At 42.7% G+C, this 72089-nt stretch overlaps 3 protein-coding genes across 6 annotated transcripts; 1 reads left to right on the top strand and 2 right to left on the bottom strand.

Moving 5' to 3' along the window:
- Positions 1-20506: 20506 nt before the first annotated feature.
- On the bottom strand, positions 20507-24163 carry LOC116372062 (transmembrane protein 196-like). 3 transcript variants are annotated; one of them, XR_004209105.1, is made up of 5 exons: positions 23557-24163; positions 23418-23474; positions 21802-22056; positions 21365-21705; positions 20507-21093 (listed from the first exon to the last, which is right to left on the bottom strand). XR_004209105.1 is itself a non-coding variant. In XM_031821138.1 (4 exons), the coding sequence occupies exons 1-4, from the start codon at positions 23719-23721 to the stop codon at positions 21007-21009; spliced, it is 564 nt and encodes a 187-aa protein (XP_031676998.1). In that variant the 5' UTR covers positions 23722-24156; the 3' UTR covers positions 20507-21006. The 3 variants fall into 3 exon arrangements, 1 of the variants encoding a protein (XP_031676998.1); XR_004209106.1 differs by having other exon boundaries at positions 21365-21702; positions 23557-24160; XM_031821138.1 differs by lacking the exon at positions 21365-21705 and having other exon boundaries at positions 23557-24156.
- Positions 24164-32120: 7957 nt separating this feature from the next.
- LOC116372065 (metastasis-associated in colon cancer protein 1-like) lies at positions 32121-39168 on the bottom strand. 2 transcript variants are annotated; one of them, XM_031821141.1, is made up of 5 exons: positions 38926-39168; positions 37458-37583; positions 34989-37042; positions 34638-34826; positions 32121-34342 (listed from the first exon to the last, which is right to left on the bottom strand). In XM_031821141.1, the coding sequence occupies exons 1-5, from the start codon at positions 38930-38932 to the stop codon at positions 34139-34141; spliced, it is 2580 nt and encodes an 859-aa protein (XP_031677001.1). In that variant the 5' UTR covers positions 38933-39168; the 3' UTR covers positions 32121-34138. The 2 variants fall into 2 exon arrangements, with proteins under 2 accessions (XP_031677001.1, XP_031677002.1); XM_031821142.1 differs by having other exon boundaries at positions 38930-39141.
- A 14969-nt stretch (positions 39169-54137) lies between these two features.
- Positions 54138-71590, top strand: LOC109900122 (ATP-dependent translocase ABCB1-like). Its single transcript, XM_031821143.1, is given in 24 exon segments — positions 54138-54268; positions 54958-55035; positions 55889-56006; positions 56105-56150; positions 56340-56490; positions 63789-63882; positions 64275-64466; positions 64621-64792; positions 65084-65208; positions 65332-65509; positions 65673-65786; positions 65943-66053; positions 66259-66384; positions 66926-67129; positions 67560-67730; positions 67983-68144; positions 68411-68641; positions 69540-69698; positions 69946-70024; positions 70027-70049; positions 70183-70260; positions 70756-70839; positions 71047-71249; positions 71521-71590. Coding segments are annotated over 22 exon segments (2817 nt in total). The 5' UTR covers positions 54138-54268; positions 54958-54983; the 3' UTR covers positions 71194-71249; positions 71521-71590.
- Positions 71591-72089: the final 499 nt, after the last annotated feature.

Raw genomic sequence — 72089 nt, 5'->3', positions numbered from 1 at the left:
ACATTCTGCAGTGAGGAGGCAGACAATAATATTACGCTGTTTTGCTTAAGGTGAGGGCTTTTCTTTGATGTTGATATAAATAGGTTCCAAAACCTACAATGTTAATTAACAAAGCAGTAAACTGGACAAAAAGAAGAGCAACATAATCTGGATTGAAAGTCAGCAGTAGTCTAACCCAGCATTTCTTAAAGTATAGGTCGCGACCCGAAGCGTTGCGGACCTGTTAATAGTGGTTCGCGACGTGTCAGAGTAAATGTATCATTATTTAACTAATTACTGGAATTGAGTTGGCCAAGTGTAAATGCACTCACTGTTTAGCAGCGGTATATCAGCTCTGTTTGACAGCTGCTCGAATGGGAGGAAGATGTATGCTTCGTCGTTTAGCGGGTCTTTTTTCTGCAGTTTTCGTGAACATCACTCTGCGACCCACACGCTGCAGCTCTGTTGTTCAGCAGCAGATGATGTGCTGTCCACCGCTGACTTGTCATTCCCTCTCTCCATCACGTACCACTGTCATCAAATGGACTCAAGCTAGCCACAAGTTCTGACTGAGCTCAATCGTCATGAAACGCAAATACAGCGATGAGTTTCTCACTCTTGGTTTTGTACAAACTTTGAGAAATAGCGAGGATTGCCCGCAATGTGTTTTGTGCGGGGAAGTGCTTAGTAATGATTCTCTCAAAACAAACAAATTTAAACGCCACGTCCTGACCAAACATCCACAGCATGACGGTGAACCCAGAGAGTTATTTCAGAACAGGGGAGAATGCTTCAGGAAACAGGGCGTCGACAGTGGAAGAGTAAGTCAACTAGCAAGGCATTGTTGTCATTTTACAACAGGTGATGATAAGCAGAAATAAGGGAGCACGATTTCTCATAGAAGTAGATGCGAGTTTCTCTTTCCAACAACCCCCTCGTACTCAGCTAATAGCGAACGTTACCCAAAGCAAGCTAGATACTGATAGTGGAGCCCTAAGTAACAGTACAGATGAAGATGACACATTCAGTCCTACTGTACATCTTACTGTAGCGATGATTGTTGAAAACAAGTCTAGGTTGGAACTGTTGCTGTTAAAATACAAGTATTTTTACAAATTCTAAATAAAATGATTTAACACATCATAGTCTAACACTCCATAATGCCTGATTGATAGTCAGATCAGTAGTCTAACCCAGGACTCCATAATGCCTGATTGATAGTCAGATCAGTAGTCTAACCCAGGACTCCATAATGCCTGATTGATAGTCAGATCAGTAGTCTAACCCAGGACTCCATAATGCCTGATTGATAGTCAGATCAGTAGTCTAACCCAGGACTCCATAATGCCTGATTGATAGTCAGATCAGTAGTCTAACCCAGGACTCCATAATGCCTGATTGATAGTCAGATCAGTAGTCTAACCCAGGACTCCATAATGCACAATCGTGACAGAACCATTGTTTAAAAGGTCCCTGACAGTTCCTGGTACAGCTAAAACAATCCCCAGTTTACCGGAAACATATTATATAACTCCCATAGTTACACAACAATGTAATGAAATGTTGAACCACTGTTCCCTACATGTAGTGTACCATGGGCCCTGGTCAAAAGTAGTGCACAATATAGGGAATAGGGTGCCATTTGCGACACAGCCATAAAACTAATATAAAGGGTCATATCTATTTGAGTCTTTTTGGCAGATCTCCCCCTCAGTGTTCCCCTCACCGCGGCAGAAGAAGTGACTCTGAGAAAACACAGCTGTTTCATGAGAATATGATGTCATCAGAGGACACACAGACAGCCTGGTGTTGATTTTTAATAAAGACAGGCCTTTAGGAGCCATAATAACCTTTAAAATGAGATAACATTTGTCAGTGGTGGATATTACGAGAGGTAGTAGGTTAGTCATATCATTAGGACACTGAATAGGGACAGAGATAAATCCTGTCCTGTCATGCTTATTTTGTTAACAGGTACACCAAATGAGGCTCCATAAACTCAAGCTGCTCCCTTCAGGGTTAAAGCATTGCTCATAGTATTTTCTTTCTGAGTATTAGTGCTGACTTTGTGCTGATTCTTTGCAAGTGGATATGAGCTCCGACCCACTATGTCTGTCCAGCCAACTCTTTAAGTTTGACAAGGGCATTCTGTGTTTTGATAAGATAAGAGGTTTGCACATCTAACAGTTACATATGAGTTTTTCTTAATAATTGTTTTCCTTCTTTATTTTTGATTGTGTGGTAAAAATGGTTTCAGGATGTAACTGTCTCCTACACTACAGGTTACATAAAGGAATAGCACAAACTGAGTGTCCCATCCCTCACCACCATAATACAAACCCACTCTTTGTCTTTATGAGTAGTGAGTAGGAGGGGTGATTGTCTAAATGTATAATGGTGATTCATGCAACTTGACTTGACAGTCCTGAGTGACCCAGCCCAGAGGATTACTAACAGCCCCCCACCAGGTCATTCAGGTCCATCCAGGTCCATCCAGCCTGCAGTCAGAACCAGGTCAAGCTCCACTGCCAGAGTCAGATCCACAAGGACTGGTGACCTCCAGCCTGCAGTCAGAACCGGGTCCAGCTCCACTGCCAGAGTCAGATCCACAAGGACTGGTGTCCTCCAGCCTGCAGTCAGAACCGGGTCCAGCTCCACTGCCAGAGTCAGATCCACAAGGACTGGTGACCTCCAGCCTGCAGTCAGAACCGGGTCCAGCTCCACTGCCAGAGTCAGATCCACAAGGACTAGTATCCTCCAGCCTGCAGTCAGAACCGGGTCCAGCTCCACTGCCAGAGTCAGATCCACAAGGACTGGTGACCTCCAGCCTGCAGTCAGAACCGGGTCCAGCTCCAGCCTTCACCACCACAGCCAGAGTCAGCCCACAGGGACTAGTGTCCTTTCCTCTGTTATTAATCTATCTGCTGAGCCTTATCTCTCTCTCTCTCTTAACCTACTCACATATGTAGAAATAACAAACCCTGCACGGTCTCTCCATAACATAAGTCTCCCCACAATTGCCAGTGATATTCCTGTTCACTCCATTAGGTTGACCACACCGAGTGGGACGCCAGAGAGGGAAGATGGATCAGCTGCTAGCGTTGAGAAAAGACAGGGGCCTTGTCTTCAAAGAGGCAGGCAGAGCATGGAGGATAAAGTCCCCTCGGGCCTCACCAACTAACAAGGTCAGGCTCTTGTGTTGGATGACAGCAGTTTTCCACCTCAAATTCATTCAACCAAATTACCTCAAAACGTCGCATTCCGAGGAGAAACTCAGACATCATATCTGGGTGTTTGATAGCGGCCAGTCTGGCAGTCGGTCGGGGGAGAGAGGAGAGGATGTGGGGTTTAGATTAGAGCGAGGCGAAGATGAAGACAGGCTTTTATAACCAGTCTGGATGTGAGCCGGGGCCAGAGCTCCTGAAGTAAGCTGTTAAAGAAGCCTTTTAAAAACACAGGGCTTTGATGCTGGGAGAGGCTAATCGTTTTGGTTGGCTATGTATCGCTTTAGCAGAACTCTAACCAAGTCCCAGACAGACTGCCCAAGAAAAAGACCCTCAGATCTGGCATGGCTCAGAGTACCCACTGCATTGGACACAGAGAGACACCTCGACCTAGTCAGTCACCAATCAGTCATATGGCATAGTGGTTTGTCAATGTGCATCACTAGGAGCTTGCTTTCATTATTTCTGTACTAAACAATACAAAAAGACAGATTGGAATACTGTTTTGGTAGAATAGAATCTACTCTATACCTGTATGGTTTGTAGATCTTGGTAAACTAGAATCTACTCTATACCTGTATGGTTTGTAGATCTTGGTAGACTAGAAATTACTCTATATCTGTATGGTTTGTAGATCTTGGTAGACTAGAATCTACTCTAAACCTGTATGGTTTGTAGATCTTGGTAGAATATAATCTACTCTATACCTGCATGGTTTGTAGATCTTGGTAGACTAGAATCTACTCTATACCTGTATGGCTTGTAGATCTTGGTTGACTAGAATCTACTCTATACCTGTATGGTTTGTAAATCTTGGTAGAATAGAATATACTCTATACCTGCATGGTTTGTAGATCTTGGTAGACTAGAATCTACTCTATACCTGTATGGTTTGTAGATCTTGGAAGAATAGACTCTACCATATCTGCATGGTTTGTAGATCTTGGTAGAATAGACTCTACCATATCTGCATGGTTTGTAGATCTTGGTAGAATAGACTCTACCATATCTGCATGGTTTGTAGATCTTGGTAGAATAGACTACCATAATTGCATGGTTTGTAGATCTTGGTAGAATAGAATCTGTGTAGAGCAGTAGGAAGATGTCTAGTCTCTATCGACAGCAGCCTGTGGTTATAATGGCTCACTGGGATCTCAGACAGCTCTACCATACATCAACACCTTATTGGCCACCGAACCCCAACAAACCTTTAGCATGTTTTCACAGCTTGGAAGCCAGAGGTGAGGGGAGGTCTGGGAAGAGCTGGGATCCCCACGGTATGCTTTCCCCCTTTTACTTTGGAGCACACACACACACACGCACCCACATGCACACTCACACACGCACACACACTTGTGGAATTCACACAAACACACACATATGCACACATACATCCACATGTAAATTTTTGGAATTCACTCACACACACAAATTATTTATACAATTATTTTATAAAGCCTTTTTTTTTACATCAGCAGATGTCACAAAGTGCTGTACAGAAACTCAGCCTTAAACCACAGACAGCAATGCAGATGTTGAAGCACATGCATGTACACACACTTTGCATGGATGAACGCACCCACACATTTTGAATTTCACACGCGCATGCACACACACACACACACACACACACACACACATAGATTTGGAATTTCACACACATGCACACACACACACACACACACACACATACATTTGGAATTTCACACACACGCACGCGCACGCACGCACGCACACACACACACACACACACACACACACACACACACACACACACACACACACACACACACACACACACACACACACACACACACACACACACACACACACACACACACACACACACAGTGAAAGCCTTTCCCCTAGGGGTGTTTGAAGCTGCCTCTCCAGCCCATGTTTATTATTCCTGAGTGATTCTCTCCACAGAGACAATAGATTTGAAGGGGCACATGGCTCTCTTCCTCGAAATCTTTGTTTATATGTTTTCCCCAACCAAGTAAACATGCCTTGTGAAAACAAGGCAGATCGGGTTAGGGCAACACGTTACATCATGGACACACAGCGAGGCAGTATAGTCACTATTTGTGCCTTCTGACAATTGTGAGAAGTTAACAATGAACCATTATTGCACCTGCTCTAAACTTGCTTGGTAACATTGGAAACATTCATATTTTGGACCATAGCATGTGATGAATGGGAATGTGAATGTGGTGAGTTTCCAACATGATACACCAGGGGTATGTACGTCCCAAATGGCACCCTATTCCCTTTATAGTGCATTACTCTGATCAATGAGAAATATAACCATTTACACCATGAGAAATAGAACCATTTACACCATGAGAAATAGAACCATTTACACCATGAGAAATATAACCATTTAAACCATGAGAAATATAACCATTTACACCATGAGAAATATAACCATTTACACCATGAGAAATATAACCATTTACACCATGAGAAATATAACCATTTACACCATGAGAAATTGAACCATTTACACCATGAGAAATAGAACCATTTACACCATGAGAAATAGAACCATTTACACCATGATAAATAGAATCATTTATACACCATGAGAAATAGAACCATTTCCACCATGAGAAATATCAAAGAGATCCCAAAAATGTATCCTAGCGGTCCATCTTAATTATGTGAGACGGTGACACCACCACTTCTCCCCTGAACTGCAGCTGTGAGCTTCACGCTGTGCCACAAATGGCAGCCTATTCCCTACATAGTGCCCTATTCCCTACATATTCCTCTATTCCCTACATAGTGCTCTATTCCATATTCCTTACACAGTGCACTAATAGTAGTAAATAGGATGCCATTTGGTATGCAGACTAAGTTTCCATCTCCAACTAAAATCCAGTTCCCCTCCCCTCTCATCTCCTCTCGGCTCTTCCAAGCTTGTCAGAGAAATGACCTCCTCCTCCCCAAGTTAGACCAATCTGTCATGACACAATGGGCTTCCTCTCCTCTCCCATCGTGTTGTTTTTGGAACGCAGACCCCTTCATCCTGTTGAGGGCGTCCCAAATGGAGCTTTATTCCAGGAATAGGGTGTCATTTGGGAGGCCCGCTTACCTTATTCTCCCTCTGTTGACTGACAGACGTTAGTGGCCTGCGAGGAGTCGAGGGACGGCGCTATGTGTGATTTATCTTCACTCTCCTCAATTCACACTCATGAAGTCCATTTCACAATGTGTTTCTAAGGAGCTGTTGATTGGAACACGTTAATGTGGTGACCGTGGAGTCACGGTCCAGTGGTCCAGTGATCCTGTCTGACCACCCAGCTTAGACAGCTTCTCTCTCTATGGTGTGTCATACAGGATGCACCCTATTCCCTATTTAGTGCACAAGACCAGGGCCATTATCCAAAGTAATGAACTACATAGGGAATAGGGTGCATTTGTGGACAAGGACACAGTCAGCTAACATGTAGACTGTTTCACATTTACAGTACGGCTAGAGGAATTACATTGATTCTGTACCTGGACACATCATTTGACATGATCTTCAAGCCATGGCCACTCAAGAAGCAACAACTCTGGCCATTAGGTTTTAATAACAACACATGGGTTTTATATGCTGCTTTTCATGGACTCTTAGATGCTCATTCAAACCAACAAAGTGCATCACCAGCTATGTACTATGTCCTTACGCCTATTATCATCAAACAGTAGTGGAGGTCTGTGTCTGGTGAACACAGAGAGCAGTGTGAAGGTCTGGTGAACACAGAGCTGTGTGAAGGTCTGTGTCTGGTGAAAACAGAGAGCAGTGTGATGGTCTGGTGAACACAGAGCTGTGTGAAGGTCTGTGTCTGGTGAAAACAGTGAGCAGTGTGAAGGTCTGGTGAACACAGAGCTGTGTCAGGGTCTGTGTCTGTTGAACACAGAGAGCAGTGTGAAGGTCTGGGTCTGGTGAACACAGAGCAGTGTGAAGGTCTGTGTCTGGTGAAAACATTAGACCGGTGTGAAGGTCTGGGTCTTGTGAACACAGAACAGTGTGAAGGTCTGGTGAACACAGAGCAGTGTGAAGGTCTGTGTCTGGTGAACACAGAGCAGTGTGAAGGTCTGTGTCTGGTGAACACAGAGCAGTGTGAAGGTCTGGTGAACACAGAGCTGTGTGAAGGTCTGTGTCTGGTGAAAACAGCGAGCAGTGTGAAGGTCTGGTGAACACAGAGCTGTGTGAAGGTCTGTGTCTGGTGAAAACAGAGAGCAGTGTGAAGGTCTGGTGAACACAGAGCTGTGTGAAGGTCTGGGTCTGGTGAACACAGAGCAGTGTGAAGGTCTGTGTCTGGTGAAAACATTAGAACGGTGTGAAGGTCTGGGTCTTGTGAACACAGAACAGTGTGAAGGTCTGGTGAACACAGAGCAGTGTGAAGATCTGTGTCTGGTGAAAACAGCGAGCCGTGTGAAGGTCTGGTGAACACAGAGCTGTGTCAAGGTCTGTGTCTGTTGAACACAGAGAGCAGTGTGAAGGTCTGGGTCTGGTGAACACAGAGCAGTGTGAAGGTCTGTGTCTGGTGAAAACATTAGACCGGTGTGAAGGTCTGGGTCTTGTGAACACGGAACAGTGTGAAGGTCTGGTGAACACAGAGCAGTGTGAAGGTCTGTGTCTGGTGAACACAGAGCAGTGTGAAGGTCTGTTTCTGGTGAACACAGAGCAGTGTGAAGGTCTGTGTCTGGTGAACACATTAGAGCGGTGTTCTAGTGTAACGTGGAGCCCCTGGCTCTGCAGACCATCTGGTCCTGTACGGCCACTCTGGAGGTCAGGGAAGGTAAAGAGGAATGTGTGGCTCCACACTGCAGTAGTAGAGGAGCAGATTCTAGTCCCATTCCCTATATCGTGCACTACTTTTGACCAGAGCCCTCTGGATACTGTAAGGCTGCTCTGGTCTAAAAAAGTGCACAATAAAGGGAATAGGGTGCCATTTGGGGCAGGGACTGTGAAAACTCTGCCTTTCTGTGGGTTCCAGTTCCACTATGTATATACACTGCACTGGTGAAAGACAGAATCAACTCTTTCGACTCCAACGCATTAATATGACTGAACAAAACATAAATTATCTACTGTCCTCATCATTATGACCTAACAAAACATACATTATTCTACTGTCCTCATCATTATGACCTAACAAAACATACATTATTCTACTGTCCTCATCATTATGACCTAACAAAACATACATTAGTCTACAGTCCTCATCATTATGACCTAACAAAACATACATTAGTCTACAGTCCTCATCATTATGACCTAACAAAACATACATTATTCTACTGTCCTCATCATTATGACTAACAAAACATACATTATTCTACTGTCCTCATCATTATGACCTAACAAAACATACATTATCTACTGTCCTCATCATTATGACCTAACAAAACATACATTATTCTACTGTCCTCATCATTATGACCGAACAAAACATACATTAGTCTACAGTCCTCATCATTATGACCTAACAAAACATACATTATTCTACTGTCCTCATCATTATGACTAACAAAACATACATTATTCTACTGTCCTCATCATTATGACTAAACAAAACATACATTATTCTACTGTCCTCATCATTATGACTAACAAAACATACATTATCTACTGTCCTCATCATTATGACCTAACAAAACATACATAATCTACTGTCCTCATCATTATGACCGAACAAAACATACATTAGTCTACTGTCCTCATCATTATGACCTAACAAAACATACATAATCTACTGTCCTCATCATTATGACCTAACAAAACATACATCATCTACTGTCCTCATCATTATGACCTAACAAAACATACATCATCTACTGTCCTCATCATTATGACCTAACAAAACATACATTAGTCTACTGTCCTCATCATTATGACCTAACAAAACATACATAATCTACTGTCCTCATCATTATGACCTAACAAAACATACATTAGTCTACTGTCCTCATCATTATGACCTAACAAAACATACATTATCTACTGTCCTCATCATTATGACTAACAAAACATTCATTAGTCTACAGTCCTCATCATTATGACCTAAATCAAAAGTGTCCATATATCCATGTTGTGTCAGTAGTATTGAACCGTTGCCCTCCTCCTCCTCCTCCTCCTCCTACTCCTTCTCCTCCTCCTCCAGCTAACCATCCCTCTAATTCTAACGTTAACAGGGGAACTGAGAGAGTCGATGTTGATACCTCAGCAAAACCTGTCTGGCCCGCGAGCCCATTTTTTCATTCAGTTTAGTTTGTTTGTGTGAAAATTCCTATTTTGGACTTATACATGATCACATAACTGCCTTTTTTCTGGCCCACAAGTTTTTGACAAACAAACGATTTTGACAAACAAATCTGTGAAGGCAAAAATTTGTGCGGCCTTCCATTGAATTTCAAAATCTAGAGGCTGTTAGACTCTCCTCCAACTTATCAAAGGGCTATGCTGTGAGGATATCTCTTTAAGTGGTGTGTAGGTGGCTGGCTGGTGGAAAAAGTGAGAGTGAGAGAAGCACAGTGAAGTGTCCAAGGATGTGGATATGACCCAGCAAACCACAACGATTACTCACAAACAGACTTCCAAACACTTCACATTTCCTCTCCCTGTAGTGAGTCACAGGGCTGGAGCGACAGATTTTCACCATTCCCAGTGGTGGTCCCGGGGGCCACTGCTCCCTTCCCAATACTGTTTAGTCAGATCAGGGAGAGAATCTACAGTACCTCCAGTCAGATCAGGGGGAGGATCTACAGTACCTCCAGTCAGATCAGGGGGAGGATCTACAGTACCTCCAGTCAGATCAGGGGGAGAATCTACAGTACCTCCAGTCAGATCAGGGGGAGGATCTACAGTACCTCCAGTCAGATCAGGGGGTGGATCTACAGTACCTCCAGTCAGATCAGGGGGAGGATCTACAGTACCTCCAGTCAGATCAGGGGGTGGATCTACAGTACCTCCAGTCAGATCAGGGGGAGGATCTACAGTACCTCCAGTCAGATCAGGGGGAGAATCTACAGTACGTCCAGTCCGATCAGGGGGAGGATCTACAGTACCTCCAGTCAGATCAGGGGGAGGCTCTACAGTACCTCCAGTCAGATCAGGGGTAGGATCTACAGTACCTCCAGTCAGATCAGGGGGAGGATCTACAGTACCTCCAGTCAGATCAGGGGGAGGATCTACAGTACCTCCAGTCAGATCAGGGGGAGGATCTACAGTACCTCCAGTCAGATCAGGGGGAGGATCTACAGTACCTCCAGTCAGATCAGGGGGAGAATCTACAGTACCTCCAGTCAGATCAGGGGGTGGATCTACAGTACCTCCAGTCAGATCAGGGGGAGAATCTACAGTACGTCCAGTCAGATCAGGGGGAGAATCTACAGTACGTCCAGTCCGATCAGGGGGAGAATCTACAGTACGTCCAGTCAGATCAGGGGGAGGATCTACAGTACCTCCAGTCAGATCAGGGGGAGGATCTACAGTACCTCCAGTCAGATCAGGGGGAGAATCTACAGTACGTCCAGTCCGATCAGGGGGAGGATCTACAGTACCTCCAGTCAGATCAGGGGGAGGATCTACAGTACCTCCAGTCAGATCAGGGGGAGGATCTACAGTACCTCCAGTCAGATCAGGGGGAGGATCTACAGTACCTCCAGTCAGATCAGGGGGAGGATCTACAGTACCCCTAACTTGTCAAAAGTACGACCACCTCTTATACTACTGTATGTTCTAACTCTTGTACATAGTTATGTAGTAATACTCATTATAATGACTACTCATTATTAGAAATACTCATTATGGAAATACTCATTATGGAAATACTCATCATCGAAATACTCATTATAGAAATACTCATTATTAGAAATACTCATTATTAGAAATACTCATTATTAGAAATACTCAATATTAGAAATACTCAATATTAGAAATACTCATTATTAGAAAAACTCATGTATAATAGTCATTATTAGAAAAACTAATTTTTAGAAATACTAATTTTTAGAAATACACATTATTAGTAATATTCATTATTAGTAATACTCATTGTTAGACATACTCATCATTAGTAATACTCATTATTTGAAATACTCATTATTATTAAAACACATAATTAATACTTATTATTAGTAATGCTCATTGTTAGTAATACCCATTATTAGAAATACTCATTATTAATACTCATCATTAGTAATACTTATTCTTATTAACACACATAATTCATACTAATTATTAGTAATACTCATTATTATAAATACTCATTATTAGTAATACTAATATACATAATACATAATTAGTAATAGTAATATTATAAGTGGTAAATCTTTTTTGTAATTTTATGGCACTGTAGGAATGGTCATTTATTTACGTGTAACACTAAGGGAATTGAAATGTTCTCTTAATTGTTCCTGGTCTGTCTTTGGTGTATAACAGCTGACTGATTAATGAGGAGTTGATGAGAGGCTGGTTTCAGGACAGATCAACAAGTGACTCAACACCTTCTACAGGCTGCATTCCAAATGGCTCTCTATCCTCTATAAAGTGCACTTCAGATCCCTATAGGCTCTGGTCAAAAGTAGTGCCCTAAATAAGGAATAGGGTGCCATTTCAGAGACACATAATGCACAGTACATGTGTTATACTCTGCTCTGTCAGAGGTCTGCTTCCATGCACTGGTCTCAACATTCATCCATTACCTTCCACAGTACTCAACTACCAGAGTGATACATTAACTGTTTTCATTTGGTCTAATTGTTGAACTTTCTCTACCTTCACATCATCTGTCACAAAATGATTAGAGTACTCAGAGGAGGAGTAATAGAGAGATTGAGGGATGTGGAGGGATGGAGGGATGAGGGATGGAGGGATGGGGCAGACACTACCAGTGTTTTTATAATGTACACAGAGGAGGAGTGGAGAGAGATGGAGGGATGGGGTGGAGGATGGAGGGATAGAGGGATGAAGGGATGGAGGATGGGGTGGAGGGATGGAGGGATAGAGGGATGGAGGGATGGGGCAGACACTACCAGTTTTTTATAGTGTACACAGAGGAGGAGTGGGGAGAGATGGAGGATGGGGGTGGAGGGATGGAGGGATAGAGGGATGGAGGGATGGAGGGATGGGGTGGAGGGATGGAGGGATGGAGGGATGGGGGTGGAGGGATAGAGGATAGAGGGATGGAGGGATGGGGCAGACACTACCAGTGTTTTTATAGTGTACACAGAGGAGGAGTGGGGAGAGATGGAGGGATGGGGAGGAGGATGGAGGGATAGAGGGATGGAGGGATGGAGGGATGGAGGGATAGAGGATGGAGGGATGGGGCAGACACTACCAGTGTTTTTAGTGTACACAGAGGAGGAGTGGGGAGAGATGGAGGGATGGGGTGGAGGGATGGAGGGATAGAGGATGGAGGGATGGAGGGATGGGGGTGGAGGTATGAGGGATAGAGGGATGGAGGGATGGGGCAGACACTACCAGTGTTTTTATAGTGTACACAGAGGGGAGAGATGGAGGATGGGGTGGAGGATGGAGGGATAGAGGGATGAGGGATGGGGTGGAGGGATGGGTGGAGGGATGAGGGATAGAGGGATGGAGGGATGGGGCAGACACTACCATGTTTTTATAGTGTACATAAATCAAGGGGCTAATAAATTAATAGCTACATGACTTCTTGGCCTCAGCATATATCACAGAGGGAACCAGACGAAGCCCCGTATACCCCAGAGGACAGAAGAATGCTTCTGTGTAGAACTGTGATTTGTGGATGTCTCTTAGGACCCGTCAGCTCTGAAACTCAAGCTCAAAGACGGTAATCAGGCTTCGAGAGGCCAAGGACTCTGGTTACACATACTAACAAGCAGAACCCCTCTGTATACAACAGATCTGTGTCCCAAATGGCACCCTATTCCCTATATAATGCCCTACTTTTGTCCGAGGCCCATAGAACCCTATTCCCTATATAGTGCACTATTTTGACTAGGGCCCATAAAACTATATTCCCTATATAGTGCACTACTTTGACTAGGGCCCATAAGGCTCTTGTCAAAAGTAGTACACTATATTGGGAACAGGGTGCCCTATATTGGGAATAGGGTGCCACACCTGTGTCTTCCTGCAATGTTATGGGTGTGTTATTGGAGGTCCATTTTTTTGTTAGTTAATAAATGGATTTGGTACATTTTCGAGGTGTTAGTTACAGGCTGTTAATGGACTCATAAGAGAGGCCCCGGAAAATCTCAGATTCAAATAAAAGCAAAGACTATACATCATTAATGTAAAAGTTAGAATATGGATGTACCAATCCCAGATTGCCCCTTTAAACCAGAACTACACCCTCTGGCAACGTTCTTCTTCCCAGGTTGGCTGAAATGAACTGTAGTGAAAATGTAGTTTTGTCTAGACTCTAGTAAACCCACAAATTCCAAAAGATTATGAAGAACCATTAATCTCTATGAGTTTGCAGATTAAAACTTCTTACAGCGAGCAAATGGAGAGGCAGTGGATTACTAGGAGAGAAAGGAAAACAGAGGAAACAATCCAAAATAACATGGTATTAGACACGGGATACTGTTCTCATGCCTTTGACCTCTTTTTATCAACACAGACATAAAGAGCTCATTCAGACTGAATAGACAGGAACACAAAGTGCATGTTCCAATCAGTTCCTCGTCTTTTGATACCACAACATACAGCACCAGTCACCTACTCATTCAAGGGGTTTTCTTTATTTTGACTATTTTCTACATTGTAGAATAATAGTGAAGACATCAAAATTATGAAATAACAAATATGGAATCATGTAGTAACCAAAAAAGTGTTAAACAAATCAAAACATATTTTGCATTTTAGATTCTTCAAAGTAGCCACCCTTTGCCTTGATGACAGCTTTACACAGTCTTGGCATTCTCTCAACCAGCTTCACCTAGAATCCTTTTCCAACGGTCTTGAAGGAGCTCCCACATATGTTGAGCACTTATTGGCTGCTTTTCCTTCACTCTGCGGTCCAACTCATCCCAAACCATGTCAAATGGGTTGAGGTCGTGATTGTGGAGGCCAGGTCATCTGATGCAGCACTCCATCACTCTCCTTCTTGGTCAAATAGCCCTTACACAGCCTGGAGGTGTGTTGGGTCATTGGCCTGTTGAAAAACAAATGATAGTTGCACCAAGCGCAAACCAGATGGGATGGCATATCACTGCATAATTATGGGGTAGCTATGCTGTTTAATTGTGCCACTAAAAGCACCCCCACATCATCACACCTCCTCCTCCATGCTTGACGTGGGAACCATATATGCAGAGATAATCCGTTCACCTACTCTGCGTCTCACAAAGAAATGGAGATTGGAACCAAAAATCAAAAATGTGGATTTATCAGACCAAAGGACAGATTTCTACCGGTCTAATGTCCATTGCTTGTCTTTCTTGGCGCAACCAAGTATGTTCTTCTTATTGGTGTCCTTTAGTAGTGATTTCTTTGCAGCATTTATTTGATTTGGCATGGGTCCTGAGATCCTCAAAAGGTTATACAGCTGCAATACTGAGAGCATCCTGACTGGTTGCATCACTGCCTGGTACGGCAATTGCTCGGCCTCTGACCGCAAGGCACTACGAGGGTAGTGCGTATGGCCCAGTACATCACTGGAGCTAAGCTGCTTGACATCCAGGACCTCTACACCAGGCGGTGTCAGAGGAAGGCCCTAAAAATGTTCAAAGACCCCAGCCACCCCAGTCATAGAATGTTCTCTCTACTACCGCATGGCAAGCGGTACCGGAGTGCCAAGTTTAGGACAAAATAGCTTCTCAACAGTTTTTACCCTCAAGCCATAAGACTCCTGAACAGGTAATCAAATGGCTACCCGGACTATTTGCATTGTGTGCCTCCCCCAACCCCTCTTTTTATTCTGCTGCTACTCTCGGTTTGTCATATATGCATAGTCACTTTAACTATACATTCATGTACATACTACCTCAATTGGGCCGTCTAAACCAGTGCTCCCGTACATTGGCTAACCGGGCTATCTGCATTGTGTCCCACCCACCAACCCTTCTTTTACGCTACTGCTATTCTCTGTTCATCATATATGCATAGTCACTTTAACCATATCTATATGTACATACTACCTCAATTAGCCTGACTAACCGGTGTCTGTATGTAGCCTCGATACTTTTATAGCATAGCTACTGTATATAGCCTGATTTTTACTGTTGTTTTATTTCTTTACCTACCTATTGTTCACCAAATACCTTTTTTGCACTATTGGTTAGAGCCTGTAAGTAAGCATTTCACTGTAAGGTTGTATTCGGCACATGTGACAAATAACCTTTGATTTGATTTAATGATGGACTGTCATTTCTCTTTGCGAATTTGAGCTGTTCTTGCCATAATATGAACTTGGTCTTTTACCAAATAGGGCTATCTTCTGTTTACCACCCCTACCTTGTCACAACAAAACTGATTGGCTCAAACACATTAAGAAGGAAAGAAATTCCACTTTTAACAAGGCACACCTGTTATATGAAATTAATTCCATGAAGCTGTTTGAGAGAATGCCAAGAGTGTGTGCAAAGCTCTCATTAAGACAAAGGGTGAAGAATCTCAAATCTCAAATATATTTACATTTGTTTAACACTTTTTTGGTTAATACACGATTCCGTAAAAATAAATAAAAGACACTGGAATGAGTAGGTGTGTCCAAACGTTTTACTGGTTCTGGTCATGCCCTCTACTTTATGAATAAACCCTGCCCTTTTCTTGGACTACAAGTCATGATGGGATAGACTCTATCTCAATCAAACCCCATCAATCCCTGTGGTATACAATGGAAACAGCACATGTCAGCTGTGTATATTAAGGGCAGCTTGTGATGTATGGGGATGTTGGATAGAAAGTTTTACTCACAATAGGATAGTGCCACCCCTTGGATTGACAGTGTACTGCAGTCTAATTCCCAGTCCAAAATCTTCTGTTCGCTCTCACACGTCTGAAAGAATACTACAGTCGATCGTACAATATTAACCAAAGGACAAAAAAACATGAGTTATGTAATCAACATGATACCACATATACGTCCAGTACAGTATATAAGTGATGATAGATGTAAATATCAGGTGTAAACAGTACTTGATAATGGCAGGAACTCACTGGAACTAAGTACAGGCACCTCTAATGTTATTCTGCTTGTGTTCCTCTTCCTCCTGTTGAATATAACCTCAGAAGTATTGCACCTACATATAAACGCTACCATCACCCAAAATGAGTAGCGGCCCGTATTTCAGTCCAAGTCAAGCACGGAGTGTAAAAGGAGACCTGTATGATCACAGAACACTTGTGGCTGAACCTGTGGGATGTCTGTTGTTCACCTAAAAAAAATCTACATTGACATTCAGTGCAGAAAGAACAACACTCACACAAACACACTCAGGATGCATCCCAAATGACACCCTATTCCCTTTTTAGTGCACTACTTTTGACCAGGGCCAATTGGGCACCATGCACTATGTAGGGAATAGGGTGCCATTTGGGACTCTTGCTCAGTCTGCTCAGTGTATAAATCACCTCCCAAATATTGTGGGGGCTGGCTCTTTCTGTGGCTCCAGGATTAACCTTCAGTCATATATCATCAGACACTCCCTTCTGAGACAGGCAGGCAGGCAGGCAGGCAGGCAGGCAGGCAGGCAAGCAGGCAGGCAGACAGGCAGGCAGCCAGCCAGATAGTCAGACAGACAGAAACATAGTCAGACAGACAGATAGACAGAGTCAGACAGACACAGGCAGACAAACAGAAACAGGCAGACAGACAGACACACAGGCAGAAAGACAGATAGACAGAGTCAGACAGACACAGGCAGACAGACAGACACAGAGGCAGACAAACAGAAACAGGCAGACAGACTTATAGACAGAGTCAGACACACACACAGGCAGACAGACAGACAGACAGACAGACAGACACATACAGACAGACACAGTGACAGAAAGACAGATAAACACATAGGCAGACAGACTTATAGACAGACAGCCAGACAGACAGACAGACAGACAGACAGACAGACAGACAGACAGACAGACAGACAGACAGACAAACACACACAGACAGACACAGTGGCAGACAGACAGATAAACACATAGGCAGACAGACAGTCATACAGTACAGTATGGACCTCACCACTGGGGCAACATTGTGTAGAGCTCAAATGGCTCCCTACATATGCCCTATGGGTCCTATGAGCCCTATGGGCCCTGGTCAAAAGTAGAGCACTACAAAGGGAATAGGGTGTCATTTGAACAGATCCACTGATCCATCACTGTAGTACTCACTCAACATTCCCTGAAAACATCAAAGATGGCATATGTCTGTCTGAGCTCTTCCCCTGAAGTCTCTCATGAAGGAAAAACAAATACCATGAATAATAAAAGAAGTTGTTATTGGCAGTCAGCCAGTCAGTTTGTCAGTTAGTCAGCCAGTCAGTTTGTCAGTTAGTCAGCCAGTCAGTTAGTCAGTCAGCCAGTTAGTGAGGCAGCCAGTCAGCCAGTCTGTCAGACAATTAGTCAGCCAGTCACTCAGCCAGTGAGGCAGCGGGTCAGTTAGTCAGTCAGTCAGTTAGCTTGCCAGGAGTAGAGCCAGGTGATACAGTCAGCCAGCCAGTCAGTTAGTCAGCCAGTCAGATATTTAGTCAGTCAGCCAGTCAGATAGTGAGCCTGTCAGCCAGTCGGTCAGTCAGCCAGCCAGTCAACCAATCAGCCAGTCAGTTAACTGGTCCAGTCTAGAGAAAGGTGAACAGTCAGTTAGTTATCTGGCTGGGACTAGAGCCAGGTGAAACAGTCAGTCAGTCAGTTAGCTGGCTAGAATTAGAGTCAGGTGAAACAGCCAGTCACCTGGCTCAGTCAGTTAGGATTAGAGCCAGGTGAAACAGTCAGTCAGTTGGTCAGTCAGTAGTTAGGACTAGAGCCAGGTGAAACAGCCAGTCACCTGGCTCAGTCAGTTAGGATTAGAGCCAGGTGAAACAGTCAGTCAGTTGGTCAGTCAGTCAGTTAGGACTAGAGCCAGGTGAAACAGTCAGTCAGTTGGTCAGTCAGTCAGTTAGGACTAGAGCCAGGTGAAACAGTCAGTTAGGATTAGAGCCAGGTGAAACAGTCAGTCAGTTGGTCAGTCAGTCAGTTAGGACTAGAGCCAGGTGAAACAGTCAGTTAGGATTAGAGCCAGGTGAAACAGTCAGTCAGTTGGTCAGTCAGTCAGTTAGGACTAGAGCCAGGTGAAACAGTCAGTTAGGATTAGAGCCAGGTGAAACAGTCAGTCAGTTGGTCAGTCAGTCAGTTAGGACTAGAGCCAGGTGAAACAGTCAGTTAGGATTAGAGCCAGGTGAAACAGTCAGTCAGTTGGTCAGTCAGTCAGTTAGGACTAGAGCCAGGTGAAACAGTCAGTTAGGATTAGAGCCAGGTGAAACAGTCAGTCAGTTGGTCAGTCAGTCAGTCAGTTAGGACTAGAGCCAGGTGAAACAGTCAGTTAGGATTAGAGCCAGGTGAAACAGTCAGTCAGTTGGTCAGTCAGTCAGTTAGGACTAGAGCCAGGTGAAACAGTCAGTTAGGATTAGAGCCAGGTGAAACAGTCAGTCAGTTGGTCAGTCAGTCAGTTAGGACTAGAGCCAGGTGAAACAGTCAGTTAGGATTAGAGCCAGGTGAAACAGTCAGTCAGTTGGTCAGTCAGTCAGTTAGGACTAGAGCCAGGTGAAACAGTCAGTTAGGATTAGAGCCAGGTGAAACAGTCAGTCAGTTGGTCAGTCAGTCAGTTAGGACTAGAGCCAGGTGAAACAGTCAGTTAGGATTAGAGCCAGGTGAAACAGTCAGTCAGTCAGTTAGGACTAGAGCCAGGTGAAACAGTCAGTTAGGATTAGAGCCAGGTGAAACAGTCAGTCAGTTGGTCAGTCAGTCAGTTAGGACTAGAGCCAGGTGAAACAGCCAGTCACCTGGCTCAGTCAGTTAGGATTAGAGCCAGGTGAAACAGTCAGTCAGTTAGGACTAGAGCCAGGTGAAACAGCATTTAAGTTTTTCACCAAAAAGGGGAAAGAGTAAAAACCTAGAAGTCAGTCTACCACACCCCCACCTGGTTCACCGTGGCAACAGATTTCTGGGACAGAGAACTGGGTGAGGACCTTGAAGGGAGCTTTGTTTGGGAGGTCTTACCCTGTCCAATGTCCCCATGAGAGGAGGGGTGGCCATAGAAGGACCAGGTTTCACTTTACAGGAAGTTCTGGTGGTTCTCACAGCTTCCAGGGATAGTCTCTTCGTGTCCCAAATGGCACCCTCCCTATGGGCCCTGGTCAAAAGTAGTGCACTGTGTAGGGAATAGGGTGCCATTTGGGACGTAACCCATAATCTGTATTCTTACTTTGCAAGGGATGAGGGAGTCGGTAAGAGAATACATGAATGTAAATTCATGGAATGTTTTTCCTTGTCCTTCCATACTCTGCTTATCTTCTCTGGACCGCATTCCCATAAATAGGACTGGATATTTTCAGGTTAAGGGCTTTGCTCAGGGATACACAGGAAGTAGGACTACAATTTCAATCTGTCAGCAACACTCTGCTCATTTATCCATAACTTTCCATATTTATTATTCTGTTCAAATGTTCGACTAAAAGATTAAACATTGAGTCCCAATTCTTTATATAGTGCACCACTATTGACCATAGGGCTCTGGTCAAAAGTAGTGCACTATATAGGGAATAGGGTGCCGTTTGGTACAGAAAATAAGTTAAAAGGAGATGGAGTGCTCCCTCTAGTGGGGGAATATAACAATCACTACTGCCTCCTACTGGTTGTGGTCTGCTGCAAAATATACTAATGCATATAGAATGAATTTCCTAATGGATACAATAAAGTCATCAACATCAACAGCATCCACCATAGTCATCATCGTCATCATTCAACATCATCCATCGTAGTCGTCATCACCATCATCATCCATCGTAGTCGTCATCACCATCATCATCCATCGTAGTCGTCATCACCATCATCATCCATCGTAGTCGTCATCACCATCATCATCCATCGTAGTCGTCATCACCATCATCATCCATCGTAGTCGTCATCACCATCATCATCCATCGTAGTCGTCATCATTCATCATCATCCATCATAGTCGTCATCATCCATCGTAGTCGTCATCATTCATCATCATCCATTGTAGTCATCATCATTCATCATCATCCATTGTAGTCATCATCATTCATCATCATCCGTCGTACTCATCATCCAACTCCATCATTAAACCTTTAATTCATTATAATGCTCTAAATTGTAAAAACCTATCACAGATGGGATTTTATTATATTTTCATGCTTATGAATAAACAAACATATATTTAAATAATAAATACATAAATAATCATTCAAATAAATAATAGTACTGGAAACAACTTCCACTGTATGACATGATCTCTATGACCAGTCAAACCCTGAAGCAGTTATGTCTTTCACCATCTCAACACTGACAATCTCAAGTGGTTTAGTTGTTCTTTTTGAGCCTTTGAATGTGCCATAGCTTTGTCCCCTCTACGTGCTGTTTCCATGTCCCCCAAATCCATGTCTGGGGACTATCCAGGTGCATCATTCAGCCTACATCGTCACTAGTAAGCCGATTGTCAAATCTCACAGCGCCGTCTCATAGTGATGCCGTAACTTCAGTTGATTCCTTTGTGTATTAGTTCATTGCAAGAGATCACGTCCCCTGTAACCGTTGGTGTTGAATGGAACCAACATTGTCTCCATGATGCTTTGAATACAGTAACACAGCTGGACTTCAGCCTAATGACAATGGAGGTGAGGACTTTCCATTGAAGGAGATCTGGGGAATGCTGGCTGCTCTCTCAGATCTCTCAGCCAACTCCTGGAATAAACAGTAGTATAGCAGGGTTATATGAGCTTCTCAGTTATGACTTTTTATCATTTTAGTTAGCAGACAGTCTTATGCAGAGCGACTAAAGATAGGTTCGCTCCAGTGGAGGCTGCCGAGGGGAGGACGGCTCATAATAATGTCTGGAACGGAGCAGATACATGCACACATGGAAAACATGAGTTTGATGCATTTGATAACATTCCACTCATTCTGCTCCAGTCATTACCATGAGCCCATCCTCCCCAAGTAAGGTTCCACCAACCTCCTGTGGTGCATTCATATCCCTCTTCAGAACAGTGGTTCCCAACTCCAGTCCTCCAGTACCCCCGTCAGGACACATGTTTCTTGTAGCCCCGGACAAACATGCCCGATTCAACTCATTGAGGGCCTGATGATTAGTTGACAAGTTGAATCAGATGTTCTTGTCTGGGCTACAATAATAATGTGTAGAGTTGAGGGTACTGGAGGACCGGAGTTGAGGGTACTGGAGGGCCGGAGTTGAGAGTACTGGAGGACCGGAGTTGAGGGTACTGGAGGACCGGGGTTGAGGGTACTGGAGGACCGGAGTTGAGGGTACTGGAGGATCGGAGTTGGCAACCACTGCTTTAGAAATACATAGTGACAGAAATGACAGGCCATTCACTCTGTCCAATTCGATATTATTATTGAGTTTTCCATTCATGTTTTATCTGAGCTCACCTTTTCACTCATCTCATGGGAATGGTGCAGGGACAGCTCTCTCTCCAGGTACATCCTCTGCTGTTCACTGCTGGCCAGACGACAGGTGAGCCAGGTAAACAGGATGGACACTCCGATGCCCAGGCAGGCCAGCACCATGATGGCCAGGTAGAGGGACGGCAGGGCATCGGGACGCTTTGCCACCACACGCACAAACTGGAAGTTTAGGATCCCACTGATCAACCCACAGATACAGCAGGCTGAAAATAGGATCATCTGAAGAGAGATTTAAAGCACATTTTTTGCAATTCTACACATTTTGCCTTAGGATGGAGAGACAGTATTGCAGTTTAAAAGTTAATTTCATACAGTTCTACACATTTTGCCATGACTTGTGCCATGTTAATGATATCTGAGTGAGAGTGACTAACAAAACAATGGGGCCCCCCTGCAGGTCAGGGCCACTGGCCACGTGCCCTGCATGCCTGGTTGGTATTCAGGCATTATTACTATGTGTTTAGATGGCTGGCTAGACTCATTTACCAATCTAAAAATGTTTCGCTGACACGGCTAATCGAGTGACTGTCAGTGACTAACAAAACAAGAGCAAAACTGCTGATGCACAACCACATGTTGAACTTGCACCTTGTGTATTCTACTATTGTAAAGTTAAGTGTCAACAGTAAGTTGAGATCCTGACTGAGCTCTCTAGCGGCCTGGGGCCTCAAGTGACCACTTATGTTCCTTATGCAGCTGGCCCTAGGCAGTGGTGGAAAAAGTACCCAATTGTCATACTTGAGTAAAAGTAAAGATACCTTATTAGAAAATGACTCAAGTAAAAGTGAAAGTCACCCAGTAAAATACTACTTGAGTAAAAGTCTAAAAGTATTTGGTTTTAAATATACATAAGTATCAACAGTAAATGTCATTTTAAAAATATACTTAGGTATCAAAAGTAAAAGTATAAATCGTTTCAAATTCCTTATATTAGGCAAGCCAGAACGCACAATCTTCTTGTTTTTCTTTTATTTACAGAAAGTCAGGGGCACACTTCAACACTCAGACATTACAAACTCAGCAAGTGTGTTTAGTGAGTCTGCCAGATCAGAGGCAGTAGGGATGACCAGGAATGTTCTTTTGATAAGTGCATGAATTTGAAAATGTTTCTATCCTGCTAAGCATTCAAAGTGTAAAAACTACTTTTGGGTGTCAGGGAAAATGTATAGAAGTAAACATGACATGGTTTTATTTAGGAGTGTAGTGAAAAACTGTAGTCAAAAATATAAATAGTAAAGTATACAGATACCCCAAAAAACGACTTTAGTAGTACCTTAAAGTATTTTAACTGAAGTATTTTACACCACTGGCCCTAGGTGTGTTTCAAGCACAAGTACAGTGAAATGCCTTTCTCGCCAGCTCTAACCCCAACAATGCACTGCATGCACTGTACACTCTTCGAAAAAAAACTCTAAGTGTGGCTTTGCATGTCCTCATAGGAGAAACATTTTGGGTTCCAGGTAGAACTCTCAGTGGAAAGGGGTTATACCTGGAACCAAAGAACCCTTTTAGGTTCTAGATAGCACTTGTTTTTCTATGAGTGTACCCACGTTAAATACGTCGTATTAAAATCAACTTACAATCAATCCTGACCTCTTCTTTGCACACACCATCCCACATAGTCCACAGATGAGAAACTGGGGGGAAATAAGAAGTTATACCCTCCCTCCTATTAACAATAGAGGTAATAATATTGCAAATTTGAATTATTTGACTTACACAAATTCCGCTCAATATAGAAGAGGCATCCCCCAGCTGCAGCTTGTGAACCGACCGGACTCGGATGATGCCGAACACCCCGAGGGCGATACTGGACGCACCGAGCCCCATCTCCAGCACCGACAGTACCACCAGACTCCAGATGTTACATCCTCTGTCCGGCATCACCCATTCCTTCACAGCGGGTCATTCAAGAGGTGGTGGTGGTCACCCCCTCGAACCACCCAAAAAGCAGCGAGTATTGGTTTTTGCGCTGAAAGCATTAATCCATTAATCAAGATTACGCAGGTGGACTTTTGCGCGAGGGAATGTTTTCTATCCAGTAACCACCAAGTGATCCACCATGTAAGGGCTACTTACACGTTCCCTCTGAAAAATACTCCACTGTTAGACTTTATAAGGTATTCTAAATTATATCTTGTCATAGACTACATGGATTTATCAGGATTTGCTCTGGACTGCTCGTATGCGTGTTTGATCTACTGTAAAACAGACACGCGCCATTCTTGCCAGTTGCCACCCTCTCAAAACTTTTCTGCCCACAGCTGCAGTGCTCGCGACTCACGTGACTTCCTTGGCGTCTTATAGCGCTCATGTGTGCAGTTTATATACAAGAGGGTGATTTAAGGTAACTAGCTAGTAAGATTATATAACTAACGAATCCCATGAATTGCCCCTAAGGAGATAAAAAATAGTAATGTTAAATGAAACACCCAATCAATGCATAATGCATAGGCTAATGCACAATACATAATACTTGATATGTTTGATAATTACATTTAGAAAATGAGTGTAATTTGTTTTAAGAAGAAAGTTATTGTCAATTGCATAGCTTGTATGGTCCAATGTTACAGTATATAGCTGAATGAATCCATTTTTGAATTTATTTTGTGCACATTATTACATATTATAAACTGGGTGGTTCAAGCCCTGAATGCTGATTGGCTGAAAGCCGTGGTAAATCAAACCATATACCATGGGTATCACAAACATGTATTTATGCTGTTCTAATTATGTTGGTAGCAATAGCAATAAGGCACCTTGGGGGTTTGCCAATATACCACGGCTAAGGGCTGTATCCAGGCCCTCCGTGTTGCGTCATGTTTAAGAACAGCCCTTAGCTGTGTTATATTGGCCATATACCACACCCCCTCGGGCCTTATTGCTTAATTATATTTAAAATGTAGTGTTAAAAAAAATGGCATTATGAAATATATGTAGTAGAATTACTTCCTGTGTAGTATAAGACCCAGTAACATGTTGTATGGCTGGTTTCCCAGACACGGATTAAGCCTGGACCTGGACTAAAACATTTGAATCCAAGAATAAGCATATTCTGTGTCCAGGAAACCAATCCTTAAATGTTGCATAATAATTGACAAACCCTTCCAACCTGATCCTTTACTCCAAGCCCTGGAGAACAACTCAGTCTGACATAGTAAGAGGCTGGCTATTTTTAGCACCTGCCACGATATAACATGAACACTTCCCTCTACAGAGGCAGACATTGATGTTCACACTGCTAAACCCTACAAACCTACTCTCTGAATGAGATAACACTCCATGACCAGTGTATGCATTTAACACTACTCTCTGAATGAGATAACACTACTGTCTGAGTGAGATAACACTACTCTCTGAATGGGATAAAACTACTCTCTGAATGGGATAACACTACTCTCTGAATGAGATAACACTCCATGATCAGTGTGTGCATTTAACACTACTCTCTGAATGGGATAACACTACTCTCTGAGTGAGATAACACTACTCTCTGAATGAGATAACAAAACTCTCTGAAGGAGATAACATTACTCTCTGAATGGGATAACACTACTCTCTGAGTGAGATAACACTACTCTCTGAATGAGATAACACTACTCTCTGAATGAGATAACATTACTCTCTGAATGGGATAACACTTCTCTCTGAATGGGATAACACTACTCTCTGGGTGAGATAACACTACTCTCTGAATGAGATAACACTCCATGATCAGTGTGTGCATTTAACACTACTCTCTGAATGAGATAACACTACTCTCTGAATGGGATAACACTACTCTCTGAGTGAGATAACACTACTCTCTGAGTGAGATAACACTACTCTCTGAATGGGATAACACTACTCTCTGAGTGAGATAACACTACTCTCTGAGTGAGATAACACTACTCTCTGGGTGAGATACCACTACGCTCTGGGTGAGATAACACTACTCTCTGAGTGAGATAACACTACTCTCTGAGTGAGATAACACTACTCTCTGGGTGAGATAACACTACACTCTTATTGAGATAACACTACTCTCTGAATGAGATAACACTACTCTCTGAGTGAGATAACACTACTCTCTGAATGAGATAACATTACTCTCTGAATGGGATAACACTACTCTCTGAGTGAGATAACACTACTCTCTGAGTGAGATAACACTACTCTCTGGGTGAGATACCACTACGCTCTGGGTGAGATAACACTACTCTCTGAGTGAGATAACACTACTCTCTGAGTGAGATAACACTACTCTCTGGGTGAGATAACACTACTCTCTTATTGAGATAACACTACTCTCTGAATGAGATAACACTCCATGTTCAGTGTGTGCATTCCAAATTGAACACTTCTTTTGACCATGACCCATAGGGCACTATAAATGGAAAAGGGTGCCATTTGAGACAGAGTGTGACAGTGAATGGGAAGGCTACAGTATAAAAGGCTCCCTCAACAAAAGTACTCATATCTCATTAATCTCAAAATGCACTGCTTCACTGAATCTGAAAAGGCAGAGTGCTGGTCCATTCTTTCTGCAGGTTGGTTTTGCCTGGGGGCATTTTGGGGTTTTGCTCCTGTGGTTTCGCTGCTATGGGTGAAGTCTCTCGGGTGAATCCTCCCTTGGCTTGTTAACAATAAGCAGGCAGGCAACAGATACATTCCAGACAGTGTTCGTGTTCAGTTCACACAGACAGTCCATGTTTTTGGTGCTGACAGTCTCAGACAACCTGTTTTGTGTGTTTCTGTGTGTGTTGTTCTGTTCTTGCTCTACTGTCGATGCAAGGAAGACACCAGGAGAAAGAAGTTGTCAAGCAGCATTACTTTATACACTTGACAAGATACAGTTTATGTTAATGCTGTTGATGTTAGTGTTGTATGTTGTATGTTATTGTATGATGTATAAGTGTTGTATGTTGTTGTATGAGTGTTGTATTATGTATGTATGAGTGTTGTATGTTGTTGTATGTGGAAGAGGATGCATCCTTTAGTCAAATTCTTGTTACCGGAAAAATAAACAATATTCAAAAATACAAGTTCCAGTTGTACCATTTAAAAAAAGAAGGTTTTATTTATCTGTACTATTAATACAGTGGGTCCCTTCTAAATCCTAAACGGCACCCTATTCAATACATAGTGCCCTACTATGGGCCCTGGTCAGTAGTAGTGCACTATATAGGGAATAGGGTGCCATTTGGGACGCATCCTGTGTGTTTGGAAATGGCCGTCATCTTTAACTGGCCGAGCAGAGGAGACACCGTCTGATGTGGTTGATCATGTGACGTCAATGAGTAGAATGACGGTGATTTACAGTAATGCCAACATCAAAACAGGGTCATGGGGATTAGCTGTGTGTCTTATTCAACGGGCACCGATGATCTGTCACAGATTTAGGGGTCGACTCGGTACATTACAATATTTGAATTAACTCTGTAATCGACCATTAACTCTAACCTACTCTCAACATGTGCAGGAAGTTGCGTTACAGATGAGCACGGTTAAAAAACAGAACGTGACAGACATGTTTCACACATTTCTTGAGCTTTAGACATGACATCATTTAAATGTAGAACAGGTTCACACACTGTAACCTGACACCTCGGATTATGAAACATGTCAGGTGTGTCGTTTCATCTTCACAAAGGGAAGCTGCGTACCTCCGTCAGGACTTCCTTCCTGTTTACTTTAACTGAAGAAAACCCTGCCACTGAAACTATATTTGATCATGTAAGCTCAGACCTAAATAAATAGACTATAGATCACTGTCTCTTCCTATATGATACTAAGAGAGTGATAGCCAGGCATGTTGACATCTCACACGTGACGATCTGTGCCGTCCCAGAGAGGAGGTGAGTGCATGTTACAGCCATTACCTCCATCATCACACTGCTCCCAGTAATGTGGAGTGTCAGAGAACAGCTCACCAGGTACAGGCAACACTACCTGCCTGGCTTCAACATGTCTAGTGAAGGGAAACCACAAAGTAACCATTACTGTACAACAATAACCTACATGGTGTTATTCTAAAGGCCCAGACCGTTAGATGAAGGGTTGAGTCAATCAATTCTGTTTGAACTTCCTGAATGACAGAAGATTACGGTGTAAACGTGGCTCAAATGAGACATGGTGAAAGTGTTTCCTATGAAGCAGATCTCCCTGTCTATGGTGGTGACTGGTGATTGAAGGAAACTGATTGAAAAGGAAACTGATTATTTAAACAGATTAATCAGTTATTTTTTGTAATAAATTGAGCAACCTGTTTCTTTATTGAAACAAGGAAGTGAATCAGAGGAGTTGTCCCAGGAAGTGTGGACCTGTCAATGACTAAATAGGCAGACATCCTGGCCTGTGGTGGAAATCCAGACTGACAGTAGTCTCTCTAGCCTGTCACATTAGAGAACTGTCATGACTTTGGAAGCTCAGGACGGCAGATTAGTATCTATGTTCAACCACACACTGTGGTTCTAGCTCTGCCTATAATGAAAATGTTTTAATGTTAATAGTGAGGAATAAACACTAAATGTCTCCTCTATGTTCCTCCTCTCTTCTCCTAGGAAACAGTCGGACACGAGCCAGATAACTGGACTGGATTTGGTGTCCTCCTTGTGTTACTGCCTGCTCACCCGTGCTTTAACCTCACCCGGAAAACAGGACCTCTTTGTCTTGGGTTACGTCACATTGAATGGCCACCTAATTGATCTGAACGCTGGGATTGTTTTAAAAAAATGTTTAATGAACTTTTATTTAAAACTAGGCAAGTCTGTTAAGAACAAATTCTGATTTACAATGCCGGCCTACCAAGAGACAAAAGGCTTTCTACTGGGACTGGCGCTGGAATAAAAAATAAAACTGTAGTACAAAACACGCATCACAACAAGAGATACCACAACACTTCATAAAGAGAGACCTAAGACACCGCAACACCACATAAAGAGACCTAAGACACCACAACACTTCATAAAGAGAGACCTAAGACACCACAACACCACATAAAGAGACCTAAGACACCACAACACTTCATAAAGAGAGACCTAAGACACCACAACACCACATAAAGAGAGACCTAAGACACCACAACACTTCATAAAGAGAGACCTAAGACACCACAACACTTCATAAAGAGAGACCTAAGACACCACAACACTTCATAAAGAGAGACCTAAGACACCACAACACTTCATAAAGAGAGACCTAAGACACCACAACACTTCATAAAGAGAGACCTAAGACACCACAACACTTCATAAAGAGAGACCTAAGACACCACAACACTTCATAAAGAGAGACCTAAGACACCACAACACTACATAAAGAGAGACCTAAGACACCACAACACCACATAAAGAGAGACCTAAGACACCACAACACTTCATAAAGAGAGACCTAAGACACCACAACACTACATAAAGAGAGACCTAAGACACCACAACACTACATAAAGAGAGACCTAAGACACCACAACATTTCATAAAGAGAGACCTAAGACACCACAACATTTCATAAAGAGAGAGCTAAGACACCACAACACTACATAAAGAGAGAGCTAAGACACCACAACACTACATAAAGAGAGACCTAAGACACCACAACACTACATAAAGAGAGACCTAAGACACCACAACCCTACATAAAGAGAGAGCTAAGACACCACAACACTACATAAAGAGAGACCTAAGACACCACAACACTACATAAAGAGAGAGCTAAGACACCACAACACTACATAAAGAGAGACCTAAGACACCACAACACTACATAAAGAGAGACCTAAGACACCACAATATTTCATAAAGAGAGACCTAAGACAGCAACACATGACAACACATGAACTCTGTCTCTCATGCTGCTGACCAGTCTGTCAGAGAAGGAAAGAATACTGCCCCTGCAAGCTAGAGGAGTTATATACATCCCTCTTTTTACGTGTATATGAAAATACATAGTAACAATTTATTGTTTCCTCAGTGCAGAATGAGGGGTTGGCGTTGACTGTTACTGTACATTTACCACCACGTAGGGCCTTTTTCCCAGACACCGATTAAGCCTATATAGTCCTGGACAAAAAATAACTTTCAATGGAGATTCTCTGTTGAGATGTATTTTTAGTCCATTACTAGACCTAATCTGTGTCTGGGAAGCCGTCCGATAGTGCTTAAATTGTAATATAGGATCTCAGCTATTGCCCCTTTTAAAGTGCACATTCAAGCGTCGGTCAGAGTCACAGAATCCCTTTATCAATCAAAGTTTCACTCAGTGCGGGCAATTGACTTCAGTGTATTCTCCACTCTGGTGTTTTACAGCACTCTTTGTGCCTCCGCCCTCGCATGGCAAAGTTTTGACTTGGTCAGCCTAATCTGGGATCGGCCCAGTCTTCCATTTCAGTGCGGGAGAAATTAGATCGCCCAATTAATCCCAGAGTTTTATCCATCAATCACTTGATGTTTTGCCCAGTGAGATGTAGTCTTCCCATGTATAAATGAAGCGTCGCAGCTCCATAATTAATCTACACTTGATGCTGATCCAGTAACATGTCACTGGTCCACTATCTGGATGGAATATTACCAGGATATTGAATAAGACTATTGTCTCTCTGGTGTCAACAACAGATGAACTAGAAATCAGTTCAATTACAAGATATTTCACTAGTTATAATGTAACAGCCATTGTTTAAAACTATACAGAACATATTGCTTTAGGACTGTAAATGTATCAGGAAGGAGGTACTTACAGTATATTATACAGTATATCACAAAAGTGAGTACACCCCTCACATTTTTGTAAATATTTGAGTATATCTTTTCATGTGAAAACACTGAAGAGATGACACTTTGCTACAATGTAAAGTAGTGAGTGTACAGCTTGTATAACAGTGTAAATTTGCTGTCCCCTCAAAATAACTCAACACACAGCCATTAATGTCTAAACCGCTGGCAACAAAAGTGAGTACACCCCTAAGTGAAAATGTCCAAATTGGCCCAATTCGCCATTTTCCCTCCCCGGTGCCATGTGACTCATTAGTGTTACAAGGTCTCAGGTGTGAATGGGGAGCAGGTGTGTTCAATTTGGTGACATCGCTCTCACACTCCCTCATACTGACTGGTCACTGGAAGTTCAACATGGCACCTCATGGCAAAGAACTCTCTGAGGATCTGAAAAAAAGAATTGTTGCTCTACATAAAGATGGCCTGGGCTATAAGAAGATTGCTAAGACCCTGAAACTGAGCTGCAGCACGGTGGTCAAGACTACACATCGGTTTAACTGGACAGGTTCCACTCAGAACAGGCCTCACCATGAAGTTGAGTGCACGTGCTCAGCATCATATCCAGTGGTTGTCTTTGGGAAGTAGACGTATGAATGCTGCCAGCATTGCTGCAGAGGTTGAAGGGGTGGGGGGTCAGCCTGTCAATGCTCAGACCATATGCCGTACACTGCATCAAATTGGTCTGCATGGCTGTCGTCCCAGAAGGAAGCCTATTCTAAAGATGATGCACAAGAAACCCCACAAACAGTTTGCTGAAGACAAGCAGACTAAGGACATGGATTACTGGAACCATGTCCTGTGGTCTGATGAGACCACGATAAACTTATTTGGTTCAGATGGTGTCAAGCGTGTGTGGAGGCAACCAGGTGAGAAGTACAAAGACAAGTGTGTCTTGCCTGGTGTTGGGAGTGTCATGGTCCGGGGATGCATGAGTGCTGCCGGCACTGGGGAGCTACAGTTCATTGAGGAAACCATGAATGCCAACCTGTACTGTGACATACTGAAGCAGAGCATGATCCCCTCCCTTTGGAGACTGGGCCGCAGGGCAGTATCCCAACATGATAACGACCCCAAACACACCTCCAAGACGACCACTGCCTTGCTAAAGAAGCGGAGGGTAAAGGTGATGGACTGGCCAAACATGTCTCCAGACCTAAACCCATCTGTGGGACATCCTCAAACGGAAGGTGGAGGAGTGTTAAGTCTCGAACATCCACCAGCTCCGTGATGTCGTCACGGAGGAGTGGAAGAGGACTCCAGTGGCAATCTGTGAAGCTCTGGTGAACTCCATGCCCAAAAGGTTTAAGACAGTGCTGGAAAATGACGGTGACCACACAATAGGGGTGTACTCACTTTTGTTGCCAGCGGTTTAGACATTAATGGCTGTGTGTTGAGTTATTTTGAGGGGACAGCAAATTTACACGGTTATACAAGCTGTACACTCACTACTTTACATTGTAGCAAAGTGTCATTTCTTCAGTGTTGTCACATGAAAAGATATACTCATATTTACAAAAATGTGAGGGGTGTACTCACTTTTGTGATATACTGTGTATTTATTTGTTCTTCTATTTTAAGCCAGAATGTATGCAGTCATAACATTCACCTGTAATACAGAACAGAAACAGGATAGACATCCTGAGCTTCCCCGTTGCCAACGCCAACAGATAAAGACTAAAGACCATACAATGCAACTCTCAGTTGAAACCAGCTTAAATAAACAGAGGAGAGAAAGTCAAACTAAAAAGGTCAACAAGAGTAAGTCAACAGAAAACACACAGCCAGGAAATTCTAGGACAAGATTCAATCATATATAGGGTTCAAGGACAGGATTCAATCATATATAGGGTTCAAGGACAGGATTCAATCATATATAGGGTTCAAGGACAGGATTCAATCATATATAGGGTTCAAGGACAGGATTCAATCATATATAGGGTTCAAGGACAGGATTCATTGCTTATAAATTGGGGAGTTAGGATTAGGAATTTCAGATGAATTTCAGCTTCAGGTCTTTTAACTGAAGGGTTTCCTCTGTGTATACAATCTGTCTGTACAGAGAATGTGATCTAGGCCTATGTAATTAAAGCGTTATTGCCATGGTAAATCAAGTCGTTTCAATCCTCCCCCCGTATGAACAGACTTCAGTATTAGGGTCAATGCAAGTCCCTAACGGAAACCAAATATTCTCATGTATCTTTAACTGAACGGATGTGACATGTTAGAGACCAAAGTGAACCACATGACACTACTCGTAGTATCTTGTCACATTATTACACTACCCACAATGCAAGACACAGACCCTTACTGCTCACTATCCCTGCTACTCTTACAAGACAAGTGATTCACAACCTGGTGATGAACTAGAACATAAATAATGGGTCTTCTTCTCAATTAACTACTTTAGTTGACAATTCATTGAAAATAGTCATATATTACTTATCTGTCAAAATGTAAGTGATATTAATTCATACTTCATACACACCAGGTCACCATTTCAGTTATAAATCAACATTGTGAAATATTATATTTCAGAAAAATCACAACAAGGTTGTTTTACATTATATTACATATTTAAAATATATTTTAACATAATATGCTATTTTCAAGTAGACAAAACTAAATGCACTGAAAAAGGTTTGAGTGTATGGGCTTAAGACAGAGTTAAAAAATAGCAATCTGAATACTGAGGATTGGATCTGGCAGATAAAACAAATGTAATCCCTTCCAACCTTAACCAGAATTAACCAGAATTAGCGTAAATACAAGCTAAAATAAACGTAAATAAATGTAAAATGTAATGAAAAACCAGGGGGATTTCATGTAACATTGTAACATAAAATATAAAAGGTATAAAACTGTGTGACAACTGGAAGTGCTAACTCTACTGTATGTTACTATTAATGTAAAATCAATAACAAGCGCTGTCAAACAGAAAAACCCAAAGTAACAGACCTCAATATAGTTTCTGCTGTTTTGTCTTAAGAAATGATGTCAAAGGAAGCAGATGTCTGTTACACAAATTATCAAAACGAAGCCTTTATAAAACCCATGTAAAGATACATATGGTGTATGTATGGTGTAACCGAAAGGTTGCAAGTTCGAATCCCCGAGCTGACAAGGTACAAATCTGTCGTTCTGCCACTGAACAGGCAGTTAACCCACTGTTCCTAGGCCGTCATTGAAAATAAGAATTTGTTCTTAACTGACTTGCCTAGTTAAATAAAAGGTCAAATAAAAAATAAAAAATATGGCTGAGATATATGTTCGTACACTGGTTCTGGCTTTGTATGAACAAAATAATTATGTTTACGACATGAACTGAACTCTAAGAAGAAACTCTGACAAAGTGGGCAAAGACACGGCACAATACAAGAACAAGAACAAACATTGACTTCATCTTCGCCTCCCCCTCTGCATCGTAACAAGGACCTCCATATTCAAAGATAGTGGGAACTGCAGTAAGCTTTATCAAAGGGCCTCTGTGGCCTCAGTTCTACAGTTGTAACCCATTCGAGCTCTCCAGCGTGCTCATTCTTCTCCTCAGTGGGGTTCTATGGTTTGGGGAAGGCTGAGACCCTGAGGATCTCCAGACAGTTGACTGCGATTAGCGCCCCGGTCAGCTGCCTCCACTGTCTGGTGATTGGGCTCTTCATCTTGTCTAGGGCCAGGTGGAGGTCCTGGATCATGTCCTGGTAGCCCTCTCCGTACAGCTGGCTCCATGAGTACAGGAAGTCATAGGCAGGTTTCCACATAGACTAAAATAGAGAGAGGAGGATCCACAAGTTCAGTTCAGTTGATAGATTCTCAAACTATCAACTAACTATCAAATCAGAGTTTATTCGTCATATGCACAGGATACGCAGGATGTAAATGGTACAATGAAATCAGTGGAAATAAATCTACAGCACATCTATAATGGACTATACAAATAAAAGTATTGGTAAAGCCTCCCTAATCGTTGTCTGTTGATCCAATGAGATCATGAAGGGGTGATCTCCTAAGAACAACACATTTTCCTAAATAGAACAAATACAAGTCAAATGAACTAACCACGGCGCTAACTTCTCCACTCTTCCCCCGGTGTGGTGCCTCGTAAGCAGCGATCTGAGCACTGGAGAGTTTCCCCAGCCTCTCAGCGAGCTCCCTCCACCTGATACCCAGCTCCACCGCTGTGGACAGGATGACCGTGTTCTGGATCAGATGAGCCACTAGAGCCTGAGAGTCCATCTTCAACAGACCCTAGGATGGAAAAAGCAACATACAAAACACTTACTTGAAATGCAACAAATGAAGCGCAATTGGAAAAGAGAAAAAGTCATTCAAAACAAAGGTCAAGCTGGTTTGAAGATTCTTCTCTCAACCGGAATACTATCAAACATGCCCCGTCCTTTCTACACTTACGATCATGAGCTTGTGCTGGAACTTCTTCTTGCTGTTCTCAGTGTGGCAGTCCTCCTTCAGTTTCTCCAGCACGCAGGCCACCTTCTCGGCCTCTGTTTCAGCATGTCTCCGTGTGATTGTGTCCAGCAACAAGCTCGAGTAGCCCAGGGCATCAGCGAAGCCCCTCCAGCTGGGGATGTGTTCAGTCACCAGTGTCTGGATGTCTGAGTAGATGTAGGTGAGCTTCTTGAACGGCAGTGCCATGTTGTCCAAGAGGGTCTCGGTGGTGAAGTCAGTGCCGTTGAAGTCGATCACTTGGTCTCGGGTGATGAGCTTGACGTTCTTGCAATGGACCAGGCCGGTCCTGCCTCGGAGGAAGCCGATGTACCACTCCTTGACTTTGGACTGGCCCACCGACCTCACGGTCTCTCTGGAGAGGAGAGCCACGGTGTCACCCTTGAAGTACTCCAGGAGGTACTCCACTCGCGGTTGACGGAGCACTGACTTCAGTGCCACCCCGTAACACTGCACCTTCACAGGTCTGGTCCAGAATTTTGGGAACTCTGGGACGGATTCCTCCGGTATAGATAGCGATTGACACATTTTGTTTCGCATGGGATCTCGCTTTTCAGAGCGAATAGGTGCCGCTGCAGGGGAAGACACCTGGAACTCTGCTACTGTGACACTGTTTGAATCCCTCACCTGGAGGCATAGTTTAAAGGAATCCATCTCCCCATTGCCCATCTTGGCCAGCTCAAGAGGCAGGTGAATGACTTTACCCAGTTTGAGTAGCCCTTGTTTCACCTCTTTCCTTTTATCCTGGGCTTTGACTTTGAACTTTGACGCTATGACGGAAGTCACAATGTGTAGGTCATTCAGTCTCTCTGGGCTAAAATGGTGCTTCTCCCAGAGCTGTAGCACCAGGGGGGGCAAGTTTCTGTTGCCCCTGTGGATATCTGAGAACGGAAGCCTCGGTGGAACGTTATCGTGGCAAGAGACGACCACGACCACTTTGAAAGATGGATGGATATACTTTGGGCCATAAACGGCGACGGTGACTTGACGATCCAGGTAATCCCAAACGGATGTAGCAGGGGGCTGGATAACCGAGGCCTCTGCGGCTACAATAACATAGAAATTAGACTTTAAGTCTTGAAGATTCATCTGCATGATGTTCTTGTAAATGTAACAGTCCTTGACTTTCTGATAAGGTCCCTCTCTCTTGTTGGACACTAGTCCCACAAATGTGGTCATGACCTGACTTATCGGATCCTTCTTGACCTCTGCGACCATTTTCATTTCCAGCGAGATGGATTCCTTTCCGCTCGTGTTGCTGAGACTCACCTCCAGGAGCGGACTCACGGTTGTCATGTAGTTGTTGTTCAGCCCGTGAGGGGGCTCCAGGATGGCTTTCAGTGCAACCTCCTGAACCTCCCCAGCAGGAACATGGCCCTCTGGGATATGGGCGGTAATATCAGAGTCTGGTAACTGTAGTGACCCTCCGCTGTGACCTATCTTGCAGACTATCTGAGAGTCGGTGGCTTGGGTCTGGGCCCATCCAGGACTCTGACTCATCAGGCCTAGGTCAAGACATGACCTCGTTAGCTGCCTGTGACTCAACCAGGCCATTTTGTACGCCTCCCGGTCATTTTTCAACCACTCAAAATCTGCATTCAGAAATGGGCCTGCTGACAATTTGAGGCCGTTTTCCATTTTCGGTTCCTTTCTCTCCTGGTCGCCGAGAATATCCGAGGCACTCCTCCATCTCCCTGATTGTCTTATGCTCTTCTGCTTCGTAACCGCAAAATGGGCGAAGTTTGTTTCGTCCGAAGATGTGCTACTGGCGTCAAAGTTCTCACTGTCAAACAGAGTCGAAGGTTCATCTTTCTGTACTGATAGATCAGCGTTGCTTAATGTTTTGTCATTGTTTGTGTGTAAAATGTCATCCAAAAACGGATTGGATATAGACAGTTTGTTCCAGAATGGATTTGTGGTTTGACTTCCATGTTTGACCTCCGGCTGCAACACAGGCCACTCTGAATGTTTTGTCACTTGATTTATTATGTAACTACTCCCTGTGAAAATACAAAACATCTGTGTCAAATCAAAGCCTTACTTACTAATATAAAACATACATATGAGAGCATGGTAAAATCACACAGAATGGGCTTCAATACTGGCTGTTGCTCTTTAAAGAGGCATTCTTTTAAACGAGGGTACCACTCAAAGGAGCTACTGTACAAAACACATCATGCAATCCTCTATTTGAAACTGTTTCATAACCAGGGTTGCAAACATCTAGTAACTTTCCCAAGACTACCAGGCTTTCCAAAAATCCTGTTTCTGGATTTCCTGCTTATTCTCTCCTGATTCCGTGAATCTTCCAACTGGAATCTCTGGAAAACCTGGGAAAGTTACCCGATTTTTGGAAACCTATTAATGAGATCTAGTTCAAAGACAATATATTTCATAAACGTTAGAGTAGGCTACCATTTAAATTGTTGATGTTCAGCGTTCCAGTGTCGTCTAGATCAATCAACGTCCCCTCAGATTTGCTCCTAATGAGACTTCCTTGGCGACGAAATGACTTTGCTCTGACAGCTGCCATCTTTAAATCTGTAAACATTAAGATTCATAAGTTACATACACAATTACTACACCTCAAATTGCAATCAGTTGGCATAATAATATAGAGTACACAGTATGACCTATATAATATTTTTCAGAATTCGGAGGGTTGCCGTGGCTCGAATTCGGGTCCAGCGGCTGTGAAGCAAAGACATTAACCGTTATGCCAAGAGGTCCGAACCACTTGACAAGGTCGCTAGGTGTCGAGTTAAGGTCGCTAAAATATATTGGCCAATGTTATATGTTTTCTACCCTGGCTGTTTATTCTATAAAACGTGGCTACAAACATTTTTAAGTTTAAGTTTAAGAATACGGATAAAGTAGCCTACAGCGGAATCAAAAAAAAAAAGCCTATGAAAACACAGAGAAACAACATATAGGCCTACAGTTTCTTTCGTTTACCTAAAGTTGTTTTGTGGTGCCGTAGTAGGGCTGGCCGATATCTCAAATTCATATTTTTGGGCCCGATTGCCCAGCCCTATGCCATTGTTAGTCATTTTCCTCCACACTGGTTCACACCTGAGATTCTTTACCTGGGGCTACCCGTGGGATTAGTTTGAGGAAACCTATTTTACAGAGCATAAAACATGAATTCATTCAGGCTGTAATTTGTTTGCGTAAAGGGATACTTCTTATCATTCATGTATACCCTATGTTGCTGTCGCAGTGAGTCAGTAATACTTCATTTGGGTTGTACACGAGTGCACACAAACAGGTTGCTCTTGTCTGGGATTCAACAATCAGTTATTCCGCAAAGCCGATTATTGAATGTGTGGGTGGGTGGGTAGCCAACCCTCCTGTCGAACTTCACCTTCGCGTTATCTCGAAATGCAGAAGCATTGTTCAGGCGCACCTGTTGGATAGCCTACCTTATCGTTGAGAAAATATAGAGAGACAGAGCTAGCTGTGAATTAACCATCATCATCGACAAACCATCATCATCGACAAACCATCATCAAAATTTGGCTACATACAGTATGACTATTGTAATAGTTGTTTTTTCACATGTAGAAATGCTGCTCCTCTGTCTATGCCAGATTTACAAAAATACTGTTTCCGCAGAGTCAACAGGTGTATTACAAACGCTCGCTTGTGCGCTTCAACTACGGTAAACCAGTGGCTATGTAGTTCTGTAAGATTAAATATATATATATATATAATAATACATACATAAATATATAGCGTCGATGTCAAACTTTCAAACACAAGATAGACCTACCTGTACTATGTTCATACAAATGTTATGATTCCGTTCAGCTACTAGATTTGCACACTTGCCTACAATTTCCAGCGTCGGTAGAAAGAGCAGAAATATAGTAACAATACTTACTTACCATGTCTCGCCAAACTGTGTATCAGAGATGTCGGGGAATCTCACTTTTGATCCATGGTAATAAGGTTTCCGCCATAGCCTTATTTAGACACTAACCAAATCATATATTTACACCTTCACGCCACAACTCTCGGCTTCTGTTTGCTTTGAAACTACAAGCATTCCGGGACTAGTAGTTCAAAACAATGAGGCTACTCTTCAAATGAGCTGGTTTAACTTTATTATAAAACTACAATATCCGTAATGCAATCCTGTATTTACGCAAAGAGTGTTGCAACACCTGAAACTGCAGCAGAAACTAGGTCGGTTCAGTGTTCTGTCATTAAGGTAGAGATACTTTTTTTTTCTCCCGCGGATGCAATTATGTGAAGGGCTGGTTAGACTGTAAACTCGCTTTCCAGACCCACATCAAACATCTCCAATCCAAAGTTAAATCTAGAATTGGCTTTCTATTTCGCAACAAAGCATCCTTCACTCATGCTGCCAAACATACCCTTGTAAAACTGACCATCCTACCAATCCTCGACTTCGGCGATGTCATTTACAAAATAGCCTCCAATACTGTACTCAACAAATTGGATGCAGTCTATCACAGTGCCATCCGTTTTGTCCCCAAAGCCCCATATACTACCCACCGCTGCGACCTGTATGCTCTCGTTGGCTGGCCCATCCAGGACTCTGACTCATCAGGCCTAGGTCAAGACATGACCTCGTTAGCTGCCTGTGACTCAACCAGGCCATTTTGTACGCCTCCCGGTCATTTTTCAACCACTCAAAATCTGCATTCAGAAATGGGCCTGCTGACAATTTGAGGCCGTTTTCCATTTTCGGTTCCTTTCTCTCCTGGTCGCCGAGAATATCCGAGGCACTCCTCCATCTCCCTGATTGTCTTATGCTCTTCTGCTTCGTAACCGCAAAATGGGCGAAGTTTGTTTCCTCCTTCATACTCGGCGCCAAACCCACTGGCTCCATGTCATCTACAAGACCCTGCTAGGTAAAGTCCCCCCTTATCTCAGCTCGCTGGTCACCACAGCATCACCCACCTGTAGCACGCGCTCCAGCAGGTATATCTCTCTGGTCACCCCCAAAACCAATTCTTTCTTTGGCCGCCTCTCCTTCCAGTTCTCTGCTGCCAATGACTGGAACAAACTACAAAAATCTCTGAAACTGGAAACACTTATCTCCCTCACTAGCTTTAAGCATCAGCTGTCAGAGCAGCTCACAGATTACTGCACCTGTACATAGCCCACCTATAATTTAGCCCAAACAACTACCTCTTTCCCTACTGAATTTATTTTATTTATTTATTTATTCATTTTGCTCCTTTGCACCCCATTATTTTTATTTCTACTTTGCACATTCTTCCACTGCAAATCTACCATTCCAGTGTTTTACTTGCTATATTGTATTTACTTTGCCACCGTGGCCTTTTTTTTTGCCTTTACCTCCCTTCTCACCTCATTTGCTCAAATCGTATATAGACTTGTTTCTACTGTATTATTGACTATATGTTTGTTTTACTCCATGTGTAACTCTGTGTCATTGTATGTGTCGAACTGCTTTGCTTTATCTTGGCCAGGTCGCACTTGTAAATGAGAACTTGTTCTCAACTGGCCTACCTGGTTAAATAAAGGTGTTGTCAACTGGCCTACCTGGTTAAATAAAGGTGTTGTCAACTGGCCTACCTGGTTAAATAAAGGTGTTGTCAACTGGCCTACCTGGTTAAATAAAGGTGTTGTCAACTGGCCTACCTGGTTAAATAAAGGTGTTCTCAACTGGCCTACCTGGTTAAATAAAGGTGTTCTCAACTGGCCTACCTGGTTAAATAAAGGTGTTCTCAACTGGCCTACCTGGTTAAATAAAGGTGTTCTCAACTAGCCTACCTGGTTAAATAAAGGTGTTCTCAACTAGCCTACCTGGTTAAATAAAGGTGTTCTCAACTAGCCTACCTGGTTAAATAAAGGTGTTCTCAACTAGCCTACCTGGTTAAATAAAGGTGTTCTCAACTTGCCTACCTGGTTAAATAAAGGTGTTCTCAACTAGCCTACCTGGTTAAATAAAGGTGTTCTCAACTGGCCTACCTGGTTAAATAAAGGTGTTCTCAACTAGCCTACCTGGTTAAATAAAGGTGTTCTCAACTGGCCTACCTGGTTAAATAAAGGTGTTCTCAACTGGCCTACCTGGTTAAATAAAGGTGTTCTCAACTGGCCTACCTGGTTAAATAAAGGTGTTCTCAACTGGCCTACCTGGTTAAATAAAGGTGTTCTCAACTGGCCTACCTGGTTAAATAAAGGTGTTCTCAACTGGCCTACCTGGTTAAATAAAGGTGTTCTCAACTGGCCTACCTGGTTAAATAAAGGTGTTCTCAACTAGCCTACCTGGTTAAATAAAGGTGTTCTCAACTAGCCTACCTGGTTAAATAAAGGTGTTCTCAACTAGCCTACCTGGTTAAATAAAGGTGTTCTCAACTAGCCTACCTGGTTAAATAAAGGTGTTCTCAACTGGCCTACCTGGTTAAATAAAGGTGTTCTCAACTGGCCTACCTGGTTAAATAAAGGTGTTCTCAACTGGCCTACCTGGTTAAATAAAGGTGTTCTCAACTAGCCTACCTGGTTAAATAAAGGTGTTCTCAAGTAGCCTACCTGGTTAAATAAAGGTGTTCTCAACTGGCCTACCTGGTTAAATAAAGGTGTTCTCAACTGGCCTACCTGGTTAAATAAAGGTGTTCTCAACTGGCCTACCTGGTTAAATAAAGGTGTTCTCAACTAGCCTACCTGGTTAAATAAAGGTGTTGTCAACTGGCCTACCTGGTTAAATAAAGGTGTTCTCAACTAGCCTACCTGGTTAAATAAAGGTGTTGTCAACTAGCCTACCTGGTTAAATAAAGGTGTTGTCAACTGGCCTACCTGGTTAAATAAAGGTGTTCTCAACTGGCCTACCTGGTTAAATAAAGGTGTTCTCAACTGGCCTACCTGGTTAAATAAAGGTGTTCTCAACTGGCCTACCTGGTTAAATAAAGGTGTTCTCAACTAGCCTACCTGGTTAAATAAAGGTGTTCTCAACTAGCCTACCTGGTTAAATAAAGGTGTTCTCAACTAGCCTACCTGGTTAAATAAAGGTGTTCTCAACTGGCCTACCTGGTTAAATAAAGGTGTTCTCAACTAGCCTACCTGGTTAAATAAAGGTGTTCTCAACTAGCCTACCTGGTTAAATAAAGGTGTTGTCAACTGGCCTACCTGGTTAAATAAAGGTGTTCTCAACTGGCCTACCTGGTTAAATAAAGGTGTTCTCAACTGGCCTACCTGGTTAAATAAAGGTGTTCTCAACTGGCCTACCTGGTTAAATAAAGGTGTTCTCAACTGGCCTACCTGGTTAAATAAAGGTGTTCTCAACTAGCCTACCTGGTTAAATAAAGGTGTTCTCAACTAGCCTACCTGGTTAAATAAAGGTGTTCTCAACTAGCCTACCTGGTTAAATAAAGGTGTTCTCAACTGGCCTACCTGGTTAAATAAAGGTGTTCTCAACTAGCCTACCTGGTTAAATAAAGGTGTTCTCAACTAGCCTACCTGGTTAAATAAAGGTGTTGTCAACTGGCCTACCTGGTTAAATAAAGGTGTTCTCAACTGGCCTACCTGGTTAAATAAAGGTGTTCTCAACTGGCCTACCTGGTTAAATAAAGGTGTTCTCAACTGGCCTACCTGGTTAAATAAAGGTGTTCTCAACTGGCCTACCTGGTTAAATAAAGGTGTTCTCAACTAGCCTACCTGGTTAAATAAAGGTGTTCTCAACTGGCCTACCTGGTTAAATAAAGGTGTTCTCAACTAGCCTACCTGGTTAAATAAAGGTGTTCTCAACTGGCCTACCTGGTTAAATAAAGGTGTTCTCAACTAGCCTACCTGGTTAAATAAAGGTGTTCTCAACTAGCCTACCTGGTTAAATAAAGGTGTTCTCAACTGGCCTACCTGGTTAAATAAAGGTGTTCTCAACTAGCCTACCTGGTTAAATAAAGGTGTTGTCAACTGGCCTACCTGGTTAAATAAAGGTGTTGTCAACTAGCCTACCTGGTTAAATAAAGGTGTTCTCAACTAGCCAACCTGGTTAAATAAAGGTGAAATAAAAACATTTTTTTTTATTAATAAAAAATGCACACCATATGTTTGTGGTGTTGAGTTTGCACTCATATATTTTGTCTAAACTCAATATCCAAACCCAATATGCAAACTCAATATCCAAACCCAATATGCAAACTCAATATCCAAACCCAATATGCAAACTCAATATCCAAACCCAATATGCAAACTCAATATCCAAACCCAATATGCAAACTCAATATCCAAACCCAATATGCAAACTCAATATCCAAACCCAATATGCAAACTCAATATCCAAACCCAATGTCCAAAATCAATGAAAAGTTGATGTGGATGAATTGTGGCCAGAACCACTATTATTGTGGCCTGAGCCGGTGTGGAGTCGTGTTGACCTTGGTCTCTGAAAGTAGCTGGTGTTGGAGGAATGCGACTAAGCGCTCCTGAGTAGATTATGAATGTTCATTTTTTATGGGGAAAAGGAGGTCATACAACCTCTGGGTAACACATACAATTATTGGGAAAAGGAGGTCATACAACCTCTGGGTAACACATACAATTATTGGGAAAAGGAGGTCATACAACCTCTGGGTAACACATACAATTATTGGGAAAAGGAGGTCATACAACCTCTGGGTAACACATACAATTATTGGGAAAAGGAGGTCATACAACCTCTGGGTAACACATACAATTATTGGGAAAAGGAGGTCATACAACCTCTGGGTAACACATACAATTATTGGGAAAAGGAGGTCATACAACCTCTGGGTAACACATACAATTATTGGGAAAAGGAGGTCATACAACCTCTGGGTAACACATACAATTATTGGGAAAAGGAGGTCATACAACCTCTGGGTAACACATACAATTATTGGGAAAAGGAGGTCATACAACCTCTGGGTAACACATACAATTATTGGGAAAAGGAGGTCATACAACCTCTGGGTAACACATACAATTATTGGGAAAAGGAGGTCATACAACCTCTGGGTAACACATACAATTATTGGGAAAAGCAAAATGCAAATAAAACTTCACTTACAGATTAAGGTTACGCCCTTTTGGTGCTCAAACCTCAAATTAATACTTTTTTTGATAAAACATGATTGATCAAATATTTCAGTATTGTACATATCATACCCCTGAAACTGGTACTGTAGTAGTCGATGCTTAGGACAACTCTACTGACAATGACTTGAAAGAAGTGAGACAGATATGCCTCCTACTGGTCATCCTTAAACCATCTTGCATCACAATGCTGGTTAGATACTGTGCTGTTGAGAAAGTTGACTAAAGTCTGCTCTCTAGTGGTGCTCTTAAAGTGTTGTTGTGCCAGGATAAAAATGTACTAGACAACTGACTGAATGTACATTGAGTGAAAACGTCTTTCCCCTCATATAGAGCCTTGCTACTCAAAAATGAGTTCATGGACATCATCATAAGGCCCGTTTATACCTGCCACTAACATGCATCCTTTGTCCTGATCTTGTCCCAATCGTATCCGTTTACACTTATAAAATCTGATCAAAATCAGTTCATAATGCATCTGTTAATCATCTACACCTGTCTAAAAATGTGGCCACAATATGAATGTGGACAAGATCAAGACAAGGGACGCATGTTAGAACCAGGTATAAATGGGGCTAGAGTCTCCGTGGAAAGTAGCAATATGTGAATCACTTTGTATTAAAGGGATAGTTCACCCAAATTACAACATTACTTACATCAGTGGTTCCCTACCAGGTCTACTTGGACCGCTACGGGTACTTGACCTACACACAGAGGGTACTTGAGAAGACTCATGAGACCATAGGCCTACTGGTAAATGGCACATGACGGGCTCCTTCAGGGGCACTCCGAGCAGAGCTAAATTAAATTGGTGGTACAGTAACCAAAAAAGGTTGAGAACCACTGGAAGTCATCTATTAGCCAGAAGAGACTGTATTCAGCATTTCAAATATTTTTTAACTGTTAACTTTGGGGCAGCAGCATAATCGAATTGCATGAAGATAGTTTACCCAAATTACAACATTAGGCGATTCATTGGCCTGAAAGCAATCTATGGGCTAGAAGAAACTATAATTATTATATATATTTTTTTACTTCACAACTGCCACTAACTGCGAACTTCAGACCAGCAACATGTATGAATACTTGTCTAAACCAGCTAGGATGGAAAGAAGTACTGTACCAGTCAAAGGTTTGAACACACCTACTCATTCAAGGGCTTTTCTTTATTTGGACTATTTTCTACATTGTAGAATAATAGTGAAGACATCACAACTATGAAATAACACATATAGAATCATGTAGTAACCAAAAAGGTGTTAAACAAATCAAAATAGATTTTAGATTTTAGATTCTTCAAAGTAGGCACCCTTTGCATTGATGACAGTTCTGCACACTCTTGGCATTCTCTCAAACAAGTTCACCTGGAATGTTTTTCCAACAGTCTTGAAGGAGGTCTCACATATACTGAGCACTTGTTGGCTACTTTTCCTTCACTCTGCGGTCCAACTCATCCCAAACCATCTCAATTGGGTTGCAGTCAGGTGATTGTGGAGACCATGTCATCTTATGCATCACTCCATCACTCTCCTTCTTGGTCAAATAGCCCTTACACAGCCTGGAGGTGTGTTGGGTCATTGTCCTGTAGAAAAACAAATGATAGTCCCACTAAGCACAATCCAGATGGGATGGAGTATCGTTGCAGAATGCTGTGGCAGCCATGCTGGTTAAGTGTGCTTTGAATACTAAATAAATCACAGACAGTGTCACCAGCAAAGCACCCCCACACCATCACACCTCCTTCTCCATGCTTCACAGTCGGAACCACATATGCGATGTCATCCGTTCACATACTCTGCGTCTCACAAAGACACATCAGTTGGACCCAAAAATCTCAAATTTGGACTCATCAGACCAAAGAACAGATTTCCACCAGACTAATGTCCATTGCTCATGTTTCTTGCAAGTCTTGTCATGCCCTGATCTGTTTCATCTGTGTCGCCCATCTTTCCCATTATCCCTGTGTATTTATACCTGTGTTCTCTGTTTGTCTCTATGTAAACTGGAAACCACATATCCTGAGACTGAAAAACAGCTTCTATCTCAAGGCCATCAGACTGTTAAACAGCCACCACTAACATTGAGTGGCTGCTGCCAACATACTGACTCAACTCCAGCCACTTTAATAATGGACATTTATGGAAATGTATGTTTAAAAAATTTATCACTAGCCACTTTAAACAATGCCACTTAATATAATGTTTACATACCTTACATTACTCATCTCATATGTATATGTATATACTGTACTCTATGTCATCTACTGCATATTGCCATCTTTATGTAATACATGTATCACTAGCCACTTTAAACTATGCCACTTTATGTTTATATACCCTACATTACTCATCTCATATGTATATAGTGTACTCTATACCATCTACTGCATCTTGCCTATGCCGTTCTGTACCATCACTCATTCATATATCTTTATGTACATATTATTTATCCCTTTACACTTGTGTGTATAACAGGAACAATGGTGGCCCTCTTGAAGCATGTGGGAACAGCAGACTGGGATAAGGATTGATTGAATATGTCCGTAAACACAACAACCAGCTGGTCTGCGCATGCTCTGAGGGCTCGGCTGGGGATGCCGTCTGGGCCTGCAGCCTTGTGAGGGTTAACACGTTTAAATGTTTTACTCACATCGGCTGCAGTGAAGGAGAGTCCACAGGTTTTCCTGCTGTGGGGCGACCACTCGGGGGCCAATGATAACTTTATGGATGTTACCCTGGCGTCTGAGCTGGGCATACCACTCAACCCCTCTACATTCCCATGGATGTTAGAGTGCTGGACATGCGCTCCATAGGCCAGGTCACCCACCATACCACCCCCATCAACCTACGAGTGTCAGGGAACCACAGCGAGACGCTCCGATTCCTGCTAGTTAAGTTTCTGCAGGTTCCCGTGGTATTGGGATTCTTTTGGCTCCAGCGACACAATCTTTCTATTGACTGGTCTCTCTATTGACTTGCCCCGGACCTCTTCGCCATTTCCGCGGATTACACCCCCAGGATCCGAGACCATTCTCCCATGCTCCAAGATCATTAGCCCCTCTGCTGTTCGTCTTCTGTTGCCCCGTACCCTCTGTATACATCCTACTTTTCATATATCTAGAGTTAAACCCATGTCTCGCAGCCCTTTGTCGCCTGTTTCTGGGTCTCATCTCTGAGTTCCAACGCCAGAACCCTGGGTCAACCAGGTATGCGCCCAGGTAGGATGTCAGGGGGAGCCCCTAGGGGGGGTACTGTCACACCCTGATCTTTTTCACCTGTCTTGGTGTTTGTCTCCACCCTCCTCCACATGTCACCCATCTTTCCCATTATCCCCTGTGTATTTATACCTGTGTTCTCTGTTTGTCTGTTGCCAGTTTGTTTCCCTGCCTGCCCTGACCCTGAGACTGCCTTGTGTTCTGGACCCTTACACCCTCTCTGTATTATTGACCCCTGCCTGCCTTGTGTTCTGGACCCTTACACCCTCTCTGTATTATTGACCCCTGCCTGCCTTGTGTTCTGGACCCTTACACCCTCTCTGTATTATTGACCCCTGCCTGCCTTGTGTTCTGGACCCTTACACCCTCTCTGTATTATTGACCCCTGCCTGCCTTGTGTTCTGGACCCTTACACCCTCTCTGTATTATTGACCCCTGCCTGCCCTGACCCTGAGACTGCCTTGTGTTCTGGACCCTTACACCCTCTCTGTATTATTGACCCCTGCCTGCCTTGTGTTCTGGACCCTTACACCCTCTCTGTATTATTGACCCCTGCCTGCCTTGTGTTCTGGACCCTTACACCCTCTCTGTATTATTGACCCCTGCCTGCCTTGTGTTCTGGACCCTTACACCCTCTCTGTATTATTGACCCCTGCCTGCCTTGTGTTCTGGACCCTTACACCCTCTCTGTATTATTGACCCCTGCCTGCCTTGTGTTCTGGACCCTTACACCCTCTCTGTATTATTGACCCCTGCCTGCCTTGTGTTCTGGACCCTTACACCCTCTCTGTATTATTGACCCCTGCCTGCCTTGTGTTCTGGACCCTTACACCCTCTCTGTATTATTGACCCCTGCCTGCCCTGACCCTGAGACTGCCTTGTGTTCTGGACCCTTACACCCTCTCTGTATTATTGACCCCTGCCTGCCTTGTGTTCTGGACCCTTACACCCTCTCTGTATTATTGACCCCTGCCTGCCTTGTGTTCTGGACCCTTACACCCTCTCTGTATTATTGACCCCTGCCTGCCCTGACCCTGAGACTGCCTTGTGTTCTGGACCCTTACACCCTCTCTGTATTATTGACCCCTGCCTGCCCTGACCCTGAGACTGCCTTGTGTTCTGGACCCTTACACCCTCTCTGTATTATTGACCCCTGCCTGCCTTGTGTTCTGGACCCTTACACCCTCTCTGTATTATTGACCCCTGCCTGCCTTGTGTTCTGGACCCTTACACCCTCTCTGTATTATTGACCCCTGCCTGCCTTGTGTTCTGGACCCTTACACCCTCTCTGTATTATTGACCCCTGCCTGCCCTGACCCTGAGACTGCCTTGTGTTCTGGACCCTTACACCCTCTCTGTATTATTGACCCCTGCCTGCCTTGTGTTCTGGACCCTTACACCCACTCTGTATTATTGACCCCTGCCTGCCTTGTGTTCTGGACCCTTACACCCTCTCTGTATTATTGACCCCTGCCTGCCTTGTGTTCTGGACCCTTACACCCTCTCTGTATTATTGACCCCTGCCTGCCTTGTGTTCTGGACCCTTACACCCTCTCTGTATTATTGACCCCTGCCTGCCTTGTGTTCTGGACCCTTACACCCTCTCTGTATTATTGACCCCTGCCTGCCTTGTGTTCTGGACCCTTACACCCTCTCTGTATTATTGACCCTTGCCTGCCTTGTGTTCTGGACCCTTACACCCTCTCTGTATTATTGACCCTTGCCTGCCTTGCCCTGAGACTGCCTTGTGTTCTGGACCCTTACACCCTCTCTGTATTATTGACCCTTGCCTGCCTTGCCCTGAGACTGCCTTGTGTTCTGGACCCTTACACCCTCTCTGTATTATTGACCCTTGCCTGCCCTGACCCTGAGACTGCCTTGTGTTCTGGACCCTTACACTCTCTCTGTATTATTGACCCCTGCCTGCCTTGTGTTCTGGACCCTTACACCCTCTCTGTATTATTGACCCCTGCCTGCCCTGACCCTGAGACTGCCTTGTGTTCTGGACCCTTACACCCTCTCTGCATTATTGACCCTTGCCTGCCCTGACCCTGAGACTGCCTTGTGTTCTGGACCCTTACACCCTCTCTGTATTATTGACCCTTGCCTGCCTTGTGTTCTGGACCCTTACACCCTCTCTGTATTATTGACCCTTGCCTGCCTTGTGTTCTGGACCCTTACACCCTCTCTGTATTATTGACCCTTGCCTGCCTTGTGTTCTGGACCCTTACACCCTCTCTGTATTATTGACCCCTGCCTGCCTTGTGTTCTGGACCCTTACACCCTCTCTGTATTATTGACCCTTGCCTGCCTTGTGTTCTGGACCCTTACACCCTCTCTGTATTATTGACCCCTGCCTGCCTTGTGTTCTGGACCCTTACACCCTCTCTGTATTATTGACCCCTGCCTGCCTTGTGTTCTGGACCCTTACACCCTCTCTGTATTATTGACCCCTGCCTGCCTTGTGTTCTGGACCCTTACACCCTCTCTGTATTATTGACCCCTGCCTGCCCTGACCCTGAGACTGCCTTGTGTTCTGGACCCTTACACCCTCTCTGTATTATTGACCCCTGCCTGCCCTGACCCTGAGACTGCCTTGTGTTCTGGACCCTTACACCCTCTCTGTATTATTGACCCCTGCCTGCCTTGTGTTCTGGACCCTTACACCCTCTCTGTATTATTGACCCCTGCCTGCCTTGTGTTCTGGACCCTTACACCCTCTCTGTATTATTGACCCCTGCCTGCCTTGTGTTCTGGACCCTTACACCCTCTCTGTATTATTGACCCCTGCCTGCCCTGACCCTGAGACTGCCTTGTGTTCTGGACCCTTACACCCTCTCTGTATTATTGACCCCTGCCTGCCTTGTGTTCTGGACCCTTACACCCACTCTGTATTATTGACCCCTGCCTGCCTTGTGTTCTGGACCCTTACACCCTCTCTGTATTATTGACCCCTGCCTGCCTTGTGTTCTGGACCCTTACACCCTCTCTGTATTATTGACCCCTGCCTGCCTTGTGTTCTGGACCCTTACACCCTCTCTGTATTATTGACCCCTGCCTGCCTTGTGTTCTGGACCCTTACACCCTCTCTGTATTATTGACCCCTGCCTGCCTTGTGTTCTGGACCCTTACACCCTCTCTGTATTATTGACCCTTGCCTGCCTTGTGTTCTGGACCCTTACACCCTCTCTGTATTATTGACCCTTGCCTGCCTTGCCCTGAGACTGCCTTGTGTTCTGGACCCTTACACTCTCTCTGTATTATTGACCCCTGCCTGCCTTGTGTTCTGGACCCTTACACCCTCTCTGTATTATTGACCCCTGCCTGCCCTGACCCTGAGACTGCCTTGTGTTCTGGACCCTTACACCCTCTCTGCATTATTGACCCTTGCCTGCCCTGACCCTGAGACTGCCTTGTGTTCTGGACCCTTACACCCTCTCTGTATTATTGACCCTTGCCTGCCTTGTGTTCTGGACCCTTACACCCTCTCTGTATTATTGACCCTTGCCTGCCTTGTGTTCTGGACCCTTACACCCTCTCTGTATTATTGACCCTTGCCTGCCTTGTGTTCTGGACCCTTACACCCTCTCTGTATTATTGACCCCTGCCTGCCTTGTGTTCTGGACCCTTACACCCTCTCTGTATTATTGACCCCTGCCTGCCTTGTGTTCTGGACCCTTACACCCTCTCTGTATTATTGACCCCTGCATGCCTTGTGTTCTGGACCCTTACACCCTCTCTGTATTATTGACCCCTGCCTGCCTTGTGTTCTGGACCCTTACACCCTCTCTGTATTATTGACCCCTGCCTGCCTTGTGTTCTGGACCCTTACACCCTCTCTGTATTATTGACCCCTGCCTGCCTTGTGTTCTGGACCCTTACACCCTCTCTGTATTATTGACCCTTGCCTGCCTTGTGTTCTGGACCCTTACACCCTCTCTGTATTATTGACCCCTGCCTGCCTTGTGTTCTGGACCCTTACACCCTCTCTGTATTATTGACCCCTGCCTGCCTTGTGTTCTGGACCCTTACACCCTCTCTGTATTATTGACCCCTGCCTGCCTTGTGTTCTGGACCCTTACACCCTCTCTGTATTATTGACCCCTGCCTGCCTTGTGTTCTGGACCCTTACACCCTCTCTGTATTATTGACCCCAGCCTGCCTTGTGTTCTGGACCCTTACACCCTCTCTGTATTATTGACCCCTGCCTGCCTTGCCCTGTCATTTGCCTGCCCCTGTTTAAGGAATAAACTTTTGTTTCTTCAAAACTGTCTGCATCTGGGTTATAGCTTAAACGTGATAAGTCTCTTCTATTTGGTGTTCTTTAGTATTGGTTTCTTTGCAGCAATTTGACCATGAAGGCTTTATTCACGCAGTCAATAAACCTGAATGAGTATGTGTCCAAACTTGACGGCTCCTGCACGTGGCTGTAACGTGTACGCTAAGAATCGGGAAGCAAGTACAGGTAGTGAATTTAATAAATAATGTAACAAAACATGAAATACGATTAGTGTAGACATGAAACAAAATCAGAATCAATAACGTCTGGGGAAAGAACCAAAGGGAGTGACAGATATAGGGAAGGTAATCAGGAAGGTGATGGAGTCCAGGTGAGTCTCATGAGCGGGAGTAGACGTGACAGTGGCAAGGGGTTAAGCCCTCTCACCTGGTTAAAAGTTAAAAGTGTGTACAGATGTAGAATCTTAATTTTACCTATACTGTCACAGCAAAATAAGGATTTAAACGTTTAGGCCATACATTCTGAGCAACAAAATAGTGATCAAATTAAGATCCTACACCTGTAGATTATATCAGTGGGACTGTTTACCTCCAGGGAACCTAGTGGATGCAGGTTCCTGGTGCTTCAAATGCCATAGCAGGTTCATTTAATGTGAAGAAAGTTCATTTACTGTGTGCTATGTTAGGCCTACACATGTTATTGACTCTCACAGTACAGTATGTTCATATTTTAAGCTATACTGATTCACAAACAATTGATATGCAAACATTCATTGTGATATAAAAAGATCTTTACTTCTTATGCTTTTCCAAATGTTGCATTTGAATGCAATATGAACACAGCATCTACTGTCCATGGGCTTCAATTAAGCCTTAACAGATAGATTTTGTCTAGAGTGGGACCAACAGTTGTTGAGAACATAGTTAGCCTGGACCCTTTTTCTAGATTAAACAGTAAGGTAGTAGTTTATCTAATTCCATCTGGAATGAATGGTTATACAAGCCAGTATGTTCAGAGTTCATACATGTTGAACAATACAGTTCTCCAAATAGTCAGACAAACCTGTTTTTTCTAGATAGCATCTCATGCATTGTAGATAGCATCTTCTGCATTCTCGCCATGACCTGTGCATTATTCAAACACACGCACACGGTTGTGCACACACACCTACACATCAGGTATATCTCAGTGCCGAAATCAGATCATACTGTAGTTCCTCAACAACATGGTGTTAGGAGAGTTCATTTATCTTAAGTAGCACGATCACTAACATGTCATGAAAGTAATGACATTTTCCTGAGATTCGCAATAAAGTAGTGGAAAAAATCTGTAAGGAAAATCAGATCAATGTCAGGTTGATTAATCTGACTTGATCACTGGGTCGAGATTGTTAATATTAATACAATTAAACATTTCAATGCTCATTTAAATTAAAGTCTTGGTCCAGATATTATTCTGGACATAAAATAACAAGAAACAGGATTCTTAGGTTGGCATCTAATTTAATCATACGTTTTATTCTGAAAACGAAAAACATTGTCTGATGGGAGACTATCTGCTGGTAAGAGTGGTCTTATTCCACTTAAGGATTATATTTATTCCACTTTTACTGATATGTGATGGGATGAATGTATGAAGTATGACATTACCATTGGCTTTGAGGGGCCAGTGTTTTGGGCAACCATAGTCCTGAAGAAGACCCATAGTGGGGCCAAACATGATCATCCTAATATTCAAACATTGTATTGATCCTCATAATATTCGGACATTGGTATGATTAGCCTAATATTAAGACATGTTATTGATCATCCTAATATTTAAACATGGTGGGGAGGCAGGTAGCCTAGTGGTTAGAGTGTTGAACTTGTAACCAAAAGGTTGCTAGATCAAATCCCGAGCTGACAAGCTAAGAATCTGTTGTTCTACCCCTGAATAAGGCAGATAAACCCACTGTTCCTAGGCAATCATTGAAAATAATAATTTGTTCTTAACTGACTTGCCTAATTAAATAAAGGTTAAAAAATAAGTGGAATATTCAAACAGGTTGTTGATTACCCTAATATTCACTTGGCAGGCCATGGCAAATATAATTTGAATGAATGCATCATGCCATTAGAACAATGGTACACATGTGTATGCTGAATATTCATTAATGAAATAAATAACAACATTTATAATAATAAGCTCACAATGACGATGTGTCTCTCTTTTCCTTTGAGATTTCAGGATCCTAGTTGAGGACCATTTCAGATTAGCACTTGGATGCATTTCAAAGGTTATGACACATTATACAAGTTGCTTGTCACACCCACAGAAAAATAACTATGATGCCAACCACATGACTTTGAGGTGTGACAGTGCACCTGTCAGAATAACTTCAATTCAAAAGTTCATACACTTATCACATACATCGAAGGCAGAATAAATCATTATCAAATGACCTGTCTATGAAATAATGCCATCAGTGACATGAAGTGTCATTACTGATGAATTGTATAATGTGTCATGAAGCGCCTCCCCCAGCCGTGTGGGATGTCAATAGGATCCTGAACTTGAGGTAACCTGACACCTGACACCTGATGATGATGCTGTCCTGTATAGCGATATAAAATCTCCCAGCTCCCAAAAGAATGATTACATTCATCTGACAATTAGTAAGGGTGGTATTATGTTGAGAGAATAGCTTGTGGATTGTCTAAAAGGCTCATACTGGATTCTCTGAAGGTAAGTAGCCCACATCTGTACACATTATGTTTGTAGACTACAATATTTGGTACAACATGCTTTAAAAAAAATATATTCCATAGTTTTAATTTAGTTGTTGTTGTTGACAAAACCCCTCTTATTGTGATTCATTCATTTTAAATGTTGAACTTAGTTCCACAAGATATAAAAGCCAATATGCACTTTTTGATATGTAGCTTAACACGGTATTAGAAATGTAAAGATATTATTACTATAATACTACATTTGCCAATATTTGCAGTTTAATGGTCTCATAATGAATATTGAAAATATAAAATAATTTGAGCTGCAGTAAGAAAAGAAAGTGTTGATGAGCATTACCCTTGTACAGCGTCCCTGGCCTCCCTGTTCCGGGAAGAACCCTCCATTAAAATACATTACTGTCATTATTTGCTAAATGACATCACAGTTTATAGACGTTACACAAGTTAACTTGTATGTAAATCAAGTTTGTCTAGTTCAAAGCAGCTTAAAAACATGTACTACAACATGCATGCATACATGAAGGCCAACCTCAACTCGCCCTAGCATAGCATTCAGATTGTTTAGTACAGAAATCATTATTCACTTTTCAAAATGTACATTAACTCGTTTATTTAGGGTCCGCAAATATTCTCATATTTACTATATTGAAATTACAGTTTAAAATCGCTTTCTCTGAATTCCAGGAACGCAGCGTCTGAGTTCATTCACCATGGGGAGAGAGGATGGGGACATGCCAGACTCTCTACCAACCATCCCTGAGGGTATTGTCTGTCTCACATCATTTAAGGTCTTATTTATTAGCATAGAATTCCAAGTTAAGAGTAGATTAGAAGGAGTTGTGGTTGACTGATATAATCAGTAAGTGAAATTAAATAATTATGTACAGTCAGTACACCAAAGTGAGAGGTGTCGTTCAACCTGGTTTCAGAGCACTTCATATTATTCTCTATGTAAATCGTAAAATCAATTTAGTATGATATGTTAATTTTTGTATGGTATGTATTACTTTGTGGATGTCCATCACCCATTTTGTATGACATGTTAGGAATTACAATTTGTATTATATGTTGCGAATTAGAAAAATATCAATATGTTCCCGAATTTGCTAAAAGTATGATATGTTACGAATTCTAGCTAGGTAGCTAGGTGGCTAACTTTAGCTAGCTTGCTAGCGTTAGCTAGGCTAGGTGTAAGGTTTAGGGTTAAGGTTAGGGTTAAGTTTGAAATTAGGTTAAAGGGTTAAGGTTAGAGTTATGGTTATAGGAAGGGTAACTAAAGGGGTTGTGGTTAGTGGAAGGGTTAGCTAAAAGGATTACATTTAGTGTTAGGGGGAGGATTAGCTAACATACTAATTTGAGTGTCCCGAATGTACATTTACTATGTTATGTCTAATCAATGAGACCAGGCAGTATCATTGGATGGCAGGTAGCCTAGTGGTTAAGAGCAATGGACTAGTAAAAGAAAGGTCGTTGGTTTGAATCCCCAAGCTGACTAGGTGATAAATCTGTTCATGTGTCCTTTAGCATGGCAATTAACCTCGCTTTAAATCGCGCTGGACAAAGAGTGTCTTCTAAATGGTGTCTATGTTTAATTGATCATTGGTAATTGATTCAGAGGTATTTGCAAAAGGCTACCCCAACCTGGCCTTCCATGAGGATAAGAAGCCTCAGGAGCGGATGACAGAGGGGCAGCCAACCGTTGACACGGAACGCAAGCCAAAGAAGGGCCTCGGGTAAGCGACATTGCCATTCCTACTTTACTCCTATTACAGTGTGCTATTACTGTTAAATATATTTTGGTTTGCTCATGAATCTATGTTTCATTTTCAAGAAGGAAGAAAAAAGAACCAGCCAAAGCAGTGGGATTTTTCCAGTTGGTACGTCCTGATTTTGGTTTCAGAAATAGTAGGAAATACACACTAATCTTTTGGCAATCTGCACATACACTGTAGTATATGTCAAAATGGGATAATTTGTTACAAGTGATCATGACAAGATTCATATTCTCCAGTCATTCCAATGTCTGCTGCATTTGACTGTGGTTGTTATGTGTGTTGTGGTTGCAGTTCCGCTACGCTACTGGTTGTGAGGTGCTCCTGATGATAATCGGCCTGCTATGTGCTGCCCTCCACGGGATAGCCCTGCCCCTTATGTGTGTTGTGTTTGGACAGATGACCGACAGCTTTGTACAAAGTGGACAGCAGCTCAACCTTACAGGTACATATTCTGTTTGACAAGGTACAGATGTAGAATCTTAATTTGATCACTCTGTCGCAGGACAAGGGCTCTATTTTAACAAACCTAATGCAATGGTAAATCTAAATGCTGGCGGTAGGGCTTTAGGTTGGGGGTTTGTCGGAAAACATTTTTCTATTTTCACAACCAAACATGATTGGCGCAGTGCTGACGGTGGCGAGAAAGGGCTTAGTTTTGACGATTAAACTAGTTGTGGGTGTGTCAGGCTTGGCCCCTCACTGGCCATTCAGAAAGTGCTCAATGGCTAAATATATGGTTTATTCAAGTTGTGTATTTATGGTCTTTTATGTATCACCTTGGAATTAACTCCAATTCCAAAGTTATTATAGTGTGTTAAACAGTTTACAGAAATTAAATAACACAATGTAGACCTATCCTCTCTTTGCTAAATAGGTCAACTTGAACTTGTTTCCAGTCTTCATTGTTCTAAGTAATTGCATGGTTTCAATGTGGACATAAATACATAGCATTCACACTGATATAGGGGCTAGGCCTACTGTAAATTGCATTATGGCTGAGCATGGACATGCCAAAAGTTGTCAATAAGCTAAGGTCTAAAAAGAGAGCTAATCACATTTGAAACTAAACAACCACTTGTATTAAATAGGCAATGTCTAAATACAGTTACAGGCACCATCATTACTCCTCTCAAACTTGATCTTTTAATAAAGCTTTGGTGATTAAGATTTGTTTCCAACCCTTTTACAATCTTGACTAGCCTACTTGATTGCATTTGGCAGGACAAAAAGAAAACAGCCTTCATTGACAGAATCGGAGGCTATGCTTGGTTTTTAATCAAATAAAATGAAATGGGGGGAAAATATAGTGTTTTATGTTTTTAAATACTATGAAGGCCTATACAGGCACCAAAAGCCCATTACTCTTGTTCCATGTTCATATGGGCAGTGTGAGTCACAGCTGGATATCCGCTGTATAAATCGGTAAAACCATCTTCTGTTTGGTCTTAAATATCCCTGCCAGCACTCCCTGAAATTAGCACTTTGATCATGTTTTTAAGGACGCACCTCAAATATTTCCACCCCTCCCATCTGAGCGCAAGCAAGCTGGAACAAGACAGGGAAATGACCAATCCTTGTGCAATAGTTTAACAATAGCAGAGCGCTGGTTTTTAAGAGGTCGAAATTGCAAATGAAAGTGAGTTTGACACTAGCCCTGCCATAACGCCAGCCAAAAATAGAGCGGGTCCTTCCCAACAACGCAGCGAATGTTTACTGTTTATACTTCACCCTGTCCCCACTGCCAGAGTATCCCACTTTGTGAATGTTTTGTGTATATACTTCACCCTGTCCCCCCTGCTAGTGTATCCCACCTTGTGAATGTTTACTGTATATACTTCACCCCTCCCCACTGAGAATGTTGACTGACTCCAGCACTTCCTGGTTCTGTCAGCAATCATTGTCCTGTTTGAATGTAAATCTTTGCCCCAGCCCCCCGAGTGACACAGTGGTCTAAGGCACTGCATTGCCATGATAGGACTGTGACTGGAACGAATTGCAAAAATCGCTGAAGTTGGAGACTTATCTCCCTCACCAACTTCAAACATCAGCTATCTGAGCAGCTAACCGATCGCTGCATCTGTACATAGTCTATTGGTAAATAAGCCCACCCATTTTCACCTACCTCATCCCCATACTGTTTTTATTTATTTACTTTTCTGCTCTTTTGCACACCAATATCTCTACCTGTACATGACCATCTGATCATTTATCACTCCAGTGTTAATCTGCAAAATTGTAATCATTCGCCTACCTCATGCCTTTTGCACACATTGTATATAGACTCCCCCTTTTTTTTCTACTGTGTTATTGACTTGTTAATTGTTTACTCCATGTGTAACTCTGTGTTGTCTGTTCACACTGCTATGCTTTATCTTGGCCAGGTCGCAGTTGCAAATGAGAACTTGTTCTCAACTAGCCTACCTGGTTAAATAAAGGTGAAATAAATCTAATAAAAATAAAAATAGATGCGTCACTACAGACCCGGGTTCGATACCAGGAGACCCATGAGGTGGCGCCCAATTGGCCCAGCGTTGTCCGGGTTAGGAGAGGGTTTGGCCGGCCAGGATGTCCTTGTCCCATTGTGCTCTAGTGACTCCTTGTGGCGGGCTGGGCGCATGCACGCTGACTCGTGTCGCTAATTGTACAGTGTTTCCTCTGACACATTGGTGTGGCTGGCTTCCGGGTTAAGGAAGCAGTGTGTCAAGAAGCAGTGCGGCTTGCAGGGTTGTATTTTGAAGGATGCATGGCTCTTGACCTTCGCCTCTCCCGAGTCCATACGGGAGTTGCAACGAGTTACACTAACTATCAATTGGATATCACAAAATTGGGGTAAAAAGTACACCCCCAAAAATATCTTTGCCCCAGTCTAAGATAATTTACACTCTGAAGCATGTTCACAACAAGGATTTGGCTCTATTTATTGTTCCCTCTATCCAGTCTCACAGTCCCTGCCACTTAAAAGCTTCACGGTAGGGATGGTGTTAAATAGGTGATGAGCTGTGCATGTTTTTCTCTTATGATCTCAGTCTTTCATGTCCCTTTTTTTTGCAAACTCCAACTGTCATGTTCTTTTTTCTCAGGAGTGGCTTCCATCTGGCCACTCTCCCATAAAGCCTAGATTGGTGAAGTGCTGTAGAGACTCTTGTCCTTCTGGCAGCTTCTCCCATCTCAGCCAAGGAAAGGGAAAGGGGATCTCTAGTCAGTTGCACAACTGTTGTCTTCTGCATTTAACCCAACCCTTCTGAATCAGAGAGGTGCGGGGGGCTGCTTTAATCGATGTCATTGGCTCTCGGGGAGCAGTCAGTGGGCAAGACAAGATATTTAAGTGCCTTTGAACAGGGTATGGTAGTAGGTGTCAGGCACACCGGTTTGTGTCAAGAACTGAAACGCTGCTGGTATCCCATGTGTATCAAGATTGGCCCACCACCCAAATGACATCCAGCCAATTTGACACAACTGTGGGAAGCATTGGAGTCAACATGGGCCAGCATCCCTGTGGAACGCTGTCGACACCTTGTAGAGTCCATGCCCCGATGAATTGAGGCTGTTTTGAGAGCAAAAGAGCCCTTCAGGTCTTACTCAGACTGGCTACGGAGAGTGTGATCACACAGTCATCCGGAACAGGAGGTGATCTCATACATGGTTCAGTGTTGCTTTCCTCGAAGCGAGCATAGAAGTATAGTGTTATGGTCATATTTGCAGAAATGGAGGGCAAGGGAGAGCTTTGTATGTATCTTTCTTTGTGGAGTAAAGGTGATTTTGTTTTTTTCACCTCTAGTTGCACAGGTGACATGCTGGTAGGATTTCAGTTTTCCAGCATTAAAATCACCATCCACTAGGAGCGCTGCCTCTGGGTGAGCATTTTCTTGTTTGCTTATGGTCCTATACAGCTTGTTGATTGCGGTCTTAGTGCCAGCATCGTTTTGGTATTTGACATTTATTAGGATCTCCATTAGCCGCTGCAGAAGCATCCGCTACTCTTCCTGGGGTCCACATGAAACATACTAACATCATACATAGTACAGCACATTATTAGTCAAGGACTGAAATGCATACATTTGAAACATCACACATAGCCTATGTATCAGTACATACACACAATATCTAGATCTAAACAGTGCAATTAATATTACAATACAAAATATATAAAATGGCTGTGCAGCAAGGTGTTCTTTTACCTGTTTTTTAAACTGATTTTATTGCTAGCTTGAGTTACCTGGAGTGGCAGAGAGTTCCATGTAGTCACAGCTCTATTTAATACTGTACGTTTCCCAGCCTCTGTTCTGGACCTGGGGACTGAGAAGAAACCTCTGGTTCATGTCTTGTGTTGTACTTGTGTTGTACCGATGAGTGTCCGAACTGTGTTCCAACTGCTTGAACAAACAGTTCAGTATCTTCAACACATCAATACCTTGCAATACCTTGTCAGGTGTTTTAACCATTAAAGGGTGCTCTTCTATTCTTGGGTAGCGGAATTACCTTTGCCTCCCTCCATGTCTGAGGGCACACACCGTCTTCTAGGCTTGTGGTGTTAAATCCACAGCTATCTTGGTAAATAGTATAGTCTACAGCTTATCACAAGGTATTCTTAGTCAGGTGAGCAGAACCTCGAGACTTCCTTAATATCACTCACCAGCTGTTGTTAACAGAGACACTCACCTCCCCCTTGATCTTACCTGAGCTAGATGTATATTATCCGTGTCCTTGTTCAGCCACGACTCTAAGAAACATAGGATATTACAGTTCTTCAGGTTCCATTGATAGGATAGTCTCGAAAAGAGCTTGTCCAGTTTGTTCTCTTGCACGTTCGCTAACAGAACAGAGGGTAGAGGCAGTTTATGTATTCATCTATGTACAATCGTGGCCAAAAGATTTGAGAATGACACAAATGTTAATTTTCACAAAGTTTGCTGCTTCAGTGTCTTTAGATATTTTTGTCAGATGTTACTATGGAATACTGAAGTATAATTACAAGCATTTCATAAGTGTCAAAGGCTTTTATTGACAAGTACATGAAGTTGATGCAAAGAGTCAACATTTGCAGTGTTGACCCTTCTTTTTCAAGACCTCTGCAATCTGCCCTGGCATGAACAATACAAAGGTATTGTTCGTCACCAAACTGTTCCTGGATGGTTGGGAGAAGTTGCTCTCGGAGGATGTGTTGGTACCATTCTTTATTCATGGCTGTGTTCTTAGGTAAATTTGTGAGTGAGCCCACTCCCTTGGCTGAGAAGCAACCCCACACATGAATGGTCTCAGGATGCTTTACTGTTGGCATGACACAGGACTGATGGTAGCGCTCACATTGTCTTCTCCGGACAAGCTTTTTTCCAGATGCCCCAAAAAATCAGAAAGGGGATTCTTCAGAGAAAGTGACTTTACCCCAGTCCTCAGCAGTCCAATCTCTGTACATTTGACAGAATATCAGTCTGTCCCTGATGTTTTTCCTGGAGAGAAGTGGCTTCTTTGCTGCCCTTCTTGACACCAGGCCATCCTCCAAAAGTCTTTGCCTCACTGTGCGTGCAGATGCACTCACACCTGCCTGCTGCTATTCCTGAGTAAGCTCTGTACTGGTGGTGCCCCTATCCCGCAGCTGAATCAACTTTAGGAGACAGTCCTGGTGCTTGCTGGACTTTCTTGGGCGTCCTGAAGCCTTCTTCACAACAATTGAACCGCTCTCCTTGAAATTCTTGATGATCCGATAAATGGTTGCTTTAGGTGCAATCTTACTGGCAGCAATATCCTTGCCTGTGAAGCCTTTTTTGTGCAAGGCAATGATGATGGCAATGTTTCCTTGCAGGTAACCATGGTTGACCGAGGAAGAACAATGATTCCAAGCACCACCCACCGAACTTCCAGTCTGTTATTTGAACTCAATCAGCATGACAGAAAAAAAAGAGCTTCACAAAGTCAACAGATCTCCAGCCTTGTCCTCGTCAACACTCACACCTGTGTTAACGATTCACTGAATCCCTGACATGATGTCAGCTGGTCCTTTTGTGGCAGGGCTGAAAATGCAGTGGAAATGTTTTTTGGGTATTCCGTTCATTTGCATGGCAAAGAGGGACTTTGGAATGAATTACAATTCATCTGATCACTCTTCATAACATTCTGGAGTATATGCAAATTGCCATCATACAAACTGAGGCAACAGACTTTGTGAAAATTAAAATTTTCTGTCATTCTCAAAACTTTTGGCCACGACTGTAGTTTTGTCAGGGTGCCCGCACGTCGGCCTGTCTTGCACTTTCTCCTCCGAGTGCAGAGGATTAGGGTCTGGTCCGGGGTGAAAAGTATGTCCTGCACCGCCAACTGGTTGAAGTAGAAATCCTCATCCAATACGAGATTAGTTATTGCTGTTCTGATGTCCAGAAGCTCTTTTTGGTCATAGCAAACCATGGAGGAACCATTATGTACAAAAAAGTTTAGATCAGCACAATGGAGTTTGTTTCTGGTCTCAGTTTCAGGAATGGCTGAAAAATTATTACATTTACCTAAAATTAACTCGGCTATTTGCACTGTTGGGAGATTTGGAAAGTCAATCATTCAACAACATTATAATAATTTTTGTGAAAATATTCATCTTTAACTTACAATCTTTGGATACTATGTCATTAGAAAGGTTCAAAATTCATATAAGACATCACAGCACAGTCTAAAGATATATGGCACATGGAAATCAAAAGAGGATGGTCTTACGGAGATACATTTAGGTGGGCTGGACTGAGAGTAGCAGAGGGGTGAGATTAAAACGCTTATGATCAGTGATAGTTATTACTGAAAACACTATATAGATGTCTGAGTACATATCCAGTATCTATCCAAAATGTAATGTGTATAATCCAGAAACAGATATATTTGTTGTGTAATTACTGTGTATAAAAGTACCATGTATGACTGCAGCTGGTTCAGAAAATAACCATTTATGCAGGGTTAACAGCAACAAAACAAGTTATCCTTAGTGCTTCGATTACCCCTGGAATCTTCTCACCACAAACATGGTTATCATATTTTCAAGATAATGTTTGTATTGAGCGATCCGTGGCTGTGATAAACAATGCTCGGGCAAATACAGTTGATGCATGGGATGTATTATGTAAAACTGTATTCGATATCAACAACTCTTGACCAAGCAACAGACCTACAATGTGAGTGGTGGGACGACATTTTATTTTCTGAGAATAATATAGAACATATTGTATTATAAACTCTACTTCCTTCCTATGAAATGTCATATTGTGTACTCAAATAATTGACTCCTGACGGTATGTAAATAGTTTTTTGATCATAAAAAAAATTGCCATGTATGTAAAACATGTGTAAAATGTATATGTAGTAACAAAAAAGAGCATCAAACACAAGGGGATATGCAAAAAAAAAACACACTAAACAGCAGAGTTGGTCAGGAACTAGTAAAACGGCCGCTATCCAATCCAGCACCATTCAATGCCCATTCATTATAATCCACATGTCCTGTTGCTGCAGGATTATTTTCCTGCTGTAGCAAACTGGCTCAAATTAAGATTTTACATCTGTGTATTGGCTATAAAGTGCAGGGATCCTTTGTGGCCATGCATTACAGTGAGATACATATGTGATTATTTCTATTATGGGTTGCATTGTTTAGGCATATCTTCATGTATAATGGTGATTTGTGGATTATGTTTTATACTACACATATCATATGTTAGGCACGCCAGATTGTGAACATTGACTACTGGTATTGTCATTTCTCCATAGCCAATTTCACTGTGGAGGAGATCAGCGCTTTATTGAACTCAACTGACGGATGTATTCAAATTCCTGGAGTTGATATAGAGGCTCTAATGACTCGGCAAGTGATAATGAGTACAATAGATAACAGACACACATTATCAATATATTATATCATAAATATATCCTCATGTAAATACAATGTGGCTTTTATTTATGATTATAAACTGGGTGGGTCGAGCCCTGAATGCTGATTGGCCCGACAGCCGTGGTATATTAGACCGTATACCACGGGTATGACAAATGTATTTTTACTTATCTAATTACATTGGTAACCAGTTTATAATAGCAATAAGGCACTGGGGTTTGTGGTATATGGCCAATATACCACGGCTAAGGGCTGTATCCAGGCACTCTGCATTGCATCGTGCATAAGAACAGGCCATATAACCCACGCCCCCATTGCTTATTGCTTAAAAACATACTGTGTGATACATACATTTGAATTTCCAGACATGCCTATTACTTCATTGGGATCGGTTGTGCTGTGTTCCTGCTGGGGACCTTTCAGGTGATGTTGTTCTTGTTGACAGCCACCAAACAGACCAAACGGATCAGGGAGAAATACTTCCATGCCATCCTCCACCAACAGATGTCCTGGTTTGATACACACCAGATAGGAGTTCTCAACGTCAGGTTAACAGAGTGAGTTTGATACATTGGATGAATGATTGGGATTTATTTTTTTATCAAAGACAATGTCATATTGTATTTATATGATCACATTGAGCAACTACAGATTGTTTCAATAATGTCAATTATTATAATATATATAATTGAATACTTTGACTTTCTACAGTGACATCAACACAATCAACGAAGGCCTTGGAGACAAGATCTGTGTGTTCGTGCAGTTCTTCTGCACCTTCTTGTCAGGGTTCATCATTGGTTTCATCTTCGGCTGGAAGCTAACCCTCGTCATCCTGGCCGTCAGTCCTCTCCTGGCAGGATCAGCTGCCGTCTGGTCCAAAGTAAGACTACCAATGATCTGCAAAGACAAAAGCTTAATCCCAAATGGTACCCTATTTCCTATATAGTGCACTACTTGAAAGTAATAGACTATATAGGGAATAAGGTGCCATATTGTTTTCATATGTGTCACTAAACAGTGGTTGCATCACTACTCTTGTGCCCAATCCCAAATCCACCCCTAGTTTATACTTATCCAATCCTCTCAGTTTTTCACAATCACATTTCTTTTATAAAGACATTTTTACATCATCATTGTAAGATACCGTATTCATGTTTGTATTTGATTTCAGATACTTGCCACCCTGACCAGTAAGGAGCTGTCTGCCTATGCCAAAGCAGGGGCGGTAGCTGAAGAGATACTGGTGGCTATCAGGACAGTTGTGGCTTTCAATGGACAGAAGAAAGCTGTGGAAAGGTTAGTCAGTTATTAACTAATTCATGTGTTGCATAAAACAGTGGATCTTTCCATAATTATTAATATGATCTACCAAAATCAAGACACATTCCCCTATTTAGGCATGTCTTCTATATATTTTAGGTATGAAAGAAACTTGGAGGAGGCTAAAAACTTTGGAATAAAGAAGGCCATCACCACTAACGTGTCCATGGGCTTCACCCAGTTTGTCATATTTGGGACGTACGCCTTGGCTTTCTGGTACGGGACCAAGCTCTCTGTAGACGAGCCTGAAAACTACACCATTGGAAAGACCATTACAGTAAGCTTTTATGGAAGATTTTAAGTAAGAATTTACTATTTTCCAACAGATGCATTTACATTTTATTGTGAAGAGGCCTCTGCAATGTCTTCACACCTGTTACTCTGTCTGATATTAATATAATTCCTTTCTTCATTACATTCTTTGTTGCTGCTATTTTTAGGTCTTCTTCTCAGTGATGATTGGGGCGTTCTCTTTGGGCCAGGGTGCGCCTAACTTGGAAGCCATCGCCAAAGCCCGGGGTGCTGCCTATGAAGTCTACAATACCATTGACCAGGTACCGGAAGTATTCAGTTTAACGCCTGAATCACCATAGCACTGACTCGTATGAACTCACTCTAACTCACTCAGAACAACATGATCTCAAGAACTCAAGTCGAATTTAGACATTTGTCCTACTGCCGCGGTTGATGAGTTGATTTGTTTGTCATAGCCGCGGCCCATAGACAGCAGTTCAAAGGAAGGTCACAAACCAGACTGTGTGAGAGGAGACATTGAATTCAAGAACATCCACTTCAGCTACCCCTCCAGGAAAGATGTCAAAGTAAGTAGTGGATTTGAATCGAACCAGATCCAGACACTAACCTGTCTCCAAATGATTTGAAAAATGCACAATAAGGAAGAAGCTAAGTTGAATTTTCAGTTTCCAGTTGGATTAGCAAAAACAAAATGACAAGCCGTACAATTGTAAAATGACAGGTAAAAATACATGTTAAATACGTTGTGGGATGTGTTCCCTGTCGCTGTAGATTCTTCAAGGAGTGAATCTGACAGTGCCTCGTGGGAAGACCATAGCTCTGGTTGGAGCCAGTGGATGTGGGAAGAGCACCACCATTCAGCTACTGCAGCGCTTTTATGATCCAGACTCAGGAGAGGTATGAACAAATCTGATCAAAGTTTATTCAAAGTGTGTTTAAAGTGCATTTGATGAGCCCGTCCTCCAATAGCTCCACCCACCAGCCTCCAGTGAAGGACTCACATGCTTTATGATCCAACCTCAGGAGAGGTATGCAGTACACGAGCGCATTACAGTTCAAACACCTGACCCATAGTGCATACAGAGACTCACATGCACACACATGTGTAATGGACACACAAACATTCACTCACGTACACTCATTCCCAAGTTCTGGTTTATCAGGTTTAGTGTTGAATTCAGTTCAGTAAAAAGTCAAATAGTATTGTAGTGCCCTCTTGTGTAATGTTGGTATATAATTTGTCAGAAACGCGGTTGGTTTTGTTTGCATAGCTGAGGGTGGTAGGGGTGCTGAGGCTGCTGCAGCACCCCCTGATAAATCAAAATAAGAAATTAATAACAACAATAATAATAAACAACATTCCCACCTTTATTACTCCTGTATGAGCATAGAAAATACTTTTGCATGCCTAATGAATATGACCCTGGTTTGTTGACAGATTACCCTGGATGGTCGGGACATCCGGACCCTGAATGTGAAGTGGCTGAGGGAGAATATGGGTATCGTCAGTCAGGAACCTGTGCTATTCGGAACAACCATTGCAGAAAACATCCGCTATGGCAGAGAGGATGCCACAGATGAGGACATCGAACGGGCCGTGAGGGAGGCCAACGCGTACGACTTCATCTCCAAACTCCCCGATGTACGTGGGGATACTGACAAATGAGTACATACAATGGCTTCAGTGTTTCACATGTATTATACATTACATGATCTATGGTGTACAAATGATTTGAAGTGAGTAGGACAGCAGATGTTGTTTCTATGGCGACTGTGTGGGATATGAAATGTTTTTTTAAATTTGTTTTGAAATTGTATACAGTGTAAGGAAATGGCCTAATAGTGATGTTATCCAAATGGACTAATAGTGATGATGTTATCCAAATGGACTAATAGTGATGATGTTATCCAAATGGACTAATAGTGATGATGTTATCCAAATGGACTAATAGTGATGATGTTATCCAAATGGACTAATAGTGATGATGTTATCCAAATGGACTAATAGTGATGATGTTATCCAAATGGACAAGATTATTTCATCTCCATCCCATTTCATGTGGCGTTAACAGAAGCTGAACACCATGGTGGGGGAGCGGGGAGCCCAGCTCAGTGGAGGACAGAAGCAGAGGATAGCTATCGCCCGGGCCCTGGTCAAAAACCCGAAGATCCTCCTGCTGGACGAGGCCACCTCCGCCCTGGACACCCAGAGTGAGTCGGTCGTTCAGGCCGCTCTGGATAAGGTCAGTACCCTCCCTGAGGACCAGACCAATGGTTAAGGTTGTTCGCAAACCTGCTTTTGCGCAACCTAATAGCCTGATTCAATTTGTTTGACTGCAGCCTTGCAAGTTCACGTTTGCAGCAGTTGACAAACGTCAAGAATCAGAGTGAATCCATGAGATCCTGTTGGAATCCATCTCAGCGAAAATGAAGACGTAATGAAAAAAATTATTTGGAACAAATGATGGCAATATTGTCTCCTCCCATTCCCATAGGCCAGAGCGGGCCGCACCACAATAGTGATCGCCCACCGCCTGTCCACCATCAGAACAGCTGACGTGATCGCTGGCTTCAGCAACGGAGAGGTGGTGGAGCAGGGAACACACAGGGAACTCATGGCCAAGAAGGGGGTTTACTACTCTCTGGTCATGCAGCAGGTACTGTATCACGCTCACTGCATCCCAAATGGCACCCTATTCCCTTTATAGTGCACTGCTTTTGACCACCAGGGCCCCAACTCTGCCTCAACAGTAGAATCAGCCAACGTCTAAATCATGTTGATCAGAGTCATATTTAGAGACGTATATCATCAGTATCAGAGCAATATACCTTATCAAGCCTGTTTCTATATGAATAATGATCAGTAATAAACAGGCTCTGTGTGTAACATGTTCAAATCCACTATCACACCTTGTCTGTTCAGAGTCAAGGGAAGCCAGAGGAAGATGAAGAGGACCCTGTGGAAGAGGACAACCCTCCTAAATATGAGGATCTGGATTCGGTCCTATATGACTCATCTGACATGGATGAGCTGGAAGTGGGAAACGAGGAAGGAATAGAAAATGGCGGCTTTGAAAAGAACTCAATCAGCAGCGGCCGTGTGGAAATGAAACCAACCAGGAGGAAATCTAAGAAGTCCAAGAAGGACAAGAAGGTACTATTACATAGATAATCCTTTATGACGTCCTTTATGTGTTATATAGGAACATGGCTTTGTTATAGTGCTATTGCTAAACTATCATCATACCTATTATATAATGAATGGTATATATGAATGGTATATATGAATGGTGTATATATGTAATGAATGGTGTATATGAATGGTATATATGAATGGTATATATGAATGGTGTATATATGTAATGAATGGTGTATATATATAATGAATGGTATATATGAATGGTATATATGAATGGTATATATATGTAATGAATGGTGTATATATGTAATGAATGGTGTATATATGTAATGAATGGTATATATGAATGGTATATATGAATGGTGTATATATGTAATGAATGGTGTATATGAATGGTATATATGAATGGTATATATGAATGGTGTATATATGTAATGAATGAATGGTGTATATGAATGGTATATATGAATGGTATATATGAATGGTGTATATATGTAATGAATGGTGTATATATGTAATGAATGGTGTATATATATAATGAATGGTTTATAATGTATGGTGAATATAATGTATGGTGAATATAATGTATGGTGAATATAATGTATGGTGTATATAATGTATGGTTTATAATGTATGGTGTATATAATGAAAGGTTTATAATGTATGGTTGCATTCATTTACATTTGAGTTATTTAGCAGAAGCTCTTACCTTGAGCGACTTACAGAAGCAATTAGGTTTAAGTGCCTTGCTCAAAGGCATATCGACAGATTTTTCACCTAGTCGGCTCGGGGATTCGAACCTGCCACCCTACTGTATATAGTGATAGTTCATTGTCATCAGAAATAAGATCTGTTACATCATGTTGGTCCTTGGTCATTTAGTTTTGTCATTGATGACAATGTTTGATGACAGAAGGAAAATAAACCAGATGAAGCTCCAGACATCCCCTTCACCAGAATCCTGGCCTTGAACAAGCCCGAGTGGCCGTACATGTTGGTAGGAACCCTGTCTAGCTTGGTGGGGGGAGCCGTTTATCCCTGTGTCGCCATCATCTTCGCCAAGATCATTGGGGTAAGTGTTTCACAAGACCACCTCCTTGTGTTCATAATATGAAGCATTGTTAAATACTGCAGAGACCATTCACATTTCCTAGGTGTCTTCATTGAGTTTGATTAAAACGAGGTGGTCTAATTTTTCCACATCATTTATTTGATGGTCGTTGGTTGGAGCGTTTTGGGTCTTATTTTCCAAAGCAGCCTTTTCATTTTCTGTTGTTATCTATTTTGGGGGGTTCTCTCCACCCCGTGACCTTCTCTAGGTGTTTTCCGAGGTTGACCCGGAAGTCAAACGACAGAAAACCATGATGTTTTCCCTGCTCTTCCTTCTCATCGGAGGAGTGGCTTTGTCACCTACTTCTTAAAGGTTTTCTAATTTATAGATCTAAACTGTGTCCAAAATGGCAACCTATGCCCTATACAGTGCACTATCTCAAACCTTTAATATGTTGTGGGTATGTCTGGTTGGGTACATTTCTGCTGTGTGTTCTATGTTTCAGGGTTACATGTTTGGAAAGTCAGGAGAGCTTCTTACCATGAGGCTGAGGAGGCAGGTATTCCATGCCATGATGAGACAGGTAGGATGAACTGTCATGCGGGAACATATATACTTCAGCAATTGTACATACATTTAAAAAGACTGACTAGTCATTGCTAATTTACTTTACTGTATTGATAATACCAGCAAAAGGACGATGCTGAAATGCCACTTTGTGATGTTTTGCCTCAGAACCTTGCTAAAATGCGATTCTGACTGCCACTTCGCAGTGTTCTGCCTCAGAACCTTGCTAAAATTAAGATTCTGAACTGCCACTTTTCAGTGTTCTGCCTCAGAACCTTGCTAAAATTAAGATTCTGAACTGCCACTTTGCAGTGTTCTGCCTCAGAACCTTGCTAAAATTAAGATTCTGAACTGCCACTTTGCAGTGTCTGCCTCAGAACCCTTGCTAAAATTGCGATTCTGAACTGCCACTTTGCAGTGTTCTGCCTCAGAACCTTGCTAAAATTAAGATTCTGAACTGCCACTTTGCAGTGTTCTGCCTCAGAACCTTGCTAAAATGCATTCCTTACAGGAGATTGGATGGTTTGATGACAACAACAATGCAGTGGGAGTTTTAACCACCAGATTGGCCACCGATGCATCTCTGGTTAAAGGGGTAAAGCACAATGCTCTGATTTACACATTGAGGATACCGATCCAAATCTATCACATCAAGTCCATGTCAATTCAGACTCATTCTACTGTACAAATCTTTAAAATGTCTACCTGTACATATGCTGTACATTTACAGTTGCGTTCTTTAGAGTTGCAATGTCTGATAATGGATGGAACCTACTTGTTTCCTCTCTCTCCTCACCACCAGGCGACTGGGTCTAGGTTGGGTCTGGCCACCAACACAGTCTGTGCTCTCACCATCGCCATTGTGGTGGCCTTCATCCACAGCTGGCAGCTCACCCTCCTATCCTCGCCTGTGTGCCCTTCCTCATTGGAGCCAACTTCATTCAGATGAGGGCCATGGCAGGCCACGCCTCCAAAGACCAGGGTGCCCTGGAGCAGTCTGGGAAGGTTAACATCAACTTTCTATTGCAATTGGGGTTTGCAAATGTTTCCAAAATTCTCTAGTAATCCCAGTTCTAGGTTTTCCGGAATCAGGAGGGAATAAGCAGAAAATCAGGGAAACTTTAGAACAGGATATCTGGATAACCAGGGAATTTCAGGAAGGTTACTGCTATTATGCAACCCTAATTACAAGGCACTTTGAGACAGTGGGCTATATCAGTGTGTGATACCATGTGTTCAAATAAAACGTCAATAAATCTTTATTCATCTTTGGTAGATATCTACAGAGACCGTTGAAAACTTCAAGACAGTTGTTGGATTGACACGGGAGGATGTCTTCTTTCACAGTTCATGGACAGTCTAGAAAGACCATACCAGTAAGAGTACAGTTATTCACTTTGTTATAGACTCAGCTTTTGGATTGTTTGACCTTATGACCTACAGTCAAGTACTGATTAGATTTCAACTGAATTACATCAGGAACGGTTGGTGAAGGCTCCCATCTACGGACTAACATTTGCCGTTGCCCAAGCAATCCCTTACATGGTCAATGCTGCAATCTTCCGCTTTGGGTCCTGGCTTATTGCTCACTGTCACACAGAATATGAAAATGTTTTCCTGTGAGTATACATTCTGGTACTGTTATATCTAAAATGAATACATTCACACCAGGGTTGGGGTACATTCCATTTACATTCAATTCAGGAAGTACACTGAAATTCCAAATCCAGTTGTTTCAATGCTTTTCAATGAGGAAAATGTGGTGTTGGAATTGGGTTTTGAATTGAATGCAATTGAAATGGAATGTACCCAACCCTGACTAGAACCCTTGGCTGCCACATTGTC

Source organism: Oncorhynchus kisutch, unplaced genomic scaffold (genome assembly GCF_002021735.2).
Source record: "Oncorhynchus kisutch isolate 150728-3 unplaced genomic scaffold, Okis_V2 scaffold3880, whole genome shotgun sequence".
Taxonomy (NCBI): domain Eukaryota; kingdom Metazoa; phylum Chordata; class Actinopteri; order Salmoniformes; family Salmonidae; genus Oncorhynchus; species Oncorhynchus kisutch.
The sequence above is the reverse complement of the archived record's forward strand: the minus strand, read 5'-3'. Positions and strand labels throughout refer to the sequence as shown.

Bases quoted from the DNA above. Each gene is read 5' to 3' on its own strand.
- LOC116372062 (XM_031821138.1), bottom strand. From the start codon at position 23,721: ATGCCGGACAGAGGATGTAACATCTGGAGTCTGGTGGTACTGTCGGTG. The intron at 22,057-23,417 runs GTAAGTTGATTT...ATCTCTCTTCAG, and splicing joins AGAAGAGGTCAGGATTGATT to ATGATCCTATTTTCAGCCTG. The intron at 21,094-21,801 runs GTGAGCTCAGAT...TGTTTATTCCAG, and splicing joins CCCATGAGATGAGTGAAAAG to GAGTTGGCTGAGAGATCTGA.
- LOC116372065 (XM_031821141.1), bottom strand. The intron at 37,043-37,457 runs GTAGCCTACTCT...GTATTTTCACAG, and splicing joins GAACATCAACAATTTAAATG to GGAGTAGTTACATAATAAAT. The intron at 34,343-34,637 runs GTTAGTTCATTT...TCTCTATTTTAG, and splicing joins GTGGAGAAGTTAGCGCCGTG to TCTATGTGGAAACCTGCCTA.